The sequence below is a fragment of the Musa acuminata genome, chromosome BXJ2-3 (assembly GCF_036884655.1).
Source record: "Musa acuminata AAA Group cultivar baxijiao chromosome BXJ2-3, Cavendish_Baxijiao_AAA, whole genome shotgun sequence".
NCBI lineage: Eukaryota > Viridiplantae > Streptophyta > Magnoliopsida > Zingiberales > Musaceae > Musa > Musa acuminata.
The window spans coordinates 12,224,947-12,295,558 of record NC_088340.1 but is presented as its reverse complement, the minus strand read 5'-3'; the positions used below and the strand labels follow the sequence as shown (position 1 = coordinate 12,295,558).

The 70,612-nt window shown below is 38.3% G+C and overlaps 8 protein-coding genes across 9 annotated transcripts in view; 4 read left to right on the top strand and 4 right to left on the bottom strand.

Annotated features, from left to right (window-relative positions):
* LOC103973408 (pentatricopeptide repeat-containing protein At3g51320) overlaps nt 1-609 on the bottom strand; it is a 3,358-nt gene extending 2,749 nt beyond the window's left edge. Inside the window, exon 1 of the mRNA XM_009387965.3 lies at nt 1-609. This exon is cut by the window's left edge and continues 921 nt beyond it. Coding sequence (XP_009386240.2) covers nt 1-163 — 163 coding nt within the window. The 5' untranslated portion in view covers nt 164-609.
* A 1,342-nt stretch (nt 610-1,951) lies between these two features.
* On the bottom strand, nt 1,952-5,196 carry LOC135606478 (probable transcription factor KAN2). The gene is made up of 6 exons (XM_065097510.1): nt 4,545-5,196; nt 4,369-4,445; nt 3,812-3,857; nt 3,634-3,736; nt 2,545-2,605; nt 1,952-2,335 (listed from the first exon to the last, which is right to left on the bottom strand). The coding sequence occupies exons 1-6, from the start codon at nt 5,167-5,169 to the stop codon at nt 2,219-2,221; spliced, it is 1,029 nt and encodes a 342-aa protein (XP_064953582.1). The 5' UTR covers nt 5,170-5,196; the 3' UTR covers nt 1,952-2,218.
* Nucleotides 5,197-12,231: 7,035 nt separating this feature from the next.
* Nucleotides 12,232-13,799, top strand: LOC135606477 (probable xyloglucan endotransglucosylase/hydrolase protein 30). Its single transcript, XM_065097509.1, has 4 exons — nt 12,232-12,538; nt 12,637-12,737; nt 12,967-13,175; nt 13,246-13,799. Exons 1-4 carry the CDS (start codon nt 12,352-12,354, stop codon nt 13,766-13,768), a joined length of 1,020 nt encoding a protein of 339 aa, XP_064953581.1. The 5' UTR covers nt 12,232-12,351; the 3' UTR covers nt 13,769-13,799.
* A 1,406-nt stretch (nt 13,800-15,205) lies between these two features.
* On the top strand, nt 15,206-22,089 carry LOC103973409 (5'-methylthioadenosine nucleosidase). The gene is made up of 8 exons (XM_009387966.3): nt 15,206-15,483; nt 15,601-15,667; nt 16,727-16,818; nt 17,576-17,682; nt 18,367-18,441; nt 19,487-19,561; nt 19,939-20,031; nt 21,522-22,089. The coding sequence occupies exons 1-8, from the start codon at nt 15,327-15,329 to the stop codon at nt 21,717-21,719; spliced, it is 864 nt and encodes a 287-aa protein (XP_009386241.2). The 5' UTR covers nt 15,206-15,326; the 3' UTR covers nt 21,720-22,089.
* Nucleotides 22,090-25,531: 3,442 nt separating this feature from the next.
* LOC135606476 (transcription factor MYB41-like) lies at nt 25,532-27,320 on the top strand. Its single transcript, XM_065097507.1, has 4 exons — nt 25,532-25,559; nt 25,662-25,934; nt 26,014-26,688; nt 26,770-27,320. The coding sequence occupies exons 2-4, from the start codon at nt 25,672-25,674 to the stop codon at nt 26,798-26,800; spliced, it is 969 nt and encodes a 322-aa protein (XP_064953579.1). The 5' UTR covers nt 25,532-25,559; nt 25,662-25,671; the 3' UTR covers nt 26,801-27,320.
* Nucleotides 27,321-29,766: 2,446 nt separating this feature from the next.
* LOC135607412 (uncharacterized) lies at nt 29,767-34,965 on the bottom strand. Of its 2 annotated transcripts, XM_065099212.1 has the most exons (11): nt 34,731-34,965; nt 34,234-34,633; nt 33,420-33,626; nt 33,099-33,317; nt 32,971-33,037; nt 32,673-32,888; nt 32,364-32,455; nt 30,925-31,113; nt 30,685-30,821; nt 29,985-30,296; nt 29,767-29,893 (listed from the first exon to the last, which is right to left on the bottom strand). In XM_065099212.1, exons 1-10 carry the CDS (start codon nt 34,844-34,846, stop codon nt 30,020-30,022), a joined length of 1,920 nt encoding a protein of 639 aa, XP_064955284.1. In that variant the 5' UTR covers nt 34,847-34,965; the 3' UTR covers nt 29,767-29,893; nt 29,985-30,019. The 2 variants fall into 2 exon arrangements, with proteins under 2 accessions (XP_064955284.1, XP_064955283.1); XM_065099211.1 differs by having other exon boundaries at nt 29,767-30,296; nt 34,731-34,964.
* A 2,406-nt stretch (nt 34,966-37,371) lies between these two features.
* LOC135607411 (uncharacterized) lies at nt 37,372-40,903 on the top strand. The gene is made up of 5 exons (XM_065099210.1): nt 37,372-37,526; nt 38,520-38,661; nt 39,733-39,826; nt 40,435-40,515; nt 40,607-40,903. The coding sequence occupies exons 1-5, from the start codon at nt 37,487-37,489 to the stop codon at nt 40,742-40,744; spliced, it is 495 nt and encodes a 164-aa protein (XP_064955282.1). The 5' UTR covers nt 37,372-37,486; the 3' UTR covers nt 40,745-40,903.
* A 14,780-nt stretch (nt 40,904-55,683) lies between these two features.
* Nucleotides 55,684-56,223, bottom strand: LOC103973421 (putative invertase inhibitor). The gene has a single exon (XM_009387980.2). It carries the CDS (start codon nt 56,221-56,223, stop codon nt 55,684-55,686), a length of 540 nt encoding a protein of 179 aa, XP_009386255.2.
* Between the last annotated feature and the right edge of the window lie 14,389 nt (nt 56,224-70,612).

Sequence of the window (70,612 nt, the reverse complement as noted above, 5' to 3'; positions counted from 1 at the left end):
CGTGGGCCTGGAGGAGGCCGCGGAGGGAGCGGCAGGAGAGGAGGGGGCGGAGAGAAGGGTGGTACAGGGAGATCCTCTTAGGGGGAGAGGACGGCGGGGGAGGGGAGAAGAGATTGGGGTTGAAGCGGATGACGCCGCCCGCGCGGAGGGGTTGACGGCCCATTCATGGAGACGTATCGCTCGCATCCGTTTGGCCTCCCGCCCATAGGGATTTATTTCTCACGTATCGGTATCGGTTCCGGTATGACAACATAACGGTATGATGGAACCAATGTAACAGATATTTGGTCTATTATTCCTTAAAGGTCATCTAAGCCTTAATCATCGGTATTTCTCTTTAATATTATCATCTTTTTCAATAAAAGCTTAATTATTGTATCTATGGTTATAACACTCACATAGCCACTTTACGATATCAACATTGGGATAACCCAATTCAATTTGGATGATTTGACATAGTAGAGTTAGATCGGATTAATGATAATTTGGGTCAATCTTTGGTCAAATTTAATGTAGAGTTGGAAGCAATAATTTCTCTGGGAAGAGAAACAGAGAGAGAGAGACAGAGAGAGAGGGGGATCCTCAGGAGCAGGCGAAGAGGATAAATGAGAGGGAAGAGAGAAGCATACACCATCGATCGTCGAGCCCGGGCTGTGCGTCCTCCATCCAGAGAGAACCCCAAAACCTTTGACCTCTTGGGCCACCAAAAACCATGGCTAAATCGACGAGGACAGTGCTCCAGCACATTGAGTCAGTCTTGACCAAGGAAAGGAGACGCATAGCGCAGTAAATGAGGCATCGCACTCGCAGCTGCGAGCCATGGGGAAGAGGCAGCGACCTGCAAGCATTGGTGGTGAAAACAAGGCATGCAGGAGACGTCACCTCAAGGATGACAGCATCTCTGACGCCTCTCCCGAGCGTCGACTCCCGAGGGAGGAAAGCACCACGCACTAGTGCATGACCCTCGGCCAGCGAAGAAAGAGGGGGTTTGGGGGAGAGAACTGTAGTCGAGCAGGTTGTCATGACATGGTAATCATTCTTCTGTGATTTGTTAGACGCCTTCGTCGTCTATGGTTTGCCTGTGGTTTTGGAACCAGAGAAAAAGGGCGTCTCTACGGATCATTCTAAAGTCAGTGTCAGAAAAGATCATCCACAGGCTTTGATTCCCTCCTTATCCGAGCAATCTTGCTGCTCTTTAATGTCTTTTATTAGCTTGCAGGCCTTTCTATCAGTCCTCATATCTCAAGTCGAGTAAAAGATTGCAAAGATTTACAAGCACGTTTGGGAGATAAAAGGAAAAAAGCAGAAATAATTGACCGAAAGTATATGAAGTATACAAAGCAAGATTCTGACACATTCATGGAATTCAGAGAGGGCTGTGCATGGGAGCAGAAGAAACACATCAAGAAAGGCCAAAGCCAGCTATTCCATGCATCGTCAGAGTCAGATTTCTGTGGATTCCCTTCCCTACCAATTCATACATTATCACATGAGACATAGACTTCCCTGAGTTAATGACATAAATGAATGCATGAAATCCTAAATTGGAGAGGATTTTAACTCACTTACGGAAACATTAATTAAGTATTTGATGCTCTACCAGTGAACTACATTTGACCTAATTCATAGAAATGACTACAAATGTGACTGAGATCACCTCAATACCTTATATTTTATGGTCATAAACCAAGCAAATTCCTTCTGCCATCCATTAGACTACAAAGGGGGTCATGTACTTTACAAAGTTTATGAGAGTCTTCTGTGTGTGTGTGTGTGTATAGATATATATATATAATATATATAACAGCCATGCAATAATAACATGAGAGTGTATATAAGTTTGATTTTAGGTGAAGTGTAAGATCTTTTTGCCGCCAAATAAACCCTAGCTTTAACACATGCAAAAACTAGTTTTCATGATGGGCTGTTCTTTGGCAGAAATCTACAGGGAAATGGACACATCAATCATGAGAAGAGAATACATCATATTTGCTCATATCTCGAGACAATGAAGCAAATTGAAGAAGACAATGGTAGGTTTTGCTTACGAGTAGATGAAGAATGCATCCAGTAGTCGATTTTATTTTCTTCTGCCTTCTACTCAACTATCTCCTTTTTCCTCCTCCTCTCCTGTCCAGTTTCTGCATCTTCTGTGACCTCTGAGAGCGCACTGGTTCGTCATGACTGAGAAATGTTAGCTTGCGAAGGAGAGCTTGTTTTAGTGTGGCCTGCCCAATGTGATCTCAAGATTCGGCTTGCTCGAGCTCGATGTTTCTGAAAAGCTTGGTGCGTTCAATTCCAGGAACATCTCAAAGCTCTTTGGTTGCATGTCCTGCTGCAGAAGAAAGAAGAATCTGCATCATTTTTGGTTCCTCTTTATGTGCATCACTGTATTTCGCATTCAAAGAGATGAAACCACAAAAACTAAGAGAATTAAGTGCAGTTTTTATATAGACTAAAATATTTCCTCGAAAAAGACATCAAATGTAACCATTTCATGTTGACATGAAATAGTCAGTCATTCTTGAGATGAAGTTTAGATACCTCATAGTGCTGCATGCTTCCTGCAGTGGAACTTCTTGCCGTGCCATTATCAATGCTCCCCCTGTGGGAAAACCATCACTAAAGTCTCTATCAGTAGAACAAACCACCATGCATGAAATAATGGCACGCTAAAGCAGGTTGATTTTGCATATGACTTCATTTTATGGGTCATTGGCCCTAAAAGTTGCAAACACGTTCCAGAAAAAGCTAGCTTCTGCATCAAAGTTTCGGATATCATGAACACATCAACACTCTGAGAGCCTTGAAACCCCAAACTGACACCAGACTTGTCCTTTCAGAACAGATTTCTCAGAAGAGACTGCAACTAGGGATTACCGTCCTCTTGAAGGATCAGAGCATCATCTTGGATGCCTAAAACCTGGACACTTGGAGAAATGGTATGATCCAGTGGGAGTGGAAGAGAAGATCTGCAAAAGGGTCAAAAGTGTGGTCTTCTTCTCAACCTTTCTCGGATGTACTCTTTGACTTCTAACAGATTTGACATGCATCGGTTTAAGCTTCCTTCTGTTCTGAAAGTGACTGAAGCTGATCTGAGCTTTCTTAAGATTAACAGTCAATTATGCTTAGAAAAAGGAATGTGACCTTCTTCTAAGGTTGAAAGTAAGCATCACAATGGGATGGAGAAGAAATAGCCACTTTCATCCAAGCGCATGGTCATCTATTCTCTTCTTCTAATCTCTCTAGTCTGAATGGTATGTACACAATCTTTCTTCTGTGTTACACATCAGAAGTTGTGTGAGTACTCTTATATCAATCATGTATTTAGATAGAGGAAATAAGTCTGGAAAAAGGTGTCTTCATCAAATTACTGAAAGGTTGGAGTTTGGAGAACAACGGAAGACAACCCAACCAAATCAAGCTATTATTGCGTTCCATTGTATTTATGTAATTTAGTTCTTTCTTCGATTACTTGAGCTTTTTATTCACTAAATTTGTCCCAAAAACCGAAACCTTTGCTTTTCTGAGAATAGAACAGATGTCTGTACATACGTGAATGATGATTGATGAGCACACATGGCTAATGCATGAATCATGATCTTTTAGCACAGGAAGATTGTGTCTGGCTACCTTTGCTGACTTGACGATTCTGATAGATGAAGATTGTGAATGCCTACTGGATTGTCATCGGAATTCTCTCCCATCGAGCCATTCGCAATGGCATCAGATTGGCCTGGGACAAGAAGTAGTAGAATCCATTGTCAAAGAAGCTTTTAGGCAAGAACTGTAAGAGACAAAGCATTTGAACCTGATGGAACTGCGGGTCTATCGGTGTTCTTCAGAGTTCGATACATCTGCAACCACAGATACATAATTATCATCGAGGAATCTTGGCTGATCATCTTGTAAAGCACATTGCTTTTTGGTTTTAGACTACTTATAAGTCATTCCGCAGTATAATTATTTGCTCACTGAAACATCCAAGAGACTATGGACAACGTTGTACTGTTCGAGTGCAACTCATCAGAGTAGCTTCTTTTCACAGTTCGCTACTACTTTTTCTTGCAGTAGCATCTTTTCTGGTTTGAGTGTAAAAGCTGCAGCAATGCATGCGGTGAAAGGAGTACACAAGTGATGAGGAAATAGCCAGGATAAAACACAAGGAAAAGAAAGGGAGCTTTTCTCTACTCGATTCCAAGGGATGATCTCTTTCCTGCTCGTGAAAGCGACCCTTTGATTCAGTTCTAACCCACATGGTCGGAGATCTCAGATTCGGTAAGGAAAAGAGCAAAGAGGAAGTAATCAAGGAGTTAAATTACATGAAGGAAACCAAGATCTGGAGATGTGGTAGAGGATCTGTCTTACCTGTAAGTGAGATTTCACATGAGCCAGGGTAAGATCTCTCACATCCATGAGCTCTAGAACTGACTTGGGCGTCGCCCCTGACCTCCAAAAGAAAACGAAAGAAGAGAAGTCACAAAAGGAACGCAAGATCTCTTCATCCATGTAAATTATATGTGCAGCTGGGAAGTGTATCGTACTCTCGTGGCCTCCCAACAGCTCCACAGCATGCACAAAGCGGGCGTGGAGTGTGGTAGTCCACCGCATCCTCGGCGCTCTCATGCTCCGCTTGGCAGGGAACCGCGGCGGCAGATATCTCGATCTCGACAAGCCTTGGCTCGCCACCAAGTGCGTTAAAGCATGATTGGAGGAGGAAGGAGATCCACACAGGTGATGCTGCTGATGCGGGCCGACTGCAGGAAAGAAAGGTGGGTGTTGGTAGATTGGGATGCCCGTTATGGGCTCCAGCCAGCTCTGCTCTTGGTGATGTAGCGGATGGTGGTGGTGGTATTGTAGGTGATCGTATTGTAGGTGGTGGTGATGGTGGCGAGGTTGAGAACGGTGGAAGGTGTCATTGCTTGTGGCGGCGGAGACCGCGGCTCTTGGGTTTGCCAAGGAGAGTTCAGAGGCGGTGGCTCTGGCTGCTGATGCAGCGGTTCTGTTCTTGTTGGTTGTGGTGGTCGAGTCCAAGTTCCTGCATCGAAACCCTAATTCCATGTTCTCATCACCTGGCTTTCTCCAACTTGATGCTGTGGCTTCGAGCGAGCTGATCTGAAGCGATAAATCTGCTGCTGCTGCTGCTGCTGCTGCTGAGAAGAGCTCCATTTGCCCACCGAACTCCTCCTCCTCCTCCTTCTTCTTCCTCCTCCTCCTCCTCCTCCTCTTCTTCCTATGATTAATGCTCTGTGAGAGCGATAGCTGTACTTTTGGTTGAATGTCAGTGAAATGATGAGCTTGTGGGGCATGTGTGTAGGTATTTTATGTGGTAGTGACAAAGAGTTGTAATGGCAAGCATGTCTTCTGAACAAGGAGAGTACCATCATGTCAACATTGAAGGTAAACATTGTGTGGAGTAACAAAGGTTGATGCTCTGTGTTTTTGAATGCTGTGAAAGAAAATGACACCTGAAAGTGTGGGAGATTCCCTGTTGCTTGTTCTCTTGGGCATTGTCTGAGCGAGAAGGAATATTTTGTGCGAGCTCGTTGTTGAACTCGAGTGCCTGCACTCCTTCAGCTTCTTCTCACACTGAATTGTGGATTTGACCCTTTCAAATTGAGATTTCCAACTCCATTTCTTTCTTCTTGTAGCCACTGATGGATGGAACATTTAGCTAGAGGCACTCATTCTCATACTCCGCAATGGGTAATTTCCTGCTCCTAGATTTGCTGTTCATCCCTGTCAGGGTTAGAGTGATAAAGAGGCAAGAGAAACTTCTCTATCTATTTACAATCACTTTGCTGTCTTTTATCATTACCCTGAATAAACATTCTGATATCTCTCTTTAGTTTATGCTATAAAAAAATAAAGAAAATCATCATGTTCGATCTTGATTAAAGATTATAAATCTTGATCAAAGAAAGACAGTTCATAAAAAAGATTATCTTCAAATCAAGTCAAGAATATTGAAAATCATAGTTGTACTCTTTCTTATTTCTGTCTTTTTTTATTCTTATATTTGATTCTATAAAAAATGATTTATTCATTGTAATAAATCAATGAATTGAATTCTTTTTTATTTTATGTGTGATTGGTATGACGAAACATAGGAAGGTGTGATCGGTCTTCGTCACGAAAGTTCGCTCCTTGTGCTATAGTGAATCATATATTTATCTATTTGTTTTTATTTTTTTATTACTATTATTTTTCTAATTTTTCTCATCCTCTATCATAAAAAAAATAAAAAATTATACTGCTTCTCGATCCTTCATCAACTCAATTCCAGGAAAGTTTTTGAGTCTGATTGATCAATGAGGCAGCATGAATAGCCTCCAAGCTTCGTGCCATGAATATATGAATGCCACGTTATTTTAAGTGATCAATCAACATCCGAAACGATAAAAATAGAATACTACGATGCAAATAAAAAGAATCTTTTCGATCAAAAAAATCATTATAGTATTTAAATAAGAGATAAGACATAGAACACTTACAAGATATTCTCAAGTGCACACACTCTCTATATACTTTGTTCTTCTATGAAATATTAGATTCTTCGTTATTACAATTGTGATTTTATTGTCACAAAATATTTTCGTTGCTTCTTTTTGTTCTTGATGAAGATCTTCAAGAAGTCTTCTAAGCTATATTGCTTGATAAGCTATTGATGTTGCGGCTACATATTCTACTTCCGATGTTGATAACACAATTGTTGCTTACTTTTTTGAACTTCAAGATATAGCTCCTGATTCGAGACTAAAAAGATTACCTGAAGTACGCTTTCTATCATCTAAAGCTTCTATCTAATCACTATCAATGAAACCAAATAATTTACATTTAAAATTATGAGAATACCAAATACCATAATTTGTAGTTCTAACAATATAATACATAATTCTTTTAACAGCTCCGATATGATGTTTTCTTAGGCTATGCATAAACTTGGATACTACACCAATAGAGAATGTAATATCAGGTCGAGTATGAGTTAGATAAATCAAACCTCCAACCAAACTTCTGTACTATCTTGCATTTATCAAACATATATCATTTTCAAGTTTCAATTTCTCATTTACATTCATGGGTATTGTTGTAGCTTTACAATTAATTATGTTAGATTTTTTGAGTAGATATATTGTATACTTTCTTTGTGAAATGAAAATTTTATTTGATCCTTGCTTCACTTCCAACCCAAGAAAATAGTGTAGTAGACTTAGATATGACATTTTAAAGTTATTCATCATGTATTTTTTAAATTATGCTATAAAAGAGTTAGATGAACCTATATATATAATATCATCAATATAAAGGTAATCCATTAGAATATTATGTTCACCTTCCTTCTTTAGATAAAGAGTATGTTCATTATTACTCCTCTTAAATTTATTTTGATGAAAATAATAATCAATCAATTTTACTGTACTATGCCCTTGGAGCTTGTTTAAGTCTATAAATAGCTTTCTTTAGCTTATACACATTTTCTTCATGTCTTTTAACCAAACAAACTTTAGGTTGAGTAACAAAAATCTCTTCATGTAAATCTCTATTTAAAAACGTAGATTTCACATCAAATTGATAAACATGCCAACTCAAGTGAGCAGCTAAAGCCAAGAAAGTTCTCACGATTTCGAATCTAGCAATTAGAGAAAAAGTATCATCAAAATCAATACTTTGTTACTGTAAATATCCTTTTGTTACAAGTCAAGCCTTATGTTTTTGGATACTTCCATTTGCATTAAACTTTGTTTTGAACACTCATTTTAATCCAATAGCTTTCTTTTCTTTCGGTAGATCCATTAGCTTCTAAAATTTATTCTTCTCAATTAATTTTATTTCCTCCTTCATTGCTTTTTGTCATTCTTCTTTTTCAATTGCTTTCTCAAAAGTCATTGGATCTAAAATAAATAAAGCAAACGTTGAATCATAAATTTTTGTTTGTAATCTGAATTTTCTTAGAGGGGTTTTATATGAGGAATCAAAATTTGAACTACTATTATAAGAGATTGACGATGAATTTGTTCGAGCAAGATCTATCACTTGATTTTGTAAAATATTTAGTTTTGCTGGGATCTGAATTTGTGTTCCACCTTCATTGGTCTCTCAATTCTAACTTGTTATTTCATCAAATACAACATTTCTATTACTAATAACTTTATCACTAATAGGATTATATAATCTATATGCTTTGGATTATAAGGAATAACCAATAAGATATAATTTTTAGATTTTTAATCAAGTTTGTGATGGTTTTATAAATTTACTAAAGCATAAGCAATGCAACCAAAAATTCTTATATGTTTTACATTTGGTTTTATATCATACTAAGCCTTAAAAGGTGTTTGATTAATAACAACCTTTGTTGATAAAATATTTAATAAATAAATCGTTGTTGCAACTGTTTCTGTCCAAAACTGATTTGAAAGATATTTCTTTTAAGCAAACTTCTTGCAATTTAATGACAGTTTGATTCATACATTTAGCTATACCATTTTGCTCTTGTGTACATGGTGCTATCAATTCTCTATGTTCTTTAAAAAAATTAAACTCATTAGATAAAAATTTACCATATCTATCTGTCTAAAGTGTTTCTATGCATCTATCACTTTGCCTTGAATTTTTAAAAATTATCAAATGTTTCATATTTTAGTTCTAGAAAATATATCTAACTTATGCAACTATAATCATTAGTAAACAATAGAAAATATTGACTTCCACTAAATAATTTTGTATTCATAGGTCCACATAAGTCAGCATGAATTAATTTAAGACAAGTAGATGATCTCCATACTTTTCCAACAAGAAATTATTTTTTAATTTGTTTATTATAAATGCATCCTTCACCTACATCGTATTAATTTTGGATAATTTGAAAAACTATTTCTTTTTAATTTAATAATCTTAAAATATTAATGTTAAGATATTCATATTTTAAATATCATAAATTAGACCCATTCTTTTGAGTTACAATAAGAGCATGCTTTTCAATATTTGAAATATCAAGTGAAAACATCTTATTTTGTATCATGCAAACATTTACTGTAATCAAACTAGATTTTTTTTATCTTTAATAGTGTATGAACCATCATCAAATATAACTGAATATCCATTATTTATCAATTGTCCAACACTCAACAAGTTATATGATAAACTAGGAACAAAGAAAACATTATCAAGGTGTTTTACCTTCTATTGACTTGTCTTTACCTCAATTGTTCCTATCCCTTTCAATTGGATTTGCTTGTTATCTCCAAATATAACTTTCAACTTATGAGTTTCATCAATATCTCTAAACATGGATCTTATGCCTAGCATATGATTAGAATATTCACTATTCAAAAATCAAATATCATTTGAGATATCATTAACTTATGAATGAGTCATAAACAACTTACTATTTTTTATTTTCCTCCATATAACTTGCTTATTTTTCTCTTTTCCAGCAATCTACTTTCATATGATCAAACTTTTTACAATAGTAACATTGAATTTCACTATTATATTTTTTTTTATCATAATTTGATTGTGTTTGTTCATCATGCTCATCAAAGTGCCCTCTTCTTCTTCTTCTTCTTCCTCTTTCATTTCCTTTACCATAAAATCCTCCTCTGCCACGTCCTCTTCCTATTGTTTTTTAATCTTTTTTTGAAGTAAAAGACTTTCCCTTAACCTGAAATATTTTTTTTTTCACTTTTCTCAAGTGACTGTTGAACCTTGCTTCATGTGCTTGTAAGGAACCTATTAGTTCATCAAATGAAAATATAAATAAATCTTTTGACTCTTCAATTACGATAATAACATGATCAAATTTCGGAGTTAAACTTTTCAAAACTTTTACAATAATTATATGATCAGGAAGATATTCACCATAAGATTTTATTTGACTAACAATTTTAGTCACTCGAGAAAGAAAATCTTGCACCGATTCATTGCTTTTCATGAACAAAATTTCAAACTCACGACGAAGAATTTAAAGTTTTACCGTAATCACCCTTGATGAGCCGTAAAATTTATTTTAAAGTATCAACCAAGATTGCTTTGAGGTTGTCGCTATTGCAATTCTTAAGAAGATTATCTTATGTACAACTTATTGAATGAAGAATAATATCTTTAAGTTCTTTCTATTCTCTCTCAACCTGATTTCATCATCTGGATCTGCATATTTATTCTCTATTAAGTCCCAAAGATCTTGAGACTTGAATAGAGTCTTCATCTTGATACTTCAAAATTCATAGCATTTGTCCAAAAATATGAGAATAAGGTGTTGAGATATGAAATTGCTATTGAAAACCATAATACCTGGTTCAGATTCAAATTTAACTTTGATACCATAAATGTTGGGATGGATGAGTAAGAAAACGATAAAAACATAATAATTAAAAAGAATCTTTTTAAGAAAACCATTATAGTATTTAAATAAGAGGTAAAACATAGAACACTTACAAGATATTCTCTAGACACATTCTATCTTCCTTTATAAACTATGATCATATTTATAGGACCTAGTGTTAACTATCTCACTCTACCATGTCACCCATGATTGAGTTAGGTATATGAACTATCCTATAATTTTTAGATCATGGGTCACTACTTAGAACATGCTTAGAACTATCTAGAAAATAATAACTACCTAAATAACTATTATAAATTAATTCTCAATAGCTATCTAGCATTTAGACTGTTTATATTATCAGACAATGGTAGAACTCATATGTGCTAGGCATGTCTAAATCTGAGGATGATCTAGTTTGGATTGATAAAGATGCTATCAACTACGAGTCTTGCAATATGTAGTAGAGATGTGAGTTGAAGCTATTCCGTAGGAAGTTTGCCCTCTCCACTGACTGCTGCCTTTGTGCTTGTTGATTGCTACTAGTTGTAGAGAGATGTGGTGATGGAGTCAGATTGACTTTGGTGCCTTCTTGTATCTATTTGCATTGACCTGAAATATATGCTATTTACATGCTTATAAATATAAATGAAGATGAAATTTGAAATCCAACAATTCCTTTAGCAAACACTATTACTGGACAGTGAATTCTAATTCAGATACTTGTAGTCTTACCTAGCAATACAGTAGAATGGAGTTTAATATCTATTTATGGAGTTTTCTCAAATAATGCCAAGATAGAAAAGGTGATGGGGGAGATAAAGAATATGAAATTAAATATATAAACAATGGGATGGCACCCTTTCATGTTCCCATTTATGCATGCAAGCAAAATTGCCCTTCTTTTACAATAAACTTAGAGTTAAGCCATCAATATCATCAGTTCAATCATAAAAACATGATAGAGTATTTTATATTAAGAAAAAAAAAGATCCAATGCTTTAGATTTCATCCATACCAGTCTAATTTATGATTTTATACCATATCAAGCTTCAAAATAGATTCATGGCAAATAAGAAGAAATATGATAAATTTTATTAATCTACAATTCTTATGTTTTTGGTTTGTCTTGTTCTTTGAAGAGACAAGAGGGATTGAATGAACATGATATATTCTTTAATAATTCAACAACACAAATTTATTTCTTAAATTTAGTGTCAAAGTTAATAATCCTTTAGATCTCATTTTAAATAGGGATGACGTTTTTTTTTTTTTTTTCAAAGAATAAACGATGAATTATCAAGGTGTTTATCAGTTAAGCTAGTTAACACTTTTAAATACATAATTTGAGATTTGGAACCTTTAGTCTTATTTTTAAGGTATAATCTTTATATTACTATTATTTTTCCTTAATTTTTAGAAATATCAATCTTGTTCGGTCCACAAATATCATTGAATAATATATAACAATATTAAAGTTCTGTGTGCTATAGCCTGTTTTTTTTTTGTGTGTGTGTGTGTGTAAATTATATAATGCTTTCAAAGAACAACCTATGAGGAGACTATTCTATAATGATCTCTTCATATGATCCTAAGATCATTTATTTATTGCTGGTGCTCTGTTCTTGCCATGATAGAATGGTTTGATATGATGTAGATTTCAAGCATGACTGGCAAATAGAAAACCATATCCAAATATAGCCGTAGTCTTTTGCACCTCCAAATCCTGCATTGCACCTGATAGAAGGTAATTAATGGCGCAGAGAGGATTCGAGAGCGGCCAAATCCGGCATTGCCAAAAGCATGCGACCCGGTCAAACGTTCCCTCCCCTTCACCACCACCCAACGAGAACAGCCTTCGATTCCAATTCCTCTGCCTTTGATCTCCTATAAGAAGAAAGCTCTGGTCGTTCTCAGTACTTTGTAGCGAGTTCTTCGGTTCTCTCCCCCTTTTTGTCGCCCCCCCCAAGGAGAGACGAGGGAGGAGAGCAAGCGGATCAGCGTCTGCCTCTTGAAGGTACGACATGGATCGAGGAGTGCCAGCATTCTCCTTCGTCGTCGTCGCGGTGCTCGCCCTGGCCTCGTCTGTCGCGTCCGTCAACGTGACCACGCTCGCGTTCGACGAGGGTTACGTCCCGCTCTTCGGCGAAGGCAATCTGGTGCGCTCCGCCGGCGGGAGGAGCGTCAGCCTCCTCCTCAACCGCTTCTCCGGTGAACGCTTCGTCCTCCTCCTCTGACCGTCGCCGTCGTCACTTCGAGTTACTGCAGGATTCGATTTGATCTTGTTTCTTTGGTTTTTGGGTTGTCAGGATCCGGATTCATATCGAAGGACATGTATTACCATGGATTATTCAGTGCCTCCATTAAGCTGCCATCGGATTACACGGCGGGGGTCGTGGTTGCCTTTTACGTAAGCCATTACTCTGCTTCCCGTGTTTCTGTAGTTATTTCAATGGATTATAATGCTATCGATAAGGTTTCAGATGCTGTTTCCATTTGAATTGCATTATTAGATGTCTTAGATTGTAGAGAAGACCTCGACTTGACCGGTGCACTGCCATCACAGAGCGAGAATAGTAAGCAGCTTTACTGTGACATATGATGTGGTCTACGTCTTCTTTGTCTCTGTGGCCACGCAGACGTCCAACGGTGACGTGTTCGAGAAGAACCACGACGAGCTCGACTTCGAGTTCCTGGGGAACATCCGCGGCAAGGAGTGGAGGGTGCAGACCAACGTGTACGGCAACGGGAGCACCTGCCGCGGCCGCGAGGAGCGATACTACCTCCCCTTCGATCCCACCGCCGACTTCCACCGCTATTCCATCCTCTGGACAGCTGAGAACATCATGTGAGCCTCTGGACCGCCGATTTCCGCCTTCTGCTCTTCCTCATAGCAATAATTCTCCTTCTTTCTCCAGCTTCTACATCGACGACACCCCTATCAGGGAGGTCCGCCGGTCCGATGCCATGGGCGGCGACTACCCGTCGAAGCCGATGTCGCTCTACGCCACCATCTGGGACGCGTCCAACTGGGCCACCTCCGGCGGCAAGTACAAGGTCAACTACAAGTTCGGCCCCTTCGTCTCCTCGTTCTCCGACCTCGCCCTCCTCGGCTGCCGATTGGACCCGATCCAGCAGGTCCCGACGACCCAAAACGGCTGCGCTGCCGCCGACGCAGAGCTCGCCACCACCGGCCTCCATGTCATGACTCCCGAGAAGCGGCGGGCCATGCGCGCTTTCAGAGAGCAGTACATGAGCTACTCCGTCTGCTACGACCGGGCTCGGTACCCGGAGCCGCTTCCGGAGTGCGACGTTCTGGAGTCCGAGGGGAAGAGGTTCCGAGAGACTGGGCACTTGAAGTTCCGTAGGCACCACCGGCGCATGCCGCGCCGCGGTAGGCGTGCGGTGGTGGCCGACGCCAACAGGCAGCCACGGATGTGACGATGAAGCCAACGGGCACGGCTGTTGATGCGTGGGCAATCGGTGATTAAGGTTAAAATGCTGGCATTAAGTACGTGATGGTGATGGTCTTAATATTCTTTGTTCGTGGCTAAATATTTCATTTTTTTAATCTCATATTTATTTATATAAGAGTAAAACAGATGATTGATTCGGATATATATATATATATATATATATATATATATTTGAAGATTGAATTGAACCACTTTGGTATGGTTTCATCTAATTTACTCATTCGATTTGGTATAAAATTATATAATGAATTTGAAAGATCAATAACATATTTGTTCATTTATGAAAAGAAAGTACCTCTAAGTAAATTCTCAATAAAAAAACATCATTCGGTCAAAAGCAAACGGTTTTTCTGGATAAAACATAAAAATTCTTTTCATTCTTTTATAAAACATAAAAAAAATATTTATAATTTACAATCTTATGTTAATAAGAGCTTTAAATATTTCTAAACTATTCTTTTATAAATAAATGTATATATCCTCAATTTATAATTTTATAATATTTTTATTCCTTACTTATTATATATTTTTTATTCTTTCTTTTCATCCTTCTCTTAATCGTTAAAGATGACATGAAATTATTAAAAAAGGCTATAAGGAACTGAAGATTGAAGAGAATAATGTGAGAAATAAAATTTAATATTTTAATACTATGTACATTTTCTAATATCTTAAAATATATCATTTTCTAGGTTGGTTATATTAATCCAAAAAAGCTCTAAATAATAAGTAAAAAAGAAAAAAAAATTATAAAGGAGGCATACTTTTAAGCCCATTTATCACAATCGTCAATAATAAATAATTGGGCTTAAATCTGAAATCTAAGATCTATAATCGACAATTTGATTGCCCGATTACATGGAAATGGCATCGTTGATTAGATTACTTCACGGGTCACACAAACACGAACGCACGCACGCACGCACGCAGAGTTAGCGAGACATTAGACGATCAAACGAGGAAGTCAACGAATCGGAGGGTTTTATAATTTAATTTAATTGGAACAAAATAGTAGTTAAAATATACAATTAAGTGCTTTAAGAAAACAAATAAAATAAAAACAGTCGATCAAGAAATCTAATGCTGTCCTAAAACGACAGAGAAAGACCAAAGAACACGGCATTGGAAAAATTCTAAGATATTTTTTGACTTGTCAACATCCTTTATCAATCAATAATTTAGACTTAGTTCAATGATCCACTCATTAAGCTATTTTGAAGGAATATTATGTACATAAAATTAGGTTTCCTACGAACATATCTGTCGTTATTTACAAATTGTGTGTAATTCATCCCAAATTCTACCCTTTTCTTTAAATCTTTTGTTGGCTTCATTGATGATTACCGACCTAATCATTCGCTAAGCCGTGTGGGGGTATATATATATAATTCCATTCCGCACTGGCTGGAAATCCTCAAGAAACATAGGGTCCTAATAGAAAGCCCTCGGCCTCTCTCTCTCTCTCTCTCTCTCTCTCTCTCCTTGGAATCGGAAGGAGAGAAGAAAGAAGAAGCGGAGAGTTCATGATGGCGCTTCCCGAGGAGAACGCGGGCGAGGCGGCGCCTGATGCGATGGCGGCGGCAGAGGAAGAGACGGTCGCGGCGGTCGAATCGGTCGCAGAGGAGACCTCGGGGAAGACTGGCGGAGACCGACCCATCTCGACCATCCTGATCGTCATTGGTACCCCGATGAAACCCGAGGATTCTTTCTCTTTCTTTTTAGTTTGTTTTCTTCGCTCGTGGTTTAGGGTTTTCTTGCGCTGATTCTTGATTTGGTTCTTGGTGTTCCGTTCGGCAGCGATGCAGACGGAGGCACTCCCTTTGGTCGCCAAGTTCGGTCTCGCCGAGGATGCTGATGGATCCGTGTGAGTATTAGATCTTCGATTGACTTTATTTTTATCGTCTCAAAAAGATAACAGGAGGCTTTTTTTTTATCGTCCCAAAAGGGAGTTCGGGAGAGCGAATAATTGAATTGACTGAAAATAAATACGGTGAGGCTGTTTCTGTGACTCGACTCAGCCTTGGCCACCAAGGCCTTAAACGATCAATCTAACCGGTGGCCGCCGAAGCTTGTCACTTAGTTGATAACTACCAAAAGATCATCAAGAGTAGAATTATGAATAAATGATTATTCAACTAAAATATTGGCAATATTTCTACTATTTTATGCTTTGCTCTGTTATTAAACTAAAGCTTGTCTGTAAGAATGCTATTGTTGTGAGTTACGCTGTAAGAATGCTATTTTTTTGCTATGTGGCACTGTAAAAGTTCCTGGGTTTTATTGTTGAATACATGCTTGCGATATAGCCTGATAAGCCTGATTTCACTTTAACCACACGATGTTCACTTTGTAGTACTTAATCCACTCGTGTTGTTCTCCTATCATACACTTTCAGAAATCACATTATCAACAAAATGCCCTAGATATTTACTTTTCTGTGTGGCTAAAATACTAAAAAAATAAGCGATCAGTTGATGTAGTGATGCAGATAGGCACTTATGGTACTGCCTTGGTGCCTATTTGGTGCTAACATGGCATCATGAATGACAAGAAATAGATCAGACATGTTCATCAATACCTGCACAAACAAGAAATGGATGCTTAAGTGGGATTCACATATGAGCCGTATCAGGATAAAGTGGATGTTTCATGACTAAGCCATTGGAATTTTCCAAGACTTAGAGAGGATTATGTCGTTTTCACTCTCTAGTTTGCACATTAAACTATTATTTTCTTAGTTATCCCCTTTCATGTTGTGAATATGAGTTTGAAAACTATGTTTCCATTTTGAAATGCCCTTCTACTATTACTTCATGCAAATGTGTTTTATAACTAGTCTATCTTTCACTCAATAATTGATTGAGCATTTAAACTTTAAAGTATTAATCAAGAGAGTTTAAGATTGAATGTCACTTTTGAACAGGTTTCCTAAAGGTGTTCCATGGGTCAGATACCATGGTACCTACAGAGGCCTGCATATTGATCTAGTATGGCCAGGGAAAGATATAATATTGGGTATGGGAAGTTCCCTTCTTTCCTTCCATGTAACTCATTCACATCTTATCTTGACCAGTTTATTTTGTTTCCATATCAGGTGGGTTGATGTTCCCAAAGCTGAGCATTTGTTTAGAACTTAATCAAACGAATTTTCAATGGATGATAAATGGGAACCAGTCTAAATGTGACATGGCTTTGGGGTCTAAACAATGGCACAGTTTTATGAAGCTTCTTCTCTTTTTCTTGTACTTAAAATTTCATTGTATTAGGCTTTTGTCAATAGTATATTTTCTGTACTTCCTTGCAAATTATTGATCAAAAAAATCAGCTGAAAAAAAATCTTTTATGTCTTGTATATATTCACTTATCTTCGTGATATGGCAGCTACAACTGAATCTAAGAAGGTAAACCATGGAACTGCACTTGAATATAACAATTACTCCGGAAAATATACAAATATAAATATAAATGATTTAGATTAACCTCTTGGTTTTACGTGAGCATTGTATGTGGAAGGGAGTAAATAGTTTCCAAGGTGTATGGGAGCATTGACATCGGATCCTTTTCCAATGTCAAAGCCTCCAAACCGTTTCATACTGAATTGAAACTGAGGAACTTTCAAGCTGATTGTAAGTTTCAGAAAGCATATGGATTCTTCCCCGGATGAGTGTTTTATGTTCATACCATCACTTCACTATGTGGCTAGAGCTATCACTTCTCGCTTTTCATTTATTTGTTTCACTTTGGTTGGCCTTATGGATTTTTGTACTTTCAGGTGTTGATAGCGTTGGCACAGTATCGTCAGCTCTTTTGACGTTTGCTTCAATTCAGGCATTGAAACCAGATCTTATCATCAATGCAGGAACCGCTGGTGGCTTTAAAGTATGTTATAGTTCCTAGAACGTGTTTCTGTTGTCCGGTAATATCTAGGCAACACTTATTGAATTTTGATATATCAACTGTACTCTTGGAACCCTGTTAATTCCTCTCAGTCTGCTGGTTGCCTATCCGATAGGCTCTTCCTTTAATTGCCATTTTTGAGAGGTATCCTGTTGATGCAATTTAAAGATATTTATAGCTTGAAACTTAGATTCTTGTGATGTTTCCACCATCTTCTCTTTTCACGTTCTACTTTTGTGGCACTTCTTTTGGCTTCTGATTGAGGTCTGTGTGGTTGATCATTCCTTATTTCCAATATGAATCATCTAGTTTTTATAATTAAAATTTTGACTATCACTAATAATTAATTTTACTTTATCTCACATTTTTTTCTATGGAACTTCATGAGAGTAAATTGTTCAAGTTAACGAATGTCCTTAATTCGTGTTATGATGGCACTTCTTGATATGATTTGTTCCTGATTTCCTCGGTCAGCTGAACTTTTTGCTCTTATTGTAAATTGTAATTGAATGGCTTGAGATCTTTTATCTAAGCTGTTTCTAGCTGATGTTTACTTTTGATGATGTTCTTTTTTAAAATTGGTTTGCTTAGTATTTTCTCTGCCAATTTGCCTTGATATATTGTCAGATGGTATGTGCCTGAAAATTTACTTTTTAATGATTTCAGGCAAAAGGAGCATGCATTAGGGATGTCTACCTTCCCTCTCATGTTGCTTTTCATGACAGAAGAATACCTATACCTGTGAGTCTTGCTACATTTACCATAACTCAGTCTACAATATCAGTCTTCTTTTTATTCTCAGTCATGAGGCTTTTACTCGATATAAAATCTATCAGCTGGGGTAACTTCTATCACAGAAACTGGTTTTTTTTTTTTTGTCAATTACACCATATCTCATTGCTTCATCACTAGTGGCTTTTTTTTCAGTCTCAGTTGCTATATATTACCTCATTGGGCTATTATTTCATTTAATTAGATGTTCACTTCAGTTTCTTAGTGTTGACTTAGGGTACCTTTTGTGCTCTAGAATACTTGAAATGTGTTGAATAGAATTCAAAATTAGAGAGGTTGTAATTAATTGCTGTCTTGCACACAGATGATGATAATCATGGCACTATATCTGGCAATGTGCTAGTTGTACATGTTATCATATTTATATCTTCATCCACCCCAAGAATTTTGAGATGTTGTGAAACATTTGGATTTAGTCTGGCTAGGGTGTAATCGTCGACATATATATAGGGTATTTAGTCATTTATATTGTGAATTATCAAAGTGCAAAATATTATAAAAGATTGTGAGAATAGCAGGACAAAGAAAAGAATTATGTAACAGTTACTTGATAGAAATGACTGAAGTAGCATTAAAAGTGAATAAGCCATTAAATGTGAATTTATTCAAAATTTTCCATCTCATGTATCAGATTCCATAATCAAAATTTGATAAAAAAACATGAAGCAACAATAGACTTGAGAGCACGCAGGTACGATTTTCATCCCTGCTTGCGTCTTCTGAGATTTAGGGACTTAACAAAATAGATCTATGAAATTATTAAAGAACTGTGAGATTCTATTTCTGCAATGCAATTGCTAACTTCCCATAAAGCTTTAGGAGGGGATGTGGAAATTTCTAAATGACATTAAAGTTTATGCTCTCAGTGTATTAATTATTCAGTTCTTTACTTGATCAAAGCTTACTTCATGGAATGTTCTCTTATAATGATGCAGTTGTGAAAGCTTTGCTGAAGTTAACCCCTCACATTTGACCTGTTCTTGTACATATGCAGGTCTTTGATTTATATGGAATTGGATCTAGGCAAACATTTTCTACTCCGAACCTCCTAAAAGAAGTTAACTTGAAGGTATTTATACTGTACTTAATAGAGAATCATAAAATGGTTGTATCTAATATGGATGCATTTGATATTTTCTTTGTCAAAATAAGTAAAGAGGGTTGTTTGGATAGATAAGTGCGGGTATTATTATAATGTGAGGTTTGAGTTTGCTCGGCCTGCTCTTGAACCTTCTGTACCTTTGTTTCCACAATGCTTACATCCAAGCATTCAATGCAGACCTACAATAGCCTTTCAACATGTTTAATGCCGTTCAGAACCTTTTAATCTAGTATATTTTGGTTGGAAGAATATTCAATTAATTGTAAGTTAGAAAATCTATTACTGAATTGCCTTTTGTTTGGGCTTGATGGCTGAGCAGGCTCATGTATATATTTCTATAACAGGTTGGGAGGTTGTCGACTGGCAATTCCTTAGATATGTCTCCTCAGGATGAAGCATCAATTCTGGCAAATGATGCGACTGTCAAAGACATGGAGGTAAATTCTTCTTTGGCATAATTCAGCAACTTCATCCTTGGAAAGGGACGAGTGTCGGGGATATTGAGAGCATGCGTTACCACTAAGTCAGTAACAAGTTTGGTGGTCACATAGTTCTGTTGATAATGGATTCCTCATGCGGTCACATTGCCAGAATGTGATTGATAGCTTTTAGTTTGTGATTTCATATTGTTTCAGTCCATTTCCAATAAACAAAATTCATGTTGTTTCAATCCATTTTCAATAAGTAATACATTTGTTGCCTCTTGTGCATCAATTTCTTAAGCACGGATGCTTCCTTGCCAACTAGTTAAGGAATGCATCACTGTGCTTGTACATGAATCCTACCAGACAGTTCTGTTTCTCAATCTTTCCATCCCTCGGTCAATTTTGAAAAAGCATAAATTCTTAGATTGAAAGAAACACAAGCAAATTGATCCTTAAAAAATCAGCAACTGTTGTAATCTCTTGCAACATTGGGATGGTTAAATTAGTCCTTGCAGGGCAAAACTGGGAACAGGCTTACACCATACACTATAATAAGATTGAGGCTTTCAAGTATCGGCTTTAAGCCTTGGAGTAGACAGGAACAAGGGTAGAATACCAACAAGTTGGCTCAAATATTATTAGTTGTATTTTCCAATCATATCATTTTTTTTATATTCTGACTTTAAAGACACATGAGAGAATTAGCTTTCCATGGTAAGGATGCTACTTTATGATCTAGGTGATTAGAGATTTTCTCCCCGAAACATCTGATTTTAAGGTTAAGATTGCTTTTGCTGATCATTTTCAACTCCTGCATTGTTAGGAGCCTCGTATATTAGGCCAGCCTCTTTTGGTTTTACAGATATATATGATGGTTCTAAAAGTATTAATGTAGGGGCAGCTTTGAGTCAATGAATCTACTGTTATCATGGCTCACGAGTAATTAAAATGTAGTTATTCCATTTGGAGCTGCCAGATAATGCTTCTCATGTGCTTTTCAATATGACCTTTAGTCTGATTTGTATTGATACCTAACAAGTTTGGCTTGCATTTAGATTCTCGATATTCTTAAATTTGATCCAACAGAGATAATAACTCTTGAGGGATTCCTTGTAAATTAAATGTCTCGTGGATTTATTATTTACAAGCTTTGCTACCATTACAAAATTTTGAACCTCAAATTCGAGGGCTATTAATTGATAACAGCATGTATGAAACAATAAGCAACTGTAAGTTGCTGTTTGTATTAGAGAAATACAGGCTGGACAAGTTCAAATAAAGGGGACACCTGCATAAACTTCTGTAGGTAAAAAGTACAGGCCATAAAGGTTAGAAGTAAAGGGCGGGAACCGTTTACATGAGATCCTTTTGGTGATGTCTCATTTAGATCTGAACGGATGTTTTGCATCAGTTTAGTTCCACATTTCATATGAATCATTCAAGTTGTCTCTGGCTGGGCTAATTTTTCTGTTATTAATGGGGGGCTATGTACATTTTATCAGGGAGCAGCAGTGGCATATGTTGCAGATTTATTATCAGTCCCAGCTATCTTTGTCAAAGCTGTGACAGATATTGTGGATGGGGACAAGCCCACTGCAGAAGAGTTCATGCAAAACTTGATTGCAGTTACTGCCGCACTTGATCATGCTGTTACTGAAGTGGTTGACTTCATAAATGGTAAATCTCTCTATGATCTTTGATGGTTATCATCGAGCTATCTGAGAACTTACCTATGCGGCAAACTATGGAACTTAAATATTTGTTACTATACTACTGGTTTAGCCAAGTTTGAGCGACCCATGGAGTGTTGTTTCAATAAGGGGACCATGATTTTCACATTCAATACAAGTTTATCCGTGTTATGCATAGGAGGGGTTCTATTAAATCAACAATTAGCGGTTCATATCCTGTATGAGTATTAGTACCCTGCATAAGATACAATGTCATATGTTGTTGTTCTGCGTAGAAAATCTTTGGTCATTCATGTGCGGGCCATTTATTTGAACTACCACTTGTTTTAGCGAATGCACCAATGAGAGAATCTATCTGGAGTTTGGTTTGGGTTGGTTATATCCATCTTGCTTTAGATTTTGTTTAATTGTTAAAATTTTCGCTTTGATAAATTATGAACACTGCCTTTCTTTGTTATGCGAACAAATATTATTAGCTTCAATTTTTTTTATCACATGGTATCAATTTTCATAATCCGATGGATAATACGCTTCTTTTCCTTCATCTTTCTGGGCATTTGGATACATACGGCTTTCTTGGCTTGGCTCACGAATCGTTCGTCTGTGTTGCACCTGCATTTTGCACCCGCGCTCCTTTGTTTTGCTTTGTGGACTTGATCCCATCTCTCCACCCACCTCCTCTATTGGTCCGCTCATGGGAACTAATCCACGTGAACTAAGAATATAATAGGGAGGATATCATATATGATTTTTGTGTTGCATTTAGGTTAGAAAGGGATACAAAGTTGTTTCTTATCCATCTGTTCACGATGAACACGTAGAAATATGTTACAAATATATTGTCCCATCTATTATTAGGTATAAAAACTTACTCTAACATAGTTACGAAGGTGGTCATTTTTTTACTGTTCATCATCACACTTATCTATCTTGGATTATTAATTCGGACATAAAATTACACCCCTCTTTCCCAGCACATATAGGTCGAAATAATTTCGGATTGACTAGGATGATATTTTTTTAATAACATAATATAAAAAAACTCTTGATATATAGTCAACCCTATCATATGACGTTTTATATCATTAGAACATGTCAATCTTACATTTGGCTCGTACATAAATTTAAAATTTTAAACCATAATATTTTCTTCTTGGACTTTTATAAGCAGCCGATCATATTTAATAAAGCTGATATCATCTAAAGTTTCTCCATGCCATTATTTTGTAAGTAGGGTCAGGGCTTCAATCGTTCCAATAAATCTAGCTCTCTGCAATTTGGCAAGTCAATCGATCTACCAATAACATTTAAGCACCACTTGTAGATTTTCCGGAACTTGGTTCCGTCATGATATCCAAACTACGATTCTTTGTAACTTAATTAATCAAGAAAGCACGGTTTAAAGAATAGACTAATTTCAATCAAGAGAGTCTTAACTTAATTAATCTTTTTAGTTAAGGAAGCATTAGTCCAAGTGCACCCCAAGACCAAAGGTTTCTTCCTGTTGATGAATTGATAGAAACCCAAGGGCCCATCGTAGAATAATGGTCAGTTGTGGTTTAGTAGTATACTATAATTTGAGTGGAAACCCCAAATCCAACAACTTATGCATGAAGAGAATCTAAGGCATGTTTGCAAAATTTAGCATGATGATGACGTCAATGTTGCTTGCTGCATTAGCATGATGAAGACTTTAATACACATTATATGTAACCTGTACCTGTACCTGTATATATTTATGCAACCACCTCCACAAGTGGCATATCTACTGTGAAACACTCATCCGATAGGGAGGTTAATCATGTGGATTGGTGACACAGGTTTTTGCTTCTATTCTGTGACATCATCTTCCCAAGAATGGCTATTTACTTACTTGATCTTTTCAGTTATTTTATGTCAACGTTATAGAGTTCAAAAGTTTGCATCTTTCTTGAGTTTATTTGCAGAAGCTGATGAACAAAACCAAACCTTCGATATTTGAAGAGAGTGTAGACTATTGAGATGTCACTGACGAGTGTTTTCATGGCTTGATGTGCGTGCTGGAGAGTGATGGAGAAAAGAAGAAGAGATGAGTGATGGATCAATTGATTAGTAGAAATTTAGATATATGGATCAAAATATTCTTAATGTCTGGAGATTCATATATGACCAAAACATAAAATGAATTCAAAGAGTATCATGCAAGTTAACTCCAACTACCTAACAAGAAGATTTCCCATTAAGTTATCCAAACATCTGAATCACTTTATAGTCACTATAGATTAATACATAGCATGTAAACAAACCTCCATAGATTTGATTATGTCACAGATACTTACAACCTTGTATCTGGTACATGAGCTGATGTTTTCCTTCACTGTGAATGGTCATGGATGAGGCAATGACACAATAAACTACATCGATAGGTCTCGTAGTTTGTCGTGCTCAACTAAATCTGTTGCAGATGATAACTATGTATCAGTACTCCAATCTCGTATGTTCTCTGGGACCTATATATATATATATACATATATATACATACATACATATATATATATACATACATACATACATATATATATATATATATATATATATATATATATATCCAATATTTAGCAGGAAATGAAGTCTCTCCCCAATGGATTTAGCAGGTGAACAGTTGAAATATAGGCGCCATTGATTGGGTAAGAAGAAGAAGAAGAAGAAGAAGAAGAAGAAGAAGAAGATCACAAAAAGCCTCCATGACCTCTGCTGTTGACTCTTAAAGGCATCATGCTCAATATTAGAGTGATTAGTGCAACTAACATGATGATGATTGGAAGTTTTCTTCAGAGAAGATACATAAAGTTGACATGGTCAAGGTGGTAAAGATGATGGATTGATTACTTGCATATATATATATATATATATATATATATATATATATATTAGGCCAACCCGAAATCATTCATTCTAATTCTAGTTCGAATCGTTGATTCGGTTTGACCGATTCAATTCTGATTCAAACCAAACCGTAATTGAATCTAAGTAGATTCTGGATAAGGCATGTTCGTTTCACGAAGAGAAAAGGAGATGTGTAAACTTACGAACGTTTCCCTGTTTATTATCGCTTATCGAATAACCTATTTCTTCATCCTCGAACAATTAAACTCCGCTGTGAAAACCTAATATCAGAATACCAGAAGAAGTAGCACAAAAACTACGAGATCATGCAATACTACAACTTGATCATGCCATCATCATCTTCATCCCTGAGGGAAATCCTTAGAAGACGATTGGGAATCCAATAAACAAGTTTTCGACAGTGCTGTGTCGTTGCAGTCGTCCTTCAAACCATGCATGTTTCTGTGGGCGAAACCACGCAGTTTTCCCCTGCTGCGGCCTCATGAGTCCCCAACTCGGGCCAATTAGGTGGCTTCTCTTCGTCTGGGTCCCACCGCTGCATGAGGAAGAAGAGAGGCTGTTCCTCTTGAAGCTATTTGACGATGGCACACTGGCGCAGATAAACCCTGTAGACTTGTTTCTGCTAAACTGCCAAAAGAAGCCCTACGTAGTTTAAGTAAGACTCACAGGAGGAGTCCGTAAAGAATCCCTCGCGTCGGAAGGGGCTTATATCGTTCGTACGTGAGATTATAGTAATATCCCTTTCTCAAAGCTTCCATTTGCAGGCTCTTTCCATGCTCCTCACGACGATAATTAAAGGCCATACATGAAAGACTGACCATCGTCAGTAGGGTTCCATTATAATATGTTGTTCTGGCTGCAAGACAAAACAAGATTAATCCCCCTCTATAAATATCCTGTGATCCCCAAAGCCAAAGCAAGCTCATACCCACACCACAACCCTTTTCGCCCTCCTACTCTCAGGTTACTTACTGTTCCTCTCAGCTCCATCTACCTAACATTCTGTAACCCTAAGGCGGATCCTTAACTGGTTTTGTTGTTGCTATTCTCTTTCCTTTTCCTCAGTGTGGGAAGCATGGGGAGGCCACCATGTTGCGATGAGCACGGCGTCAAGAAGGGCTCTTGGATGCCTGACGAGGATAAGAAGTTGACGGACTACATTCAGAAGCACGGCCAGGGGAACTGGCGGCGGCTGCCCAAGCTCGCCGGCCTCGACCGGTGCGGCAAAAGCTGCAGGCTGCGCTGGACAAACTACCTCCGCCCGGACATCAGGAGGGGGAAGTTCACAGACGAAGAGGAAAAGCTCATCATCCAACTCCACTCTGTTCTCGGCAACAAGTACGTCTTTCTTCTTGCACTCGTTTGGTCGCACTGGTTTGGGTCTTAAGCAATTCTCCATCGTCTTCTCCGACTGAAGGTGGTCGACCATCGCCACCCGTTTGCCCGGAAGGACCGACAACGAGATCAAGAACTTCTGGAACACCACTCTGAGGAAGAAGCTGCTGCAGATGGGCATCGACCCCGTGACGCATCAGCCAAGAACCGACCTCAGCCTGCTCTCCAGCTCGACGAGCCGTCTCGATAGTTCCCTTCAGCTACAAGTAGATGCTGCACGCTTGATCGAGTTGCATTTGGTGCAGAACCTCGTTCGGTTCCTTACCTGCAGTAGTCCCGCTCCAAATCTGGACCTCATCCGTCTCCTTGGATCAGCTGTTCCTAAGAACCACCACCAAGTGAACGATCTCTTCGCTTTGACCCCCCAGCTCTCGAGTCTCGTCAACGGATCACTCGGTCTTCCCAGTTTGGCGCCGGTGGGTCAACAAATCCTTTCCGTGAATGGTGGACAAACAGCTGCACCTTCATCTGCAGATGATTCAAGCTCGGAGAGTATGATGACGAGCAAAGACTGTGGTACAAACTCCGGTACGATCCCGGCATCAGTTACTGCACCTTCGTTGGTTTCATCTCTAGAGAACATGAGTAAGAACGAGACCATCTCTCTCGAGGGATCTACCAACACGCCCACCTCGCCACCCTTCGAGGCTTGGGATGCCCTAAACCTGGACGATTTTGGCTGGAAAGAAATCATAGAGTAAGAATCTATGTGTATACTTCATGCTTGCTTCAAATCTCTAGCTGATCTCAATTCTAATCATATTATCCGTCATCGCAGTCAAATGTGGCCATGGTTAAATGCACCATAGGAGCCACAGCTCAAGGGAAGCACCACTCGCGCAGGAAGAGACGTGGTGGTAGATGACTTTTGTGATGCAGAAAATACTGGTCGTGTACATCTTGTTTTTTGGGGTGTGTGTTGAGACTTGAGATTGTTTCATGTTATGTTCAGCTGGTAATAATAGTAGAAGAACACCCTCCTCCGGTCCTTTGTTTGAGGAGAGCTCACATCATGGAAATGAATGCCTGAAACATTTGATGAACCGTTTAACGTTTAACAATTAGGCAGCGGAGTAGGAGATGAGTAACGACGAAGAACAAAAAATGTATAAGACGAAAGAGACAGTGTCTGTGTGGAAGAAGACTGAGGTGTGGTCTCACATTGCAACCTCAGACTATGACAAAGAAGCAAGTGTCCTCTTCAGTCAGTTTCTCTGCAACAAATAGTCTTATGATTAGTTGCTCATTAGGTGGATGAACTCAGTCGCATCCATTCCTTGGGCAACAAGCCATCTTCACAAAGTGTACTCCTTCTTCTACGTCCGTCCTTATATATTTGCAGCAACTTTGACTCGGGAAAAAGGATGCTGAAAAGACGTCAGTGCTTATTAATTATGTGTATTTGGTTGTGCAGTATTCTATATAATCAATCATATATTGCAACCTTTATGTCCCACAAAGTATACTCATATGTATAGTAGTCGGACAATGGATCTACAAGAACCAACCATCTACCTAATCTCAGAAGAATACTTCGATTGGAAACCCAATTTAGATGAGTTAGGTAAACACCCGAAAAATGACAACGGAGAAAGTAGCCAACCTTGAAAATGATCACCGTTAGTTAGCTATGTACGTATCCCGATCTCACAACTCCTACACCATATACACATCAAAAAAATACATATCTCTTCAAGAAGCCACAAACTATGAACCTTAATACACTTTAACGACTCTGAATTCTTGATCTCTCAAGTACGCATTGAATGATATGGGGAATATTCATCTTCGAATGGAGCTCGACATGTGGCTGCCATGTCACCGTAAATGTTAAAGACTCAACGTATACAATACACCACATCAGCAAAATAATAATAATAAAATATTCTCTTATGGGGGAATATGGGAAGAGAAGAGAGTGTGCTTGTATTCATCCTTCTTTAATTTCTCATGGTGGAAGAAGGATTGACATGAATACAAATACATTTATTTTGAGATCTATCTCTCTTTTTCTCCTCTCATACCCATTTTGGAAATACTAAGTTTGAAGTTGGAGGGACAATCTCGAGAATCTCTCTCGATTTTGATCTTCATATAGGATAGGATGAAAATAGTTTAGATATTAGCTCTTTTGGCACAGGTCAAGCTTGATTGATCATCTACATTGGATAATGACACAAAGATATCTATACAAGGATTATATAACATTGTTAAGCCCTATCGATGCACAAAGGTAACAACAAATATTGGTCTTTAACTTTCGATAGGGCAATGATATCTCAACCCATCAACCCATGCCTCAAAACTTGAAGATCTTTGTTGAGAGGGACTTGAATGGTTCTTAAGGCAGGTAATCAATGATTGGCCCCACTCGGGTAGCATAGGGCACTGTTTAGGCCCTGGAATAATGTTGGGCTATATTCTCTCTTTGCAACTTATCATGTGTCGTTGACTTCTCTATATGGGTGTGTGTTTTATAACATATTTAAAATGTCCATTGAGGGTTTAAAAAATATATATATTTTTAAATATAAATTAGTGATTGATAAATCTTTTTTAAATCATATTTAACTTAGATATTACATTTCAAATGCTCTTTTAACATTTGTAGGATACTAATATAATTTTTGAAAATTTCAAAGTATGGATCATACACTTTTCTTTGTAAGATTATACACATTTATTTATTTATTTTACTTATTAATTTGTGTATTTAATTTCAAAAAAAATATTAGAAAGATAAATTTATTATATAATATTCAATGAATCTTTGAGATAGATATAATTTTATCAAATAAAACTGACATCGATAAATATTTAAAATATAATTTTAATCTAATCATTTGTTAAACACTCAAAATGTTCTATAATTTCATATTTACAAAGTTTCTTTATCAAAATGCACATTAAAAAATAGAAATATGTTCTTAAACGCAGTTACCAACTGATGATATGTTTTCTTTCATTAGATATCTTAATCATACATAATCAAACATTAATCCTTAAGTCTCCATAACCTTGTCATTCCTCACCAACTAATTGATGCCACGTGTTTTCTTTGAGTAGACATCTTAATCATACTTCATAATTATGTTATTAGTTGAATTAGTGGGTCAATCGATCCAATCATATGTTTAATGAAACTTTTAAAATTATGTTAAAGTATAAAATATACATATAATAACATCATAAGAGAATATATATATATATATATATATATATATATATATAATGTTCTTTTTATAATAAAAAAAATATATATATATTTAAAGATACAAATATCTCTGATAAAGAAATAAATAATTCGACACGTTGGTCGAATCATTCTTGTACGTCAACGTCGACTCGTTGGTAATCTTGAGCACCTAAATCACCTTAACATGTCGATCTAATATCAGGATAAAAAGTTTTATGTGACACCCCATTGCTCGATGCACTAATTTTCAAGTTCACTATACTTTCTGAGTCTTCCAAGCACAAGTCTCTAACATAGTTTTTATATTATCTCCCTTCGAGTTTTCATGGTCTCCCGACATCTGACTTGGTTCTAAACTCGAGCAGGATTTTAGTGGCTCCAAACCTTTGACGACAACCTACGCAATCTACAGTAACAAATACTGACAACGATGTTTAGGCAAGAAAAAGTATTACACAAAACGCATACAAAGAAAAGAGGAGCCAAAGATGATGAAGTGAAAACAGAGCATTACAAGCTGAGTGTTGTATACCGCTCAAGACAAATCGGTGAGACAAATACACATCGGTACATCAAGGCTTCTTACCAATCTGCACAACTCATCATATCCATTTCTAAAGTAACAACAAGTTTTACATAAGTTTTTGAAAGAGAAGGGCCTCGAAGATCCAAGCCCTTGCAATTTTGTGTTCCCAACATCCGTTAGCTGCTACGAAATGAGACTTGATTCACACATATGAAATGATATGATTGAACATTCGTTCAAGTCCCACTTTCAGCTGATGCAAATTACTAACCAAAAGATTGGATGTCTTTTGCATGTTTTGTCTCATCAGCTCCCATTAGCATCTGACAGATGGCATTCTTGGGCATTTGAAGATACGATCCTATCAGCATCATCGGTGCCAGTCTCGGACGGCACAATCCCTTCCGCAAACACAAACTGGTTGGTGACACCAAGGAAATCGGCAAGCTGCATTACAGCAGATTGAGAAATAGCACTCTCTGGATTGACCGAGTCTGGTAAATGAGGTAGGCATTCAGGGAGGAATTCCTCCTGATGCCTTGTTGGCGCATAAAGTGCAAGAACAGCCTCGCAAAAAATGAATCTGCAACAATAAACACAAAGCCAAACAAAGAAATGTCACCTTATTAATTAACAACAGATAAATTATAAATTTCTATGCACCATAAGTATGAGAAAATAATGACATAAACATGCAGCACACAGTCATCAGAATGCAAAATTGAGTCAAATAAATAACAATTATTTTTCTTTAGGCAACTAGTGGTCTCTGAGTTATACAGAATCACTGGGATTTTAGGTTTCAGACGACACTAGCAAAAAGGAGACTAATGGTCAATAAATGTGCATAATTATGGCCAGAATCCAACAGAGTTGATAGGTCATTTTTCTTGAAGCAGATGCCAATAGTATATCAAAGTATGAAATCATTGACATATTTAATGTTTGATTTCCACAATCCAAAAGGTGACCTGAGTAGAAGCCGCCTCAAAAATGGGTCACCCAAGACTTCAATCCAAACTGGATGTAGCCCATTTGATGTTATTAATGTTCTTTCCCATTCATTCAATGAAAATGACAGTAATTTCTCAGCCTTGTCATATTTATCCTGAAACAATTGCAATTCTTAGCGTCAAAGCAATAAAAACAAGTTGCTAAGAAGTGAAAAACAAAATATGAGCATAAAGAAACAAGAAGACTAAATGACATACCCTATCAAAATTCATGCCAGAAATACCAATCAAGAAGCAGAAAGCTTGCACTGGTGCTGTGAGGAACATAGTGAATTGGCTCCCATTTTGAAAACGAGCATACTCACTAGAAGATGTCAACGGCGGAGGTCTAGAACTTGGAGAAAGAAGTATAGCTGTTGTTTCTCCTTTCTCAGCTCCATGTATAACCTGTATAAAATGTTGTCATAAATATAAAAAAAAAAGCACCATCCAAGGCAAAGGATGGTAGAGTAACAAACACTTCAGTCCAGGACCATAAGACACACTGAAAAACTAGATTTGGATAAATTTTACAATTTAACTTTGTTACTCTTTGAACACCACAGATGTAGATGGCATGAATTAAATGGGAACTTCTAGTTTTTTGTTGATCGAAACAGATTTTGTAATCTATACCGGTTATTTATGAGCAAGAAAGCATGAGAAATATCCTTCTATGTTAAACATGTGAAAAGGATATTAAAGAATCACTCATGCAAAGATGAAGAACACTACAAATAACAAATTTTTCCTTTTTTTCTTTATTCAGACCCATGAAATGTCACAGGAAGGCCAAAAACTTTTCTAAGACCAAACTTTATCTTTGTCCCGGCTTCAGCAAAAGTTTTACGATTGAACCTATCACATTTGTATTAACCTGCCAAAAGCATCCTATAAGAACATTTTCAAAAAATAAAATGTAGAAATTTGATTAAATATGATTTAATCGATTGTAAATATGTGGTAATCACCAATGCAAACAACTGTTCTAGAATATGTTTTAGTTGAAATCGGAGCTTGTAAAATTAAGGCGAGTAATTAATAGAATTTTCTTGTTACCAATGAGTTCGGTTTGGCTAATAGTTGTGAATTATAATTTATAATATTATGCAGCAGTGAAAAAGCATGTTCAACGATAAGTACTTACATGAGACCTCACTCTTCATGTATGACTGAAGGAACATTGAACCTCATAATTGCATATCAAGAGTAAACACAAAGTTATGCAATGACTAAGCTGAACTATAATCAAAGAGACACATTAAACAAACAAACTGAAGTCTTAATCAACTAGGTTATCATGAAAAATTCATTCAAATGCAGCAGTTATTAGTTGTCTTTCATATCTGATTGGCATTCCTCGATATTTCAATTAAACTGATAAGGTTAAAAGTTTTTCCTATGTAAAACAATAATATTGCAATTTCCTAATGTCACAGTATTTTATGCTTTTTATCCACATGCACCTCATATTTCTATCTGTAGCAATTAATTCCTGAATTTTAGTGATATATTTGCAATTCATTTTGTAAGAACAGAAAGATAACATAACACTTCATTTAACTAAAATAGAAAATTATGTGTGCATTTTTTATGTCCAGGCACTAGTCTTCCGAGTCCCAGAATGTCAAAGAGAACATTTGAGCTGACAACCCTGCCTTGAATGCTTGGCTTTTGTCGCTGTCAATCACCAGAAAAATTGGTTTTCTTGTAAATGGAATCAAATCGCAAGGGTAAATGAAGTTTGAACCTGAGAAAAAGAGAAAAAAAAAAAGTTGTTGATACTAAGTACGGTAACAAGTCTCAAGACAATTATAAGAACACAATACTGCCAGCAATTTTGATTATCAAGGTGTAGTTGCATAAGGTGAATGAGCATTTTGTGTGCAATTATGTCATTCCTGTAGATAGATCTGATGACTAAATAAACAACTGTTGGTGTGTCAAATAAAGACACGAAAAGGTACCTCCATTTCCACGAGAACCAAACCACAAACAACCCTGTTGGTCAGAACCAACAATGTGGCTCTCCTTGTTCCGAATGGATGTATGGGTAGGTCTGCCATGTGGGGGTCTCACCAGGGAGGACAACTCAAGATTATTAAAGTTCTCTCCAATCTTCTCAGCAGCATCCAATGAAATTTCAGAAGTTAATGATACAGGATTACTTAGTGCAGGTCCTCCTGCAATATTTTAAGATGAAACAAATTAGCTGTCTTTCATAACATGTGAAACTATGATTTCATAATGGAATTACAGTTTAACCTGCAGTTGAGAGGTATATTAACATGATCCCATCAGGAGGGAGCTCTTCACAAATTGTCGAAAGGACCTGCACAGAAGGTATTGGTGAAGAAGAAGATGCAAATGTGGGATAGCACCGATAAACTCACCATAAGAAAATGTGTAACAGAAGGCCGATATAAAATCAGCTTTCTTGGATTAGGCGGCAATGTATGATCTCTAATATCCTGCAATAGATTGACACGATTAGTCCCGGTTCCAAAATGACTATTGTCAGCACCACTCCTCATTGAGAATGAACCAGATGGTTCCCACTCCAGGCACTGAAGCATCCTGAAAGTATCCAGAGTCAGCTCTGTAAACTTGACCTGGCCACATAAAGCACATTAGCCATTACTGTTTCTAAAATATTTCAAGAGTGTAACATGACACTTGAAGGAGGATTAACAGGAAATATAAGCACAATTTACCTCATTGTTATGATAGCTGCTCAGGATCACGTCACGTAAAACCAGATTCCTCTTGGTGTAGCTAGAAGCCACTATAGGAAGTGACTCTGGATGCACATCAAAGAGAAAGCTATATCTTAAAGGCCTCATGTTCATGAATGGTGTATCAACTTTTAGAAACCTGACTATTTCCTGAACCACATGCTTCCACTCTTTGAATTCTGTTTCCTGCGTTTTACAAAGAACACAATACAGAATATTATCGACTGATTATTGTGATATTTGAGCAACCAAAGAAATTCCTTTACTTGTTGCATTATAACCAAAATTTTGTTGTTTGAGAACAATCAGAACATCAAGGCCTAGTTCCGAATATCTAAGACCTATAAGACACTTTATTAAGATCACCAGTTGCTTCAATAAAATTGACAACTGATGAGTTTTAGATCCTAACAGATTCACCAGAAAGAAGAAAGTTTCCTCGAAATAATAGATTCAACATTAGAAGAATCAGATGGCCATATATCTAACCTTAATGACGAAGTTAGCTTTCTCAAAGCAATAGAAGGCTCAACTTAAGAAGAATCATGGGGCCTTACTTATATCCGATCCTTATGATTAAAGCAACACGTGATCCATATGATCTTACCATGAGATGTGATGTTTATGGCAACTTCACTTTGAAATATTTGATGATTTTAAGCAATTAAGAAGAACTCGATCATATCCATTCTAAACCAACAAAAAAAATCAAGAATGATCACATTCACAATGTGTCTACTTATACCAATCAATGTTTCGCAATCGGAACATTCTTTTGTTAATCAAGGCCTACCTGAAAGCTCTTCTTGCACTCATCCACCATTGACTTGAGCAACACGACCAGTTTGGCGATCATCTCCCGCCGCCCGAGCACGAGGCAGACGATGAGGAACCGTGCGAGGAACCTCAGCTGCTTGTTGGCGAGAGCCATGTCCTGCTGCGCCGGGCTTCCGCTGCTGTCCCGGAAGTACTCACGGCTGAGGATGGCCTCGTAGAAGATGTAGGCCTCGGCGAGGTAGGACGAGTCGCTCGTCCGCTGGTACTGTCCGTAGTAGAGCTGGGCGATCCTAGCGGCGATCTCACCGATCTCCCACCGCCGGAGCCCCGCCTCCACCAGCTTCTGGCGGTGCTCCTGCTGCAGTTTCCAGAGCTGGGTATAGATCTTGAACGCCTTGTGGAGATCCGCATCGTTCCTGAAACGATTCAAGAAGGAAATAAGGATTGGGGATCGAGGAGTCCACCGGAGGCCACGAAGGAGAAGCAGGAAGGGGTCGAGGGGATTTGGCTCACCGATTCCGGCCGTAGATGGGGAGATCGCGAACCCTAGAGAACTTGCGGTCGGCCTTGTCGAGCAGAGACCAGAAGAGCTCGGTGATGGGGATGTTGTTGCTGTTGATCGGCGCCATCTTCGTGGCGTGTGTCGAAAGGGTTTCCGTTCGAGTGTGGGAGGTTTTGGCCTTGAGGCGATCAAGCCATGCCCACTCCCGCGAGGAAGACGACGACGCCGAATGGAGGAAGGATCAGAAAAGAAGAGCGAGTTTCTTTACTTTTATACCCTTGCAGAACTTGGAAATAGCATTCAAAATATTAATTTGAATTTTAATATGCACATAAACATCAAATATTTTGCTTTCATATTTAAAAAATATATATTTTCTTTGAGTAATCCCTCAACTCCAATTTTTTTTTTTTCCGCATAGACTTAAAAGTTTGTTTCTCGTTTTAATCCCATTAAAGTATTCACCATATTTAACACCGTATATTTTTTATTTTAGTCTTCAAAACAAGATTTCATCTCATAATTAGAACAATATTTAAATGGATATGAATTAATTATTGTAATGATGACAATGATAACAACAATAAATTATAATTATCTCTTGATTTGATTTATTACAATTCCGGGACAAATTTGGCACATGCATGCAAAGCTTCAAAATATTATACTTGTTATTTCTTAAAAACTTGCATGTATTAATATTTGAAGGTTGCGTATCTGTCACACTAATCTAACGTTGAGCGTGTAAAATTCTGATACATCAAAGTTTTCACACCTCAAGAATATTTGTCTTGCTTAGCTTAGATTGAGGGCTTAGAACCTTGCGAGATTGTTACGATGTCAAAACTGCAAATCTGGTCTCACCATTATCAACGTCGATCGAATGAACTGGCAGATGGTTGACATCTGTCTAGTTAATGCTGCAAGACAGAAATAAGCTTGAAATCGACACACTACGTTTGTATGAGTAGTGTATCATCTAAAGGTAGCGATTTTGGAAAACCACTATAAAAAAGTTTGCATCGATATGTCCTAACACAATATGAACTCGAAGAGTATTCAACATGTTGACTTAAACATTAGAAGAATATTATTGGGAGTGCCTTGACGTAATTTTATAGGATTTAGATTAACAGAATGAATTTTGAGAGCTTAAATACCGAGTCAAGAAAAGAATTAGGTTATATACGAATTCAGCTTTCACCTTACACAATCAAAATATGACTTAATATGTGCTAACCAACTTAGTAAAATTTTCGATATATTATTTGTTACTATCAGAGTTGGTTATCTAACACTAAAAATATGCCAAACATGATTAGTCTGACGTGTGAGTCAAGGAAAGAAATAGAATTCTAATGGGTTGAATTCTTTATATATATATATATAATTCTTAATTAACATCTTAACTTTTAAAAATTCTTATAGAGCATTTTTTTTTAAATGATGATATTAATCTTATCAGGCATCACCTTCACCCAGCATCATTGGCCTCACTAGACTCATTATCCCGTTAAACCTACTCCTGCATGCCTCGCCCTCATTGTGCTCGATCATGACCGGTAGCCCCTGTTGTCCTAACAAACCTCTCCTGTTGACAACCGGGGCGAGATATATAGTAACATGTTCAACATGCATTAGTGAAGCTCCACAGAAGGAGAAATGGGTTTAATGGGATAGAAGAGACAAATTAGAGTGATAAGGGCTAAGCAATCGCTTATGCTACAGGTGAGAATGACAAGAGAGCAATGAGGTATACAAAAGCATGGGCTGAAGTACAAGATAAAGACGATGATGGGTCCAATAGAGATAGAGGCAAAATGATATTCTCACGCACCAACAAATACTCTACAAATTTTTTTAAAAATTGCAATGCTCTTAAAAAAATTCTCAGATTTCTTTCCAGAATGTACCTATTCAAAAGTGCATTAGAAACTCATATTTATATTAGTGCATGGAATATATTTTTTTTCTAGTTCTTATTAACGTGGTAATGGGCATTTTTATAAAAAAATATTTTTAATATTATTATATGATATTTTGATTTTCCTAGGTCGATGACGATTCAAATCTAATTATAGTTTTTTTTTTCAAATATGTCAAATCCACTTATTGAGACCTTAGAAAACTACATAACCAATAATTTTTTTTTAATTGTTATATGATTTAATTTAATAACTTATCTAAATAGGAATGATGATATACTTTAAGGCGTTTGTAGTGCAATAAATAATCGTAAGAATTAGAGACATGCCCATCAGATATTCGAGATGGCTACGCGAGCTATCCACTTATAATTGTTTGTATAATTATGTACAAGACGTCATAAAGCTGTTAATGATTCATCCATCAGTTCAAATGTCCAGTATTGAGGTATTGTCGATGTGTACAACATGACATGTGTAATCTTTCTGTATTAAATATAAATGTATTTATTTATTTTGGCATACTAATATCATCAAATCTGCTACCGACAATAGCATCAAACACTTGTTAAACCGCATGTGTTATTGGTATCATCGAGGCAGCTGCGCGATCAAATTTATTATGCCCATTTTGTTTCCTACAAAGACCAATAAAAAACCCATCAAGGATAAACCATAGACCCTTTAGATACCATCAGACGGTCTCAATCACATCATGGCGTTTTCCGGGCCAATCCTCATCAAGGGTATTTTCGGAATGGTGGATTCAACACCAGCTTCCCCCTTGTGAAAGGGTCACAAAGGCCAGCCGTGCGCACTTCCCCCGTCTCTTCCCCCTTCCTATGGCGACGGCTACCTCCTTCGCGACTCCCTCCCTAACCGGTGAGCCCCGAGTTCTTTATTCGATTTCATTTCTGTGCATATTGTGCGGCGTCTGCCCAGTTGATTTTTATGGTTCCTCGGGTCGATTCCGTTTGGGTTCCGAAAAGCTAGGGTTTCTCGATCGATTGGTGCGTATTTTGATTTTTCTTTGGGTAGATATCGTTGTTGATTCTTCGAGCGTGGCGATGTGGCGTGAGATCTAGCTCTCCCGCTTATATTTTCTGGCGTCGTAGTGCTGATGCTTGATATCTCGTTGGTTCATCTCTGGAATGTGTTCCAGTTTTATACGGTGCTTTGATTTTTTAGCCTGTTTGTTGTTCTCAGATTGTGAATCTCGGCATCGCAAGAATATCTTTTATTGATTTGACCCCAGCATTTCGTCAATTTTTGTTGATCTTTTTTCTGTGGTGGGTTTATTGCTTTAAGTTCTGAATGTTTGACCCGAGTTGGGCACACAACAGAACTTCATGTTAAAGAAGTAATTAAATGGGAAATGATTTTGAGAAGCTGTAAATTTTCCTACAATACATTTTTCGTTTCCAGTGTAGACTTCATCTTATAAGGATGATAAAATCTGATGAATTGATTGTCTTTGAAAAAAGTGGATTCATACACATCATAACGTTACTTTTTGTGAACCCGCCATATATATATATATATATATATATGTATGTATATATATATGTATGTATATATATATGTATGTATATATATATGTATGTATATATATATATACATATAAATACGTATATGATTATATATAACTATTTATATTATTTGTTTTAGCTTCTGTTTATTCCCAAAACTTAAGCTACGTCACTCAGTCTTTCCTATTCATCATATTCAGTATTATCATCTCTCTATAACTAACCTGAACAACATTGACATCATATTGACAACATACGTTTTGTTACATGGAGTTGAATTATGGATAGATTAGCATATAAATATCTGCTTGAAGTTGATTATGCTATGCTTTTCTCTTTTCCTTAGGTGGTATAGCGCAGTCGAAGAAATCTGGCCTACAGAATGAGAAGCTCAAATCTTTAAGTGTGTATCATTCTCATTTGGCTGTTCCTAAGAAATCGAACCTGCAAGATAACCGCCCAAATTTGTTTGTCCGTGCTGAGTACAGGTGATTATTGTTTACTGATGTTTATGATATCATGTCTCAAATATTTTTTTTCTTTTAGTTTTTCCTTGGTTGAGGGTGGGGAATGGGGTGAAATTGGGTGGAGTGAAAAAAATAATTCTATCTACTGCATTTCAAAGTTCCTTTTATCTATAGGATTTCTTTATGTAGTTCCGATACATTAACTAGGGATGCATGGTTTCCTGGTTTCCTTGATAGCCGAAGAGAGTTAAAGAAATAATTGTAGCTGCTGTATTTCAAAGTTCCTTTTATCTATAGCTAGGATTTCTTTATGTAGTTCTGATACATTAACCAGGCAAGCATGGTTTCCTGGTTTCCTTGATAGCCAAAGAGAGTTCAGTCTTCTTTTCTAATTTTACAGATTATCAGTAGCATCAGAATATGTCTTGTTCACATTCTTGGCACTGTAATATACTGACAATTAGTGCTTCTAGGCTGCTGTTAGACTAATTTTATTGAATTTAGTATTTTGGATGGCATGTCAAATTCTCATCCAGTGAGAACAAGCACACAGAACTCAATGCATTTATTATGGTTGTCTAGTGTTGGTCTTACCATTCTTTAGTTTTATTATTAGTGTTTTGAAAGGATAAGGCCTAGTCTGCAGGTCTGATTCAAGTGGAGTTCAGCTCAACAGTTCAGTGAAATTTTCTTCTTGATTGATTTTTTGCAACATCAATTAATAACCTATTGGTTTTTGCTTCTTCTGGTATTTGTTATTATTGATCTTTTTAATTGCAAGATACATTTCTTGCATTATTGGACATGTGATCCTTGTTATTGTATAGGTCACCGGAGATTGGAATAATTTATACTGTGTCCTGACAATACACACTTGAAGTTCAATCACAATATTTTTTTGGACTTTGTGTAACTCAGTTTCAGCATGTGCCTTATTTAATCATTGTTGCATGCATGATATGTACCCGTCATTTTTATCTTCATGTTGAAATCATAGAGATATGGTTTTAATTTCTGTTTTTAACTTATGTTTTTCAGTCCAGTTGTTTTCGATCTCTTACAATAGCATGAACTTTTTTTATTTACATGCAGTGATGGTTCAAGAGGTGGAGGTGGTGATTTTGTTGCAGGTTTTCTTTTAGGAGGAGCTATTTTTGGAACACTGGCTTATGTATTTGCTCCGCAGGTGATGAATCTTTTTGCAGAACAGATTATACATTTTTCACTTATCATGTGAAAAGCACTCTGGATTCAGTGCTAGCTTATGCTTTTCACTGCTTCTGCTTGTTATATTTTGCTAGCTGGAACTTGTTTTCTTGTTTTCGTCTCCAAAGATACTAATGCAACTTTTAGATTTGCTAGTTCTTAGATTGTCTTCCTTTGGAATTAACACCGGTACATGGAATAATTATTGATGTGATAGATTAATGTTTTTGTTACAACCTAGGTTAACATCAGATAGGCAAAGTAAAATATAACTACAAAATCCTCTCCATCAGAATCTTGTTTATAGCATTGAGTAGCTACCTATATCCTAAAGAAATAAACCATTCTCTGCATTTCTGGAACAGATGATGGTATTTCTATGCATGTAAGATGCATAAAACTATGGGTTGTTTCCTTAGACCTTCTGTAGAACTACTAGGTTATTCATTTTTTTCAGGTTCCTTAACTTCATGTGCTTTATTCTTTTATATTCTTTGTTAACATTGTTGTTACGTTTTCTTGCCACTAAATTTAACTTCCTCAGTATTGTGAGTTCCTGAAAATGTGGCTTCTTTTTGGCTTTTGCAGATAAGGAGATCATTGTTGAATGAAAATGAGTCTGGATTTCAGAAGGCCAAGCGACCAATTTATTATGACGATGGGTTAGAGGTGATAAATAAATTGACTAGCAAGCAACCATATGAGTTTGATATATATTCATCGACTTCTCTAATGGTATGAATTTGAATTTTGATAGCAGAAAACTCGTCAAACACTGAATTCAAAGATCAGCCAGCTGAACAATGCAATCGACAACATCTCCTCTCGTCTACGAGGGAGGAACAATGTGGTCACCGAATTTGTTGATGCCGACTCTGAAGTGGAATCTGCCATGTAGGATTTCCTGTTGTTCGGTCTTTGACTAAGCTTTAAAGATGTAGTTGCAACATAACTTTTACAACCCATGGCTACATGTATTTTTACCCTATTCATCTTGTTTTTTGGTTCACATTCACTTGGATTTAGTTTTTGAACTAGAATTGTTGGGTTTCTTTTAGCTTGAGTCGTCTCTCTCGTTATAGTTATAGTTGCAGGTAACGCAGTATCCTCTCAATCTCTTGAACATTCCATTCATAATTCTCATGCAGAATATTTTATATTTTCATGCTCCTTCGATATGAGAAAACCCTTCTACTCTTATATTAAAATCATAATTCTTTAAAAAGTTTAATCAATTTTGCTTTCTCATCGTTCTTAGATAACATATACTTAGAGAATCTTATGAGAAGATTTTAAAAATCTTCGTATAAATAATGTATCTAAATTTTTAGTTAAAAATGATGGTTGTTAGTTTTAAATTGTAAGTATGGTAGTTTTTCCTATGAGGTTTTAATTGTCTAGATGTATAAGCTACCAAGTCCTTAACGTTTAAGTCCTTAAAGTAATCACCAGGGAGTATTAGTTATTTTTTTTTTTTCAGTTTTTGAAAATTTTGTTGACATTTGTCGGCCCAAATGAATGAAAATTTCGTTGACATTTGTGTCCCAAATGATTTCAGATTATTTTATATCAATTTGATAATGGTGTTGTTATTTTTAAATTTTTTTATAAATCTTTTATAATATTTAATCAAACTTAAGAAGATTATAATATCTAAAATATTAGAAGGTCACGTTAGGTATATCTTTTTAAGAACAATAGATATACTAACATAAAAAATTATATGATCGATAAACATAATATTATTGAATTAAAAATTATATATATTTAATTTGACATATAATTTCTTTTATCATAAGACTTTCAAAATTATACTGAGATGGTGTTTATGTTTTGTCATATTTTTGGAGTTAGATCAAAATATTATCGATGAAGGTGATTATAAATTTATTATGATTATAAATTTATTAGGATAAGGGTGGAACACTCCGGAGATCCGTAGTTGTGTATTTGTGAGTATAAAAGATATTATTAAGAATTCATAATTATCATATAAGTAATTTTCTATATAACTCTTTCTAATTTTTTATATAACTTTTTCTCATATTTACGATGCTTATATCTCAAAATCAATCTTCCGGTGTATCTAATTATTTTGAAGTTGATATGTTAAGGATCTTTTTATTTTCTAAGTTTTTGAATAATATTTATTGAGTCTGTTTAGCTTAGAGTCGATTAGAGATTTATTTAATATTTATTTATTATTAAATATCCAAGTCCTAGTGGATTCTAGGTGGAACTCTATAAATAATGATGTAATCGTTTCTTTTCGACTAACAATGAAATATTATTAAATCTTTTGACAAATCCTAGGAGGTCGATCCTCTCGAAGTCATCAAGGAGGTCGATCCTCTCGAAGTGATCATCCATTTTCTCCCCTTTCTTCTATGATAAAATCATAGGGTCTTATCATTTGGTATCCGAGTAACGATTCTCGACGTTCTCGCTGTAGTTATCATCCGAAAAAAAAAAGAGAGAAAGAAGAAGAAGTCGTAGCATGCTTCCCCTGCTTCTGGCCAGCCCACCCGCCATTGCTGCTCTTCGGCCAACGACCACCATCGTCCCGCTTCCTGGCCAGAGGCCACCGTCGTTCGTTGCCTCCCACCCGAGCCACCACCGCTGTCAGGAGATGATGCTGCTAGCGTCCCATCTCGCCACAGCCCCGCTCCCCTTCACCACCACCGCCGCTACAGGGCAACTTGTTCTCCACCGTCGCCGCTGCTCCCTGGCCACCAACCTTCCCCTCTTCAGCACCGCGCCCCTGCTTCAGCCCACACCCCTACTTCCATTCTTCCCCACCGCCGCAGCAAGGCAACTCCTTCTCCACTGCCGTCGTTGCTTCCCGGCCGCTCGACCACCGCCGCTGCTCCCCGGCTAACGACCTTCCCTCCTCGTTGGCCCATCTCGCTCGGCCACTACCGTTGCTACCTGGTTGCTCGACCACCGTCGCTGTAGGGCAACCCGTTCTCCATCGCCATCACTGCTCCCCGGCCACCAACCTCCCCCTCTCCAGCACTGTCGCTGCTTCTCGGACAGGGTGACTCACCTCCCCACCGCCACCCCTGCTTCAGCCCGCACCCCTGCTTCCCTTCTTCCCCACCGTCGCTGCAAGGCAACTCCTTATCTACCACCGCCGTTGTTTCCCGGCCGCTCGACCATCGCTGTCGCTGCTTCCCGGCCTCTCGACCACCGCTGCCGCTGCTCCCTAGCCAGCGACCTTCCCTCCTCACTGCCCCATCTCGCTCGAGCAAGAAGGGCCACGACCGCTACTTCACAGCCAGCAGACCACCCCTCTCGTGCTTCTATCATCGGCGACGTTGCCCCCAGCCGCGACCCTTGCTGCTTCCTCCTTAACCACTACCGCCGTTACCCCTAGCCGCGACCCTCGCTGCTTCCTCCTCAACCACTACCACCGTTGCTCCTCGGCCAGTGACCTTTCCTCCTCATATCCTTACGCTGCCCTACCTCAACTCTAGCAGCGCACGCACCATCGATTCCCCTTCTTAATCCCGGCCGCTTCAACACCACATCCCTCCTCACGGAGATAGAAACATGGCAGCAACTCTTCCTCCTCGCAGTGACTGTAGCACTACCCTCGATGTTCTGTCACGAACAAACTTCGAAACAGGATGTTTGATGTAATGCTTATGTATATCCATGTCTTTTGATATGTTCATGCTTTGCACAGCATGTAGAGGGACGGCCGAAGGCTTAATAGTCCCATTTTAGTTGAGTTTGGTGGCTGCTTTAGGCTTGTAAATAAAGGTTGTGTCATGTGGACACTTGTGAGAGATTTTTGATCTGTAATGGACCATTTTGACCATTTGTTGTGCAACTATTCAGAGCTTATAAAGTCTGTTTGTAATTTGCATTGTCTACGAAGTGTTTTTCGGAAATGTTTGCTTGTGGATCCCGAAGGATGCGTTTTCTCTAACCCGTTCTCTCTTTTGTGTGTCCTAAGGGAACATGGGAGGCTTCAGGAAGGCTGACCTTTGCGGACGGACATGCAAGGGTGCCGCATGACTTAGGCAAAATAAGCTAAGTCCGTGACAGATGGTATCAGAGTGAGACAAACACTTATAGAAACACTTAGCATACAAAAGTGGGGGACCTAGCGGGGCTGCGTTGAGGGCAGTTAGCACACGCGCGATCGTTTGGGAGAAAACAGGCATGGAAATGTAGGGAAAAGGAGTCACTCGGAGGAGCGGGCATTTGAGATTGGCATTCAAAGGAATGGCCAACCCTTCGTGCAAGAGGCACCACGAGAATAGACAAGCTTGGAAGAATGCGGAGCGCACAAAGGTTGGGATGGCTGAGTTTGAGCTACGGCTCAACGTTGACAACCATACTTGATGGTGCTCAAAACAAGCGAGGCGCTTGGTAAAGGATGAGATCATGCAAGGTGGAATGAGTTGCTCAGCGACCGAAAGAGTTGTGCAAAGCTCATAGAGGTGATGGGAATTGCTAACTTGAAGAATTCGATACTCATGCAAGGACTTGTATGTGGATAGTGGAATGTTCGTGGCCATCCCAAGGCGACCGAAACTCGGCACCATAGAGCATTGAAACTTTCTCTTCGGCATGTGAAGGATACGTCCGTAGGAGGCTGAAGTGTGTAGTGTGTTCAGCATATTGCTAGGCCTTGAGGGGTGCAGTGGGGGCTGTATTGACGTAGAGTTGCAATCTAGCAAGTGCGTTTGTAGGAGGCAGAACAATGTGTAGTTTGTTCAGCAAATCGGAGTAGTCCAAGGGGATGATGGTCTCCAAAACGAAGAGAGATGTTACTCCAATGGGATAGATATCTAGGAGAGATAAGTCCCAGCTTTCCAGAGGGAGAATCAAGTGCAACATACCGCACATGTTAAGGAGGAGTACCTCAACAAACAACAACTCCACGAAGCTCAATGGATCGAGCAAGCAGTGAGGAGTTGTCGAATGATCTCGCTTGAGAGAATGTATTGGTGGATGCATTGCGAGATCAAGTGGGGGAGCAATCTAAGGCAACACAAATGAAGGCACACTAGGAGTCGATATGAAGATTGAACTCAAGGGAGGGCTGACCTGTGGAATGGTGGGCGCGAGTGCCACCATAAACTCAATGCAAAACGAGGAGAGGAGCAACTTGGGTGTAACTTGGCGAAGTATCCAAGCCGCATGAAGGGAGCCAGCATAGAAGATGGAACATGGAGCGGAGGCATAATGCTTTCATTGGACAGAGGTCAAGGACATGAACTCTTGCAGAGGCAAGAGCAGGATCATGTTGTTCTATGGGTCCTTCATTTTGACGGAGCGGACTCATCTTGCATGGTGCCAAAGATGAAGGGAGCTTCTGGGCACATGCACCTTATCTCGGAGAAGCATTTGATGGAGGAACTAAGGCGACTCAACTTATAGAGGCGAAGTGGGGTTCAGAAGGCCTTGGCACGGGGCAAGAGGACGCGGAGGCTAGTACTCTTGAAGAATATGCCACAGTGTTGCCAGTCAAGTTGTTAGGTAGAAAGCGGTGCCCGAAGATTGTATTGGTAGGGGCAAAGGCCCAGGATCCAGACAATGGTGCACTATTTTCAGCGAAGTTGGTGGACTTCGGGAGCTACTAGGCAATGGACTGTCCTAGAGTGGTGCTTCATCTAGGTGTGACCCAAGAGTGGGTGGATAAAGGTCAATTGCCAAAGGAGCGAACAAAATCGAAGTTGGAGGCGACCCTACGATGTATTGGCAGAGGCCACACATGAAGGGATCACAATTCGAGTTCATCCCACAAGGATCAGAATGCAATGAAGATGTCACTAAGAGATGACATGGTGCAGCGGATCGTGGTGGGATAGTTCGTGGCAATGCGATACACACGACATAGTCCCGTGAGGGACTAGATCATACAAAGGTATGATCGGGAGCTACTGAAAGCTCCACTTCGGTGAACAACATGACGACAAGAAGGGCTATAGATTCAAGGAGTGAAGGCCATGGTACCGCAGAGGCGGGTCTTCCGTGCGTGCATCGAATTTTTGCATCGGATGAAAGCCTTGGTCATCAACATATGGGGGCTGTATTCTACCAAGGGAAAAGTTTGAATGCAAGTACCAGTGAGTCTCAAGGGAGGGACTTGATCATACAAAGGTATGATCGAAGCAGCTGGAGAGTTGGACTGTTCCAAAACTCATATTCGCTTAAGGGAGCCCGATAAGTTAGAGGACAAGGTCGAGTAAGCGAATGTTGCTACCAAGGAAGCTAAGAAGAACAGAATCGGTGCAAACCCTACAACGTGATGGCAGAGGCCATGCATGAGAGTTGCAATCTGTCTTTCCATCGACCAAAGGGAGCTGCTTGGAGAACACAGAGGTGTCGAAGTAGAGGGTCAAAAGGGGTGAGGAAGCGACGACGAGTCCAAAGGGACTTAGCTACCCAAAATCAAGCATTAGTTAGAATGGAGGTGGACTTAGAGGAGTGCCACAGAGACATATCTACTGATCATGAAGAAAAGGGATACAGATGCGAGGCGACGGATAGTAGGGCCATGGGCATGGCAGCGCCATGGTACCGCAGAGGCGGGACTTCCGTGAAAGTCATTGATCCCTTGCTCTCATGGAGGGAGAGCGCTTGGTCATGAAAGGGGCCGAGGAGGTGGAGCATGCAGAGGCAAACTCCAAGTATCGAAACAAGGCTGAAGGGCAGATGCCAAGGAACTTCGTAAGACCAGTGTCAACGAGCTTCTTATCAAGATAGCCGAAAGTGAAGGACTTTGGGTCAGACAATAGTACACGACCAAGGAATAAAGCAGGCAGTACACGGTGCTATACCTTTGCTACTCAGTGGAGTAGGTGGCAGGGTTGATGGAGAAGATGGTACAATCCCAAAGGCGACCAAATCTATTAGAGAATTACTCCAAGTTGGGGTGAAAACTTCCTGCATTCCAGAAGTTCGATGGCATTGAGAAGATGAATCATTATAACTAACTCAACGCAAGGAGTGCAAACACTTCAAGTGCTTTAGAAGTGTGAGCAAAGAGCAGGTGAAGACCAGTAACCAGCTCGATGCATGGAGTACAACCTCGAGGAGGCGGGCGAAGTTAAGCAACCTTTGCCTTCTCAACTCTTAAGAGAATGGGTGAAACCGAGTACCCCAATTCTCTTATCTATCTAGCAGAGGAGCTCTGCATAGGTTTAAAGACCCTTTGAAGATAATAGAAGACAATAGTTATCAAATCCTCACCAACAATGATCAGTGCTACTGAGAGTAGATTGTTCGTTTCATTTCCCAACGAAATGCCAATCGAAAGTGGAAGTGATGCGAATCTACTTGGAAGTGACAACTAAGTGAAAGAAGAGTCAATGGGCAAATTTTGTGGAGGAAGGACCTAAAACTTTAGAAGTTTGCGAGGCGATGCTCGTTAAAGCTCCAACAAGCATCCACCCAGTTCAAATAGCATAAGACATTTGAGAGATTGGCGCATAGTAAGAATGATCTTTTCCTTCATTTAGAGGATCTACAAGAACCAATAAGGATCAACACAACTCAGCCAACCCCACACTAGAGTTAGAGTCATTGGCGAGTTGAAGCAGCATGGCGGATCAAAAGTTTGACTAAAAAAAATAGCAGCAGAGAGTAGTTGGGAGCCAAGAGGCGCACTGTAGTTGGAGCAGAAGATTGAAGACTCAACAAAGGCAAGGAGTTGCAGTGTCAGCAAAGGCTTCGACGAGGACGTCGAAGGAATAAGTGGGGGAGAATGTCACGGACAAACTTCGAAATAGGATGTTTGATGTAATGCTTATGTATGTCCGTGTCTTTTGGTATGTTCATGCTTTGCACAGCATGTAGAGGGGCGGCTGAAGGCTTAATAGTCCCATTTTAGTTGAGTTTGGTGACCGCTTTAGGCTTGTAAATAAAGATTGTGTTATGTGGACACTTGTGAGAGATTTTCAGTCTGTAATGGACCATTTTGACCCTTTGTTGTGCAACTGTTCAGAGCTTATAAAGTCTGTTTGTAATTTGCATTATCTACGAAGTGTTTTTCGAAAATGTTTGCTTGTGGATCCCGAAGGAGGCGTTTTCTCTAACCCGTTCTCTCTTTTGTGTGTCCTAAAGGACCATGGGAGGCTTCGGGAAGGCTGACCTTTGCGGACGGACATGCAAGGGTACCGTATGACTTAGGCAAAATCAGTAAAGTCTGTGACAGATTGCTTCCTCGGCAGCTTCGGGTCAACATCAGAAATAAGAACTGGGGATTACAGATTTGTAGTCTTACGCAATGGCTACCGATAACTCAGTGAAAGTACAAATGGAAGCATTAAAAATCAGAATTGAGAACCGACTATAAGAAACACTTAATGATTTCAAAAAGAGCATACTGGAGAGCCTTAGCAAATTGCAACAAGATGGGAGCTCAAGTTCTACGTTGAACAGATCCGGAGATATAGGAAAAGGGCCCCAAAATTGTGACACAAACTACCCACACATTAAGGTAAAATTTCTGAGATGGGAAGATGGGGATCTGACCAATTGGATCTCCAGGGCAAAATTTTTTTCACAGGACCCCTGAAGAATCTAAGGTAGAAATAGCCTCAATCCAGCTAGATGGAGATGCAATCCAGTAGTATGATTGGTATGAAACTTGCCACGGAGTTCCTTCGTGGGAGCATTGCAAAAGAGGACTTCTTGTTCGCTTTGGCCCATCCGAATATGAGAATGTTGATAGGTAGCTTGCCAAAATTCGTCAGACCTCTACGGTATTGGAATATCAGAGCAAGTTTGAAAGATTATCAAATCAAGCTAGAGATTGGCTGGAATGATAACTTTTGGGTACATTTATTGAAGGGCTTAATCCAGATATCCAGTGTGAAGTTAAGGCTTGTCAACCACGCACTATGATAGCTGCGATCTCATTTGCATGCCTGCATGAGGAAAAAATCAGTAGAGAAAATCGTCAAAATAGATGTGACCACAAATAGATGATCAGCAAGCCACCCGCCTTATCTATTCCCAGCCATAACCATAACACCCGAAGGTAAACCCGAGAAGAACTCAAGGAAAGATCAGCGAAGGATTTATGCTAGCACTATGATGAAAAGTAGAGTAGGGAGCACCGATGTAAACAAGGGCAGCTTCTTATAATTGAACCAATTGAGGAGGAACCGGAAGTTAAGAATGTGGACTATGATCATGAAGGTATAGATTCTAATGAAGATTTTGGACCTATCATACATACATTGCATGCATTAACCGACTACTCTAACCCGCAAACTATGAAAATAGGAGGAACTCTGGAACATCAACATGTTATAGTTTTGATTAATATTGGTAGCACTAATAATTTTATGGATAGTAAGGCTACCAACCGATTGGCCTACCACATTGAAGATTATGACAGATTCGAAGTAAAGATTGCTGATGGACATATTTTAACTTGTAATAGCAAATGTTCAAAGATAAAATTGATTATACAGGGCCAAGAGTTTCTTGCAATGATTACTACACTGAAATGCCGACCTATTGCTTACACTATTAAAAAGTGGAGACCATACTTACTTGATCAACAGGTTGTGAAGTGTTGTAGATAACCTATGATTGAAGTACTGAAAGAGAAGCTCCCCGAGTTTGATGCTGCTTAGCCTCGAGGACAAGGTTGATTTGAAGGGGCAGGAATTGTTAGGATCCCTTAGGATCCCTTTATTTTCTAAGCTTTTGAATAATGTTTATTGAGTTTGTTTAGTTTAGTTAGAGTCGGGTAAAGGTTTATTTAATATTTATTTATTATTAAGAGTTCAAGTCCTGGTGGACTCTAGGCGGAACTCTATAAATAGTGATGTAATCGTTTCTTTTCGGTAGACAATAAAATATTAAGTCTTTTGATAAACCCTAGGAGGCCAATCCCCTTAAAGTGATCAAGGAGGCCGATCCCCTCGAAGTGATCATCCCCTTTCTTCCATGATAAAACCCTAGGGTCTTATTATGATCAAATAGGTCATTTATCTATGGAAGGGGATACTTATTCTTTATGGTAAGTTGATTGAGTTGCTTACAATCAATACATAGCCACATGAATCTATCCTTCCTCTTCACAAATAGGATAGGGGTGCCATAAGGTGATATACTGGGTTGAACAATATTATTGTCTAAAAGCTCCTGAATTTTTAACTCCAATTCAATTATTGTCAATTTATAAGGAGGTTTATAAATAGGTGTAGTGCTAAGTAGAAGATCAATTATAAATTCAATCTGTCTATCAGGTGGTAGTCCAAGCAGTTCTTAAAAAAAAATATGAGAAATCTCATATAATAGAGATATATTTTAATATTAACTTCTTAAATTCTTCTCTAGGAAAGTCAAGCACGCATGATATCCTTTTAGTAATAATGGGTAGCATTTAAGGCTAAAATAATAAGAGGAGATTTTTTTGAATTCCAATTAACTAGAAAGGTGATTGATCTATGGGTGAGAAAATAATAGTCTTTTATACATAATTGACACTTGTATGATACGTTAAAAGTCAGTCTATACATAAGATAGTATTCAAGTTTCAAAACTCTAGTAAAATAATGTCTTCTAGCAAATCCTGACTTTTAATAGTAACAATATAGTTTCTAAATATCTGATAGTTAAGAGTTTTTAACTAGTATTGTTACTATTAATATATTACTCATTATTTAAAGGTTCTTTTATAGTCTCATAGTAAAACAATGTGATATAACAAATACGTAGAACCAAAATATATCAACATAGTAGCAAATATACCATAGAGTATGATTATACCTTAAACGATAGACTCTAAGACTTTAGCATCATGGTGGGTGAATGTATAGACTCTTGCATGACCTCCCCCCTCCCAGGATTTGATTGTTGTTGTCTATATGTTTGCCGTGGAGCTCAATGTTGATAAAAGAAGCATATATACTGTCCTATGAGACATGAGGTGAAAACATGATCAGTCTTATCACAAAAATAATATCTTATGATAACTTGATTACTTGGAGTTTCTAGTTGTTGATGTCCAACCTATTGCTGCTCTTCTTTGAAGGTTTAGAATATGATCCCCGTGTATATAACACTAAAAGATTACTTTCGGTCCTTTGCCTATTGTACTTTATTATTTAATATTTTCACCATTAAAACTCGATTAAATACTCTAGCCTATTGCAAGAATTGGCTCTGTTACTCCTATAATAGGTCGAAAGAAATCATCGGTTAAAATCAATCATATGATTCAAACACCTATAAGCCCTAAATCAAACTTTAATACTAAAAAAAGATATGACATCTTTAATTTTTTTTCACACTATTACAATATCTTTTCATAATAACATCAATAGTCAAATAAATAAATATCATTTTATTAATATGTATAAATTATATAAATATTTATTATAATTTATTTATTTATCAAAGTAGAAGTCAAAATTAACCATAGACTTTATTGAGAAATACAATGATGTCAACTTAAGAATAAAATTCAACTAGCTCTAGCCAACAGTAAAGGGAAGTCTACTCTCCATTGGAATCTAGTCTAGTGCTACCAAAAGTAAAGGGAAATCTACTCTCCATTGGAATCTAATCTAGTGCTACCGAAAGGTCTTTCTAAAAATAAAAAATAATTTTTTTTTAATAATACTGAGCATGATCCCTATAGATCAATTGTAAAATAAATATATATATATATATCCAAAAGTTAATTATTTCACTAGTGTATATCAAGTATTCAAAGAAGCACTCTCATAACAATGGATAGATAGACTTTATTCTACGATATGAGTTTATATTCTTCTAACAATAGATGAAGATAAACTCATATCGTTCTTTCAATAGCTAATGAAGTAATTTTCCTCACCCGCTAAAGTGAGGATACGTTTCTTCCAACAACAGATGTAGACAAACTCATATTGTACTTTCAACAACAGATGAAGTGGTTTTCCTCACTCGCTAAAGTGAGGACACGTTTCTTCCAACGACGGATGGAGGAACTATCTAGTCATCACATATAACGGCCCGCTAATCCCCAAAAAGAATTGAGCTATTTACTCTAGGTGGAGAAACAAAATAATCTCATATTGTAATATCTATATTGGGATAAAATAATATAATGAAACATCTTAATTTATTTTTTGAATATCATTATTCTTAAATAATATCAATTAGTCATTAATTGATAGAAACATAGCTCAATCAATCTAATTGAACTCAATTTACTAGAACCTAATTGAATCAATTTTTAATCATTATTTAATTGGTTTGGAACCATCGATCGATATAATTTGGATTAGATTGAGTTCAATTTAGATAAATATACTTGAATAAGTCAAACCAGTTCAGAATAACCTTGAATCAATTTAAACTAATCAAATCTAATTTGGTTCAATCAATGTTTGGACCTAAATCAAATAAAGTATGGCTAACGGGTTTGGTTGCATAACACTAGACTAGGTTGGGCCAGTTAATATATTGGTTATATGCACTGCACATGAATGGTCATGCAACATACTAGGCTTGGCCAACCCATAGCCCATAGATTGGTCATGTGCACTTCACATGATTACTTATGTTGGGATGGGCCGAGCTAGCTTACGGGTTGAGTTTGGCTTGTTGATTGATTTTAGTTCAAATCATGACCAAATTCCTCAATTCCAAATTATAACATCATTGTATTATAATCAAAACATCTAATCATTAATATTGAGTACGATATGGGTTTGCCTTCATATGCTATTGGGAGAATATAAATTCTTTCCAAGGATTAAAACTTCTCCATCTGTTGTTGAGTGTTCTATCGGGTATTTGATATACGCTAGTGGGATGATTAACTTTTAAATATATATTTATCTTATGATTGACATATATGGGTTCCTACTCATATATCTTATGATTGGCGATTGCGTTGCCATCCATTTCCTATAACTTTTTGTTATTTGTGAAATCTTCGAGTTTGTCTCCAATTGTCAGTAAATAATTATCTTTCATTAGAAGTGCCCTCATCTTCATATTCAACATGGAGAAATTACTTTTGTTGAGCTTTTCAATCTAGAACTTTATCGTCATTGGTTTACTTTATATGATTTCCTCCTTGAATCGAATCCCTCAAATTGTCATGAATAGTAATGGTGCAACTTATATATGATATCACTATAAATCAGATGCAAACAAGCAAATATAAAGCTAAAATAATAAAGTCGAAGATCAAAATCAACTAGAATAATAACATCATTATATTATAATCAAAACATATAATCACTAATATTGAGTGTGATATGGGTTTGTCTATTCGGAGAATATAAATTTTTTCCAAGGGTTAAAACTTCTCCATACGTTGTTGAGTTCCTTCAGGTATTTGATATATGCTAGTAGAATGATTAATTTTGGAGATATATATTTATCTTATGATTGACATATATGGGTTCCTACTCATATATCTTATGATTGGCTATTTTGTTGCCATCCATTTCCCACAACTCTTTGTTCTTTGCGGAATCTTTGGGTCTATCTCCAATTGTTAGTATACAATTATCTTTCATTAGAAGTGCCCTCATCTTTATATTCAATATGGAGAAATTACTTTTGTTGAGCTTTTGAATCTAGAACTTTATCATCATTGTTTTACTTTATATGCTTTCCTCCTTGAATCGAGTCCCTCAAATTATCATGAATAGTAACGTTGCAACTTAGATATAATATCACTATAAATCGGATGCAAACAAGCAATATAAAGCTAAAACAATAAAGTCAACGATCAAAATCAACTAGAATAATAACATCATTGTATTATAATCAAAACATCTAATCAATAATATTGAGTGTGATATGGGTTTGTCTTCATCAGCTATTCGGAGAATATAAATTCTTTCCAAGGGTTAAAACTTCTCCATCCGTTGTTGAGTGTTCCTTCGGGTATTTGATATATGTTAGTGGGATGATTAACTTTTGAATTTATATTTATCTTATGATTGACATATATGGGTTCTTACTCATATATCTTATGATTGGCGATTTCGTTGCCATCCATTTCCTACAACTTTTTGTTATTTGCGAAATCTTTGGGTCCGTCTCCAATTGTCGGCAAACAATTATCTTTCATTAGAAGTTCCCTCATCTTCATATTCAACATGGAGAAATTACTTTTGTTGAGCTTTTCAATCTAGAACTTTATCGTCATTGTTTTACTTTATATGATTTCCTCCTTGAATCGAATCCCTCAAATTGTCATGAACAATAACGGTGCAACTTAGATATGAGATCACTATAAATCGGATGCAAACAAACAAATATAAAGCTAAAACAATAAAGTCGAAGATCAAAATCAACTGGAATAATAATATCATTTTATTATAATCAAAACATCTAATCAATAATATTAAGTGTGATATGGGTTTGTCTTCATCAGCTATTCGGAGAATATAAATTCTTTCCAAGGGTTAAACTTCTCTATTCGTTATTGAGTGTTCCTTCGAGTATTTGATATACGCTAGTGGGATGATTAACTTTTGAATATATATTTATCTTATGATTGACATATATGGGTTCCTACTCATATATCTTATGATTGGCGATTTCGTTACCATCCATTTCCTACAACTTTTTGTTATTTGCAAAATCTTTGGGTCTGTCTCTAATTGTCGATATACAATTATCTTTCATTAGAAGTGCTCTCATCTTTGTATTCAATACGGAGAAATTACTTTTGTTGAGCTTTTCAATCTAGAACTTTTTCGTTATTGTTTTACTTTAAATGCTTTTCTCCCTAAATCGAATCCCTCAAATTGTCATGAATAGTAATATTGCAACTTAGATCTGATAGCAATATAAATCGGATGCAAACAAGCAATATAAAGCTTAAACAATAAAGTGGAAGATCAAAATCAATTATAATAATAACGTCATTATATTATAATCAAAACATCTAATCACTAATATTGAGTGTGATATGGGTTTGTTTTCATCTGCTAATGGAAGAATATACATTCTTTCCAAGAGCTAAAATATCTCCATCCATCATTATTGAGTATTCCTTCGGGTATTTAATATACGCTAGTGGGATAATTAACTTTTGGATATATATTTATCTTACGATTGAATTATATGGGTTCCAACTCAGCATCATGAATTTTTTTTTTGTTTTGTTTTTGATTTTCAAAATTGGCTCCTATTAAGACTAGACTAAATTGAGTAGATCACATCAGCTATGATAGATAATCATGAAAGCCAACTACATCATATACTAGCATGGCTTCTATCTTATGTAAGACATGAACTAACTCCTCGAACCCTAGCTTGTTTTACATGAGAGTTTTTAGTTTTTGAGACACTATCGTAAAACTATTAAAATTAAAGATAGTAATGGGTCTAGTTTGTTCAAAATCTCTACAACCGACTTGAGTATTGTTGTGTTTTTTTTTTAGGTTTGGAATAGTTTTAGATAGAAAAAGGAATACAAGATCAGATTCATATTTAGAATTGAAGACATTATTAATTTGTTGGGTTTTAATTCATATATGATAAACTAATTAATTAATCGAGTTAAAATTAATAGGTAAATAACTTTACTCTAAAATATTTTATTTGATTGCACGTAAATAAAAAGAATCCTTTTCTTAGAATATTTCTAGTTTGATTTTCCAATGACAATAAAATTCAAAAAATGATTTTTTCAAAATAGTAATTATTCTTGATTCTTGATTTAAATGAAGCTCCATGTGATTACTTCTTGATCAAATTAATTTTTTTCTCATCCTAATATGCAAAATAAATACGTACGGCAATACTTTTCTTTCGGAATGCATTTTATTCTCTAAGAAAAAAAGAAAAAAGAATGCATTTTATTCAGAAGAGGAGCTTCACATCAAAGCTATGGCATGCAAGTCACCCCAGCATATTGGTGAAGGCTAAAGCAATAGTGCTGATCTGCGTCAAGTCGGAGTCCTCCTTGTTCAAGGGTGAGGGGACCTTCAGCTCCTCGAAACCCTGCTCGCAGGTGCTGGGCGCGTCCACAGCCGCGCTGAGATGAGTCTTGGCGTCGCCCAGGCGACCCTCCTTGATCGCCAGGATGGACGTTTTGAGGTCGGAGAGCAGGTCCTCGTAGATGCTCTCGCAAGACTCCAAGCACTTCTTCGTCTTCGTATCACTCGTGTTGGCTAGCAAACCCTTGACCTTATCGCTGGCGCTGGTGGCTTTGTCCTTCGTCAAGCTAGCCGCGATCACCGCCAGCCACTTCTGGTCAGCCACCTGGCTCCCCGGGTACGGGCGGAGCTCCGCCACGCAGAAGTCGTAGTTGATTTTGCGGCTTCTATTCGCCGCGTCCCTGCACGCCTTCTCCACCGATGCCTCCACGCCGGGGAGGAGGTGGTGGTGGAGGAGGAGGACTGCCACCGCTAGGAGGATAAAGATGGAGGACGGCCTCATCGATCTGCTGCTATCGATAGCTTGGTTAAGTTATGCGTGCTTCGTAAGGAGACGAAGTTGATATCAATATATATATATACTTATTGAGGCGGGTAATATTACTGAATTCTAGAGCTATTATTAGGCAAGAAATAAATAATTCAACTATGAATTTTTTTTTTATAGAAAGAAACAATTCTAAAGATTCCGGCTCGATAATTCTTAGGCTAATTATAGATTACCTCATGTAATTAGTTATCTTTAGCACACTGATCCTTATATTTTAAAAAGTTAAATTGACATACTTATAATTATGAAGGTGAAATATTTAATCCGTTGCTCCAATAAAATCTCTCTCTTGATTTTTAACCCTATAAAATTATCTTTTCAACCCTATATAGAGATTTTAATGTTTTACTTTCGTAAGCATAAGGATACTAATATAACTTTTGAAAATGTAGAGATCGAAATGTTAAAAGTAGCTAATTACAAGGATAATATGTAATTAGCCTATTATTCCATTAGATGTAAGAGAAATATAGGATGGATTTAGTATGGATTATTCTTTATTAGTGTTCATAAGGATTTAGTATCTAAATATAGAAAGAATGATAAAAGACATAAGAGAAATTTTTCATAAGGGGATTTATGTCTCAAGTTACTTGGATGACATTTATAATTTGATTTTATATGGCGAATAGTTATTTTTAATTTTTTGATTTATATTTGACGTTGATATTTGGATTTTACTATTGATGTTTAAGTTAGATTAAATTATTTTACTACATGGGTCAATGAGACGGAGGTGAGCGGAAGGCTAAATGCATGGCTGGAAAAGCAAGTGAACGCTGGCAATTACATGCATGCATGCATGCAGATTCTCTTACGTCGGAGGCCTATATACATCGAATGAGATGCGGATAAAGCATCAGGTTAATTGCATTTTTTGGGAAAAAGAGTGTGCCGATAAGCACATCCAAGCATATCAATGGGGATATTACTGGGTCCTTGCAAGTCATGAGATGCAGTAGCATTGGGTTCTCATCATCAGAAATTTTTGGCAGGTAGATCTTGTCGCGCACCCGTTCCATATTTTCGTAATAAAACTACTCATTCATCAGGATATGCGAGCAATGACTCGACACCAAATCGATAGCAGAAAAATAAAATGACTAATGAATGCATATCAATTTGCTCTAACGCTACTGTAAAACACGATTAATCGGATGAATGAAAAATCATCACGTATCCAAAATATAAATGATTATAAAGGAACAAAACAAGAACAATGCAAAAAGAATCAACTAGCTTTACTTTTTAGAATTATGCTTACTAACATTTTGTCCTAGGATATTCTCTAAGACAGGACTAAAGAAAATCAGATATAAAAAATGAAAATTTGCATGCGAGAATAAGTAGTAGTTTAAGGATAATTATGAGCTTTTTAATAGGTGGAAAACTTTATCTACGTGGAAATGTTTAAGAAACCAAGAATTCCAAATTCCCTATATCATATTCTACAAGAAAAATATATGCTATGACGAATGAATTTACTAAATATATGTGCACCACAAAGAAATTTAAACAGAATAGTAATCCAAAGAAAATGACAAGGTGATCAGTCTCTTTCTTTTCTTTACGTGATAGTAAGCTCAGAAGAATTCCTTTAAACTCTGAAATCATTGTTTGTCATGCATCTAATTCGAAAACTCAAGTAATATGTTCAAGCTCCTACAAACTAGATGTTAGTTATAGGTGTTCTATAAGTCAATCACATGAGTGATAATGTTTGTGACTGACAATCACTTTGCTTATTATTACTAGTATTTTATCATATATTATTTGTATGTATATTATGATGTCATTGGATCTATGCAATGAGATTCGGATCGTGATGAGATCACGATAATGAGACCGATTCACCTTTATACATAGACCATAAATTGTCCTGATCATAGATTGCTTGAGAAGTGCTAGTCATAGGTGCCCAGCAAGCTAATTATGTGAGTGATGACACGTGTGACTTGACACGGAATATTTTTGCTTATTATATTTTGGCATTTATCACTTTATATTAACTATTACATATATGTATATATATATTATGATGTCCTTAGATCTGTGCAATGAGAATCAGATTGTGATGAGATCACGATAATGAGATCGATTCATCTTTAAACATAGATCATAAAAAATCCCAATCATAGGTTACTCGAGAGGGACATCGTGATAACCAGACAAACTAGTATGCTATATACCCGTCCATATGATGGATGCAGTTAGTCTCATAGCTGTTCGTGTGGGGACACTAGGGGTACAGTACAAGTGCTAATTGGAGAATGAGTTCACTGATTGATCCGCTTACGAAATGCTGGATGGTTGATGATACCTTATTATCAGACAGTGATTCCGTAGTCCTAGTGGTGTATCTGGTCCTTAGACTTGAGACACCAAGGATGTCCTGTATGAGTGCTCCACTCTTTGATACCAGATTTATAGGTTTGGATGTCCCAGATCTAGTACAACTGGTCATTAGGAGTGGCAGTCGACCTTACGAGGCCTATTAAGTGTTAATAGAGGATCATCCACTATCAGCATCATGAGAGGAATATTCTATATGTTCTTGCTCAAAGAAATCACTGGCCAGGGTCATTCGGATTGAGAGAGAAAGAGTTCTCCGGGAGAATCCGATTAGAGCGAGACTCGAGAAGAAACCGTATGGGTCTGAGAGAACCATGCCCGATATATGGTCTTTGGGATATTAGATGGATGAGAGACTATAGGTATATGGTAACTGAGGCCAAACAGGTCCAATGGATTAGATTCCCCTATATCGTTTGGGGACTATGGCGTAGTGGCCTAGTACGTCCGTAGTCGATGAGTTGAGTGAATTATTATAGAGATAATAATTTACTAAGTTAGAAGGAGTTCTGACAGGTATGACTCATAGCTAGCTAGATATTGGGCCTAGAAGGTCATACACATATGGTAGGTATTGCGATAAGTAGAGGTTCGGATATAAGATATCCGCCGGAGCCCCTATCTTATTGAATATCCAATAAGCCCCTGAATTATTGGATCCCATGGACGAGATCTAATAAGAGCCTATGAGAGATTATTGGATAGAGATCCACTAATCTAAAATGCTTGGGTAATTAGATGTAGATCCAATACCCACTAGGGGAGGATCCATTAGGGTTTGATAGGGGACCTCTATAAATAGGAGGGATTTAGTGGTTTATAGTCTAAAGCCTTTGCTTGCCTCTCCTATTCTCCTCCCCCTCTCCACCTCAGAGCAGGCCTAGAGTTTTGAGGAGCATCGTCGCAGTCCTGCTATGTGGATCACCACTAGAGAGGAGGACGCTTGACCTTCTTCACCCTTTCTTAGAGATCTGCAAGGAAATAGGGATATACGATCTCCCTAGGTAACACAATCTATTATATACGCAGTTTGTTTCACAGATTTTTGTGCACCAATCTTCGTACAATGACGAAAATCTTTTTGAGAAATTAGGAATTTTGTTTTTCTTGTTCTTCTATTACGCATATGATGTCGCCCCCAAGATTTCCCAACAGTGGTATCAGAGCCAGGTTGTTTGTGTGAAAGATTGGTTTTGAACTGCGTGTATTATGTTTAAAAAGTATTTTGATACGCAATAGACGAGGAAGGGCAGCAACTGTTGCTGCCCTTGCTGCGCTCGAAGATGGCTGCCTGCCTTTTGCCATCTTCATGCAAGCAGGCCGCCTGCAGTGGTGGCAAGCAAGGGCGGCACCTACGGGTGTTGGACCCATAGGTAGAGGTGCCGTGGGGCAATGGCGCCTATGGTCGCTACTCCCACGGGGTGACGTACCGTAGGGCAGCGACGCTTGTAGCCGCTGCTCTCGCGAGCAAAAACCCTACAGGGGCGGCCGCCAAGCGAGGCAGCACCACTTGTGGGCACTGCCTCGTGGGCAGAACTGCCCCCGGAGTGGGCAGCGCTACCCACGGGGGCGCCCACCTGCAGGGGCGACGCCCTAGCCCCGTTGCACATGCCGCCGTCGGCAGGGTGGCGACGACAGCAACAGCAGGGGAGAGGGAGAGGGTTTTAGGGTTTTTGGCAAGACGATAGTTTTACCCTTCGGAATTTGAGAAATTCCATTTTCTGTCTCTTGTCCAAATTATAAAAATATCCCTAGGAATTTAAAAATTCCCTACATGTCCCTGATTTCAGAAAATATCAATTAATTAAAAGGTTTAGTTGATTATTATTTTTTATTATTATCTAGTAGTCCTACATGATAATGATTTATACATGTGATGTTTGATGTGTGGATGGATGATCATGGACCGTATGATGTGTGTACTTGTGATTATTATTATTAGGGTCTGCGAGCCTCCATTATATTTCTCGTTTATTATTGGGCCTGCATACCTATGATTAAGTTATAATCACATGAGGAGGCACAGCGGGAGCATGAATGTGATAACGAGACCCACGAGACAGACAATCGCGATGCATAAAGATGCATCGAGATGTCGACGGAACCGACGAGGATAAGATGGACAATTATAGGGCATGGAGATGCACCGTTGCATACATAGATCTTGATGTGAGTGATTAGGCCTACTAGCTCGGGCCTGATCACATTAGGTTATGGTCTATGATCATCTGGTATGATTACTTATACACATACGAGATATCTAAATATATTTGCATGCAATATAGATAAATATTAAATATATATATGTGTGGCATGTCATATTAGGAGACCAAATCATAGAAACATCTCTCTTTATAATATTAAGTTGGTAAACGTAAGGTAATTAGATTGACCCACGTGGCCTTCCATCGTTATAGGTAGGAACCGATTCTCGGTATAAGTTGAGTTGGTCGAGTCCCTCGAGGCTCACCTATATCACGATTTGCTATCTTGCTTACAACATAGAGATGTCACCGGTGACCTGAGGACATGATATGCTTGGTCGAGTCCCTCGAGGGTATATCATTAAATCAAATTCATCTTGTAACGAAGGTTTTGACTTAACCAAACATCATAGTTGGTTGAGTCCCTCGAGACCATGGTGATTCGGAGGCCAAATAGGACGAGAATCATAAGGAGTTGTGATCGGCAAGAGTTGCCTACCTTTTGGGTTTAGTGTGATTGGTCGAGTCCCTCGAGGTTACACTAAGATGCTGATTAGATCCTGATCTCCACTAGAAATCTGCCGGAGACTTCCGTTTCACATGCTGAGGGTGTCGTGTGACTCGTTAGTAAAATAGTGGAAGCATATTAAGATAGAATCCAATATCTTGATTGTTTATTTCTTACAAAATCTGCATGTTATTTATTTTTAGTGTATCTTTATTTTTAGAAAATGTCATATTCAAATCCCTTACGTGGTATATTTGATGTCAACCACCTCACTGGTCCAAACTATACGGATTGGCTCCACAACTTGAGAATTGTTCTCATGGCAGAGAAAATCACGTATGTCCTTGATACAGTGATGCCTATGCCCGAGGAAGGGGTAAGCGAGGATGACATCGCTCACTACGTGAAGTATATTGATGACTCCACTCTTGCTCAGTGCTACATGTTGGGCTTTATGACTCCTGAGTTACAGAGACAATATGAAAAGATGGATACCAGATCCATTCTCCTACATGTCCACAAATTGTTTGAGGAACAGGGAAGGGCTTAGCGATATGAGATATCCAAGAGCCTCTTCCGTGCTAGGATGACTGAGAGGACATTGGTTCAGAATCATGTCTTAAATATGATTGAGTGGATATAGAAACTCACAGGACTAGAAATGGTCCTAGAGGATAACTTAAATGTGGACATTGTGCTTCAGTCCCTACTAGATTCTTTTTTATAGTTCATAATAAATTTTAATATGAATAAGTTTGAGGTGACTCTCCCAGAGCTCCTCAATATGTTGAGGGAGGCAAAGAGTACTATTAAGAAAGAGAAGCCAATTCTCTACATTGGTGAGACTAGAAAGAAAATGAAAGCAGAAGAGTCCCTTAAGAAGGGCAAGGGTAAGGGCAGACTAGGTAAAGCAAAGGTTGCTAAGAAAGACCCAGCAAAGGACAAAGGCCGATGCTTCTACTGTGGTAAAGATGGGCACTGGAAGAGGAACTACAAAGAGTACCTTGTAAAGAGGGTGACACAAAAGCTTGGAGAAGCTTCAGGTACATTCATGATCAGTCTCTATTTGTTAAACTCTTATGATAACACATGGGTATTAGATACTGGTAGTGCTTATCATATAGGTAATTCGTTGCAGGTTCTGGCAAGGCCTAAGTGACTAGAGAGAGGCGAGATGGACCTCAAGATGGGTAATGAAGCAAAAGTTGCTATATTAGCCATTGGCGAGGTCGCCCTATATCTGCCTAGTGGAGCTTTTATTACATTAGATGCATGTTATTTTGTTCCTTCTATTATCAAAAACATTATCTCTATTTTATGTTTGACAGTTAGTGGATATAAATTAATTTTTGAGAACAGTGGTTTTTTGATATTATTAGTGTTAGGACTGGAGCGGCACTAAGAGGGTGAGTGAATTAGTGCAGCGGTAAAGTATGATAAACTTTCGACGATTTAAACAATTACGGAAACTTCGTACGATTAAAGCAACGTTTTGTTTGAAACCGTTTCGATTGCGTTTTAACTTGAAGGCATATGTAAGAAGGAGACAAAGAAGTAGAGCATCAAAATGAAGATGATTTGCAGTAATATAAATGACAATAAGATAAATGCAAACCAGAGAAGACGATAGTTTATAGTGGTTCGGTCAATCGTGACCTACATCCACTCCTCCGATTCCTCTTCCGTCGAGGCCACCGGCATCCACTAATGATCTTCCTTTACTAGGTGAAGATCAACCTCCTTCTTACACCTCTCTTACAACCTCTTACAAGTGGTTCACCCTTTTATAAAGATTTCAATGAAAAGAAAGGAGGTGAACACTCAAGCTATTGAAAACAAGACTTTACCTAAAGCTTTTCTCAACTTCTAGCTTCTCAAAAGGTTGTCTTCTCAGCTGAGATTTAAGGGGTATTTATAGGCCTCAAGAGGATTCAAATTTGGGCTCCAAAATTTGAATTCTCTTTGGTTTCCGAGGCCGGCGGTGCCACCGCCTGTCAGTGTTTGACACTGACAGTGGACTGGCAGTGCCACCGCCCAGCCAAGCGGTGCCACCGCCCAGCTCTCGGGTGCTGGGCGGTGCCACCGCCCAGCCTAGGTGGTGCCACCGCCTAGGCCAATTCAACTCACTAGTTGGGCTCCAAACTTGGCCCAAACCAGTCCGAACTTGGGCCCAATTGGCCCCTACTTGGGTTATAGGATTAACACCTAATCCTAACCCTAATTAACATGCTAACTATGAATTTAAAAACATTTTCTAAGCTATTACAAAGTCCGTAAGTCAAGACTTCTTCCGGCGAGCTTCCGACGAACTTTCGACGGTCTTCCGATAAACTCTCGGAAACCATTCTGCGGACTCCCGGCAAGCTCCTAGACTTCACGATTTGATCTTGGCGAGTTCCAATGAGTTTCTTCGGCAAGCTCCGATCTTTCTCAGCGAGCTCCACGAACTTCCAACGAACCTTCCGGTTAGCTTCCGAAAAACCATTCGGCAAGCTCCCTTCTTATTCTTGGCTAGTTCCGGCAGCATTCCCGACGAACCTTCAGACTTCCGTCGAACTCTCGAACTCGCAACAAATCCTTCGCGCTTGACTCCGACACTTTGTTTTGCTTTATGTCTTCATCGTTATAATAGTTAATCCTGCACACACAAGCAAAAACTCTATTCCGATCTAGACAATTATTACAATGCGAATTGACATTCTGTTGCCCGGAACGTCATTGGTTGGCGCTTCATCCGATTCTTCAGCACATCGTCGTATCTTGCGGCTTGTTGCCCAATCGGCGGTTGACCTCCGCAACCCCGATATCCTTGGTGCAATTCCGCTCTCCTTGGCCCGATGCCCGACGTCCGAAGCCTTCTGCCGTCCAATACCCTGACGTGATCTCCTCCGGTGCAACGTCAATTCTTCCTGCGTTAACTTGTATAATCCTGATCGAGTAGACCTGCATCACTCAAAATGCAATTTAAATTATAAACACATGTCAAGTGGTTTCATCATCAAAATACGAGATTCAACAATCTCCCCCTTTTTGATGATGACAACCACTTGATGACGGAGTTAACCTTAACTCCCGGAGTTTAAACAAACTCCCCCTATCAATATGGCTTATTGATAGAAACTCTTGGATTCAAGAATCCAAGCAACATATCATTATAAACTTATGCATAACATTTCATGTCATCATACTATTGAATCTCGGATTTTGATGATGAAGTCAATTGTCATTTGTTATCTAATCTATATGTTGAGATAAGCATGCAGGATTAACTACGATGAAAGTAAGACATGCAGCAGGAGTTGTGCCGGAGTCAAGACAATGATCACGTTGGGAGTTCGAGAGTTCAACGGAAGTTCGGACAGTCGTCGGAGGTTCTACGAGAACAAATCCGAGAAGTCCATAAGCTTGCCAAAGAAGTTCATCGGAACTCGCCAAGTGAATTGTAGCAAGTCCAGGAGTTTGCCGGAAGTCCGCAGGAGCATCACCGAGGGTTCATCGGATGATCGACGGAAGTTTGCCGGAAGCTCGCCGGAAGAAGCGATTGACGCACCGGAGCAAGTTGTAGTAAATGTCTTAGGAAAAATCATAGTTAGCACATTGATTAAGTTGGAAATGGGAGGTGATCCCAATAACTTAATCTTGGGGCAATTGGGCCCCTGAAAAACCCAAATTGGGCTGAATGGATCAACCCATTCGGACCCTGATTTCTGCTAAGTGGCTTGGGCGGAGGTTGCACCGCCTGGGCTCAGTCTCCGAGCGAGACTGGGAGGTACAACCGCCCCAGCCAGGCGGTGGCACCGCTTGGGGCTCGGTCTCTGAGCGAGACTGGGCGGTGCAACCTCCCCTGACAGGAGGTAGCACCGCTTGAGCTCAGTCTTCGAGCTCTGCCAGGCGGTGCAACCGCCTCAGTCAGGAGGTGCAACCGCTTGAGCTCGGTCTTCGAGCTCTTTCAGGAGGTGCAACCGCCCCTGACAGGAGGTAGCACTGCCCAGAGGCTCAGTCTTCGAGCTCTGCCAGGCGGTGCAACCGCTTCAGTCAGGAGGTGCAACCGCCTGATCCCGGAATTCCAGGAATTGACAGTTTTGAGCTCCAAATTTGAACTGGGTTGGGGCCTATAAATACCCCACCCATTCAGCACTGATAGGAAAACAATTTTACACCGAAATATTGATCCTTTCTGTGATTCTTAGAGCTCAAAATTGTTGTAAAGGCCAAAAGTTCTTCTCCCTCTGTTCTTCCAAGTTCTGAGTTGTAAAGAGAAGAGAGAAAATTTCTGTAAGGGTTGTCTCCTAAGCCCGTCAAAAGGAGTGAAACTGTAAAAGGGTGGTTGGCCTTCGCCTATTGAAGGAAGGCCTCTAGTTGACGTCGGTGACCTCGTCGGTGGAGGAAGCCAAAAGTGGAGTAGGTCAAGATTGACCGAACCACTCTAAATCTCGGTTTGCATTTACTTTGAGCATATTATCTTTACTGCAAACCTCCTCTGAAGCTTACTGCTTTCTGCGCATATACGATCGGGTTTCAAGCCTTTCACTTTTCAAATCAGCGTTTAGACGTAAATCTATTTTTTCGTACGATCATCATATTTCAAATTGCATTTACGTTTTGAGCTCTACCATAACTGCAAACTGCCTTTATACTCTTGCTTAAACTGTATCTTGCCTAATCAAGTGATTTACGAATCAGGATTTAGACGTAAATCAGTTTCTTCGTACGAACGTCGTATTTCTGTTTGCGCCTATATTCTGGTTTTCATCATAGCTGCAAACCACCTTCAAAGATTGACTTTAACATCATCTTTCTTAGAATCGGCTTTCACATAGAAATCGTTTTTATCGTTCGAACGCAGTTTCGTTTTAATCGCAGAAAGTTTTCCACTGCACTAATTCACCCCCCCCTCTTAGTGCTCTTGATCTAACAATTGGTATCAGAGCAGGGTTAACTCTCTAACGGATTAAAACCCAAGAGAGATGGCATACGCCGGAAACCAAGAGGGCCATTCTATTACACATCCACCCATGTTCAGTGGGACGGACTACACCTATTGGAAGACCCGAATGAGGATATTTCTTATTTCTATGGATTTTGAACTTTGGAATCTTGTCGAAAATGGATTTTCGAAGTCTTCTCTTCCAATGATCGATTGGAATGAATTGGAGAAGAAGGCTTTCACTCTTAATGCAAAGGCTATGAATGCCTTATTTTGTGCACTTGATAAAAATGAGTTTAACCGTGTTTCAATGTGTGAAACTGCATTTGATATTTGGCACACACTCGAAGTGACTCACGAAGGCACAAGTAGAGTGAAAGAGTCAAAAATCAATCTTCTGTTACATTCTTTCGAACTTTTCCGGATGAAACTGAGTGAAACCATTGGCGACATGTTTACCCGTTTCACGGATGTCGTCAACGGTCTAAAAGGACTCGGAAAAAGTTTTTCGGATTTTGAGCTCGTAAATAAGATTCTAAGATCCCTTCCTAAGAGTTGGGATCCTAAAGTCACTGTTATTCAAGAGGCAAAAGATCTACGCAACTTCCCTCTTGAAGAACTAATCGGGTCATTAATGACCTACGAGATGACTTGTAAAGCTCATGAAGAGCAAGAAGACATCCTTCCAAATAACAGGAAGGATATGACACTTAAAACTTCAGAAGGCCACTTGAGAGAAAACTCAAGTGATGAGGACTGTGATGATGACTTGGCACTTCTAATAAGAAAATTTAAAAAATTCTTTAAAAGAAACAAGTTTAAGAATGACGCAAAAAATAAACTTGAACCCAAGAAGGACCAAGTTATTTGCTATGAATGCAAAAAGCCGGGACACTACAAGAATGATTGTCCCCAAGTCAAAAAGAGAACATCAAAGAAGAAGGCGCTCAAAGCAACGTGGGATGACTCGAGCGCGTCCGAAGAAGAGGAGTCCAACACCGAGCAAGTTGCTCATTACGCCTTAATGGCCATCGGAGATGAGGTAACAAATTTAATAGATGTAGATTTATCATTTGATGAATTATTAAATGCCTTCCATGACTTATTTGATGAATGCAAGATTATTAATAGAAAATACAAATTGCTAAAAAAAGAGCATGATAGTCTTACTTGTAATTTTGATAAGCTAAAAACTGAATATCATGATAGTTTAAGTTCATGCATCAAATGCCATGATCTAGAAACTCTCCAAAAGGAAAACTTGCTACTTAAGGATACCTTGAAGAAATTCGAGGTTGGTAGCAAGTCATTGAACATGATCCTTGCAAACAAGGGTCACGTTCCCAAAAGAAGTGGAATTGGATTTGTGAGAAGTCCTCACCAAAATCCAACCACCTTCGTGAAATGCCCCATCTTACATGTTCAACACCAAAACAAATGCAACTTTTGTTGCAAATTTGGACACAAGACGCATTATTGTCCATTCAAGAAAATTAGTCCAAATAAACTGATTTGGGTTCTTAAAGGAACCATGATAAATTTTATGCAACATGATAGACAATGTAAATCTATTTGTGAGGCACCCAAAAGCAAATGGGTACCTAAAAAATCATCCTTTCCTGTAAAAACATAAAAAAAAATTAATAAGTTGGAGCAAGAAATAATATTTTGCTCCTTGGATTCTCGATATTCATGACCCAAGATCCAAAAAGGAACTTGCAATGCTCTCTAGCCTAAATAACAGATGGAGATTATAAATTTTAAAAAAAAATCACAAATGCGATTTAGATACAATCCTATTTGACTTTTTAGAATTAGAAACGTATGATTCTCAATTCACATATCCTCTGGATTTTCGAACCCATCAACTTCATCTATTCATAACTTTCGAATCCAACTCTGTATCATGAACTGACTAAGTCTGTCATGAACTTGCAAGGCTTACCAACAAACTGTCACAAACATGTGTATGACATTGAGAGTATGCATGTTAAAAGATCTATCTTGATCGTGCAAAAGTTCTTGCCTTAAAATGAAAACTCTTACATAATTACGTAAGTAAAGTTGATTGCTCTGAATGAAAATTCTTCTCAAGACAAAAACTCTCAAATCAGATTACACTGCGATCAGAACAAGTGCTCACCGCCTGCAGGTGGTGGCACCGCCCCAGCTGGAGGTAGCACCTCTAGTTGTCACGTGTTGCATGCGGTTGCACCGCTCCAGCCAGAGGTGCAACCGCCCGCAACTCTGCCCTTTTTAACCCAAGCTAGGGCCGGCGGTGAAACCGACCCCAACTCACTCCCTTCCCCTCTCTACTCTTCCAAGCCTCCTCCATCCCCATTTCTCCCCTCATAGCATCCCAAATACCCCTCATTTCGGAGCAAAACATCAACAATCCTTCCCTCTCTTGAAGATCTCACTAAGGTATTATCTAAGAAGCCCTTAAACTCTGTTTTATTATTCATTTACTCTTGCTCATCACTATTCTTCTAAACAACAGTAGTTATGGGATCTAGAAGATCCTCAAGGACAAAGGAAAGAGGAGATTAGTAGAATATTTTGATCTCACCCTTTTCGATTCAAAATATCATGCTGAAAAATTTTCCTCTTTCGAACTTAGGAGTGTCAATAAGGGAAAATATGTAGATTTAAATGAACTAAGAGACTTAGAGATAATCCAATGGTTTGCAAACTTAGATCTACTTCCTATTTTGTAAATTAATGAACCCATCTATCCAAGACTTATTAGACTGTTTTACAACAACATACAAATAGATAAAGAAGAAAGAATGTCTACCTATCTTTTAGGACAACACATCTCAATTACAGATAAATTCATTTGCGACATGATAGGCATTCCTATGAAAAGTAGAGGACTTTACTTTAGAGGATCATGGGATGATGAAACTGTTGGAACAACATATGTTGAAACCTTAGGAACAATTTTTGCTAATCCCAACTTAGCATTTGTTCCTAAAAGTTGTGAATATCTACTGCCTCTAAACACTAAGGTACTTCATTATATCCTAACTAGCATCATTCTCCCTAAATAATACCACCATGATGAAGTAAGCCAATTAGAATTAGGAACTATGTATTTGATCATGAAAGGATATGACATCTGTCTTGGTTATCTTATCCAACAAAACATGTTAGAACTATCTAAGAAAGACATGATGCTCCCATATGGTGGTATAATCATTAGAATAATGAATGCCTACGATATTCTAATACCACCGGAAGAAGAAGTAATAAAAGTAGATAGATTTAGCATAATAAATAAAAATCTACTTCACCAATTAAGATGTTTTTATAGAAACGGTAACTGGGTTAGAATTGTTGAATCTCGTATTTTGATGATGAAACTACTTGATATATGTTTATATCTGCGTTTTGAGTGACGCAGGATGCTTTGATCAGGATGAGACAATTAAAGCAGGAAAATCATGTTGTGCCGGAGGAACATGTCAGAAGATTGGACGTCGGGCCGGTGGATCGGTCGACGTATCGACAGAAGGCTTCGGGCCGTGGACTCGGGCATCGGGCCAAGTAGAGCGGGTATTGTGCCAAGGATATCGGAGTTGCGGAGTCAACTGGCCGATTGGGCAATAGGCCGCAGGAGAGGACGATGCGCCGAAGAATCAGACGAAGCGTCGAGGGACCAATGACATGCCGGACAACTTGGTTAATTGCTTAGGATTAATTGTCTCGATCGAAGTTTTGTTTTAAGTGTGCAGGATTAACTACGATGAAAGATAGACAAGCAGCAGGAGTTGCGCCGGAGTCAAGTTCATGATCACGTTGGGAGTTCGAGAGTTCGACGGAAGTACGGACGGTCGTCGGAGGTTCTGCGAGAACAGATCCGAGAAGTCCAGAAGCTTGCCAAGCGAAGCTCGTCGGAACTCGCCAAGTGGATCGTCGCAAAGTCCAGGAGTTTGCCGGAAGTCCGCAGAAGCATCACCGAGGGTTCATCGGATGATCGACGGAAGTTCGCCGGAAACTCGCCGGAAGAAGCGATTGACGTACCGAAGCAAAGCTGCAGAAATTGTCTTAGATTTAATCGTAGTTAGCACGGTGATTAAGTTAGAAATGGGAGGTGATCCCATTAGCTTAATCCTGGGGCAATTGGGCCCCTGAAGAACTCAAGTTGGGTCGAATGGTTCAACCCATTCGAACCCAAGAAGCTGTGGGAGGTGCAACCGCCCAGGCAGGGAGGTGCAACCGCCCAGGCTAAGTCTCCCAGCGAGACTGGGCGGTGCAACCGCTCCAGCCAGGCGGTGCCACCGCCCAGGCTAAGTCTCCCAGCGAGACTGGGAGGTGCAACCGCTCCAGCCAGGCGGTGCAACCGCC

Excerpts from the sequence above, each read along its gene's own strand:
- LOC135606478 (XM_065097510.1), bottom strand. The coding sequence starts at position 5,169 with ATGGAGCTCTTCTCAGCAGCAGCAGCAGCAGCAGCAGCAGATTTATCG. Across the intron at positions 4,446-4,544 it reads GCTGTTGGGAGGCCACGAGA|GGGCGACGCCCAAGTCAGTT; the intron begins GTACGATACACT and ends TTTGGAGGTCAG. Across the intron at positions 2,336-2,544 it reads GAAGCATGCAGCACTATGAG|CAGGACATGCAACCAAAGAG; the intron begins GTATCTAAACTT and ends TTTCTTCTGCAG.
- LOC135606477 (XM_065097509.1), top strand. The coding sequence starts at position 12,352 with ATGGATCGAGGAGTGCCAGCATTCTCCTTCGTCGTCGTCGCGGTGCTC. Across the intron at positions 12,539-12,636 it reads CCTCCTCAACCGCTTCTCCG|GATCCGGATTCATATCGAAG; the intron begins GTGAACGCTTCG and ends TTGGGTTGTCAG. Across the intron at positions 12,738-12,966 it reads GGGTCGTGGTTGCCTTTTAC|ACGTCCAACGGTGACGTGTT; the intron begins GTAAGCCATTAC and ends GTGGCCACGCAG.
- LOC103973409 (XM_009387966.3), top strand. The coding sequence starts at position 15,327 with ATGATGGCGCTTCCCGAGGAGAACGCGGGCGAGGCGGCGCCTGATGCG. Across the intron at positions 15,484-15,600 it reads GACCATCCTGATCGTCATTG|CGATGCAGACGGAGGCACTC; the intron begins GTACCCCGATGA and ends TCCGTTCGGCAG. Across the intron at positions 16,819-17,575 it reads AGGGAAAGATATAATATTGG|GTGTTGATAGCGTTGGCACA; the intron begins GTATGGGAAGTT and ends TTGTACTTTCAG.
- LOC135606476 (XM_065097507.1), top strand. The coding sequence starts at position 25,672 with ATGGGGAGGCCACCATGTTGCGATGAGCACGGCGTCAAGAAGGGCTCT. Across the intron at positions 25,935-26,013 it reads CACTCTGTTCTCGGCAACAA|GTGGTCGACCATCGCCACCC; the intron begins GTACGTCTTTCT and ends CTCCGACTGAAG. Across the intron at positions 26,689-26,769 it reads GGCTGGAAAGAAATCATAGA|TCAAATGTGGCCATGGTTAA; the intron begins GTAAGAATCTAT and ends CCGTCATCGCAG.
- LOC135607412 (XM_065099212.1), bottom strand. The coding sequence starts at position 34,846 with ATGGCGCCGATCAACAGCAACAACATCCCCATCACCGAGCTCTTCTGG. Across the intron at positions 31,114-32,363 it reads ACAAAAGCCAAGCATTCAAG|GTTATACATGGAGCTGAGAA; the intron begins GCAGGGTTGTCA and ends CATTTTATACAG. Across the intron at positions 30,297-30,684 it reads TTGAGGCGGCTTCTACTCAG|ATTCATTTTTTGCGAGGCTG; the intron begins GTCACCTTTTGG and ends TTATTGTTGCAG.
- LOC135607411 (XM_065099210.1), top strand. The coding sequence starts at position 37,487 with ATGGCGACGGCTACCTCCTTCGCGACTCCCTCCCTAACCG. Across the intron at positions 37,527-38,519 it reads CGCGACTCCCTCCCTAACCG|GTGGTATAGCGCAGTCGAAG; the intron begins GTGAGCCCCGAG and ends TCTTTTCCTTAG. Across the intron at positions 39,827-40,434 it reads CTTATGTATTTGCTCCGCAG|ATAAGGAGATCATTGTTGAA; the intron begins GTGATGAATCTT and ends TGGCTTTTGCAG.
- LOC103973421 (XM_009387980.2), bottom strand. The coding sequence starts at position 56,223 with ATGAGGCCGTCCTCCATCTTTATCCTCCTAGCGGTGGCAGTCCTCCTC.